Raw genomic sequence first — 72089 nt, 5'->3', positions numbered from 1 at the left:
TGATTTTATGTCTTCTTTGAATCTATTTCAATTTTTAGATGCATGTTTATGTGTGGCTATCCCTAGTAAATGTGTGTTGCCCTTGCTAATTGATTTGTAGCTTCGTCATGTTTGCCCTCGAATGTCTAGCTCAATCATTTAAGTAGCAATTAGTTAATCATGTATTTTATGGCTAACCTGGAGTTCATGTTTTAAGTAGGTTCAAAGAAAAAATTGGTTAATTGGTTAGGCTACTCAATTGGTTAATCACACAATGGAATCCTAAAACTTAATGCACATGTTCTTAATTCTATATGACCATATCGAAAGGACTTAAGACATGTAGTTTAATTAAGTCTTTGCTTAAGACTTTAATTGATATTTAGGATGCTTGCTTAGTTTAATCGAGCGATTCAACTGCCTGTAGCAACGTTGAGTTAGGTTAGACTAAATAGGTCATTGTGCACACATAAATCAAATGCATGTTCAATTAATGGGAGTCAATGATGGAAATTACATAGATTCTCTCTTGCTCTCGAAACTAGATAAATTCAATCTTTGGTTACATACACTCATTGCCTTTTATTTTCTTGCACACTTATCACACTATCCAACCAAATCCTCCTTCTCATTTACCGCTCTAATTAGTCAATTAGCTTAACAAAAAAACTCATGCTAGCACTTCCTTACGAATCGACCTAGACTTACCATTGTTGCTATGCCATCATAGTTAGGAGAAGGATTTGGTAGTTTATAAATTTATTTAATTTTTAGTCTTTGGCAGGCGACCGTAAACGGTTAGATCATACGCGTAAAAAATTGTTCAGAAAATACAACAATGAAACCTACTATTGTGTAAGAGAATATTTCCAAGTCCACTACTACCACATTTATCTCTTGCCCTAAACTCTCAAACTCTCAAATATTAGGAAGCTTTGAGGTTCTATTTATAGACGTGGGAGTCTTCAATCAACCTTCAATGCCTTGAGATCGTCTTCTAATGATTTCAACAGTAATTGGGTAATCAAATCATAATTTGCCACATCCGGTGTTTCAGCAATTTGTCGACAATATCCAGTTACGGGTGCAATTTGGCTTCAGTCTTCTGACAACCTTCAATACATTTCTGGGCCAAATGGTGATGTTGGCATAATTTTATCGCATTTGGTCTGTTTACCAACCGTCTTGTTTTGCTCTTGTTTTAGTAGGTTACGTTGTGTCCGCATCCTAAACACAAGCCACAGTTGAGTCTTAAGTATGAGCTTCTACAAAATAACACCAAAACTACACAAAATGACTCAATTATCAACAAATCATTTACATTTCACAACATACTTCAAACTTGTTTTTACCTAAATTGTTCTTTTTGGTATGACTTTCATCACAAAACACTTGCTTTTTTACAATAAACTTCAATGAAGAACCTAAATAACCCTTATAAATGAGCATTGTCAAACTCCATGATAAGGAATATGGGTTTCATTCGTTATTTTCTCAAATTTGAAGTTAACTAAGAAGATGGAGATTGTCATCTCAAAAATTTTAAAAATAAATAAATAAAGTATGCTGGTGATTTGTTGAAAACATTTAGATGGAAAAAATTTTCCTTGTAACATGGCCATGAATGCAAATTTAAAATTGAGGAAGGATGATATTGGAGAAGAAGTTGATCCTGGTTTGTATCAAAGTTTAATTGAAAACTTGATGTACTCAACTGCAACGAATCCTAATATTTTATTTGTTGTATGTTATGTAGATTCATGACAACCCAAAATGAAGTCATTGAGAAATAGGTAATAGAGTTCTTCGTCATATTCTTGGCACCATTAGTTTGGAATTTATTACAAAAAAGTTTTAGAATCAATATTGACTGGTTTTTTTATGTAGTAACTGGGGAGGTAATTGTTGATTATCATTAAAGTGCATCTGTTTCTATTCTTACTATTGTTTCTGAGTGTTTTTTCATGGACTTCAAATAAACATCATGTTGTTGCTCAAAGATGTGAGACCATTTTATTTAGTGATTATGGTTCACAATATCAAATAATCAAGTTTTTCATAGAATAAAGAAGCATATTAGAATTAAGTATCATTTATGACTTCGTTAAAGATGGAGAAGTGATAGTTAACTATTGCAAAACTCAAGATCAAGTGACAAATATTTTTACAAAAGCATTGAAGTTGACTTATTTATTAAGTTTAGTGAAAAGTTCGGGATTGCTTAAGTCTTGATTAAGGGAGGATGTTAAAATTAATCTATACATTTACATACATGAACTACATTTAATTGCATGCACATGAATAGTTAGATACATGGAATCACTAAATACATTGATCAATGTTCTTGTATTGATGAAGAGTCACATGTATTAATATTTAATGACGTCTTTTTATATATTTTCCTTCTAGTATAAATATGTGTTTGATTTTTCATTTTTAAGTAAGTCAAGGTAAGTGAAATTGTTTATTAGATATTCCAATTATTGTTTCTCCTAAATTGTGTGCGTAAGAAAACAAATTTTCTTCTCTTTCTCTTGAGTTGTACTGTCACAATTTACTATGTTTCCTATAGTTTAAAATCTTTGTAGGTAACAAAAATAGAATTAAGAACTAAGAAAAGTATATTAAGTTTAGTTTTAAGCTCCTTAATTAGTTGCAAGGTTCATTTACCTTAGGTATGCCTAAAAATGTAAAGCCTCTAAACAGTAAACATAATTTTCATTTCATAAAGAAAATATGTAATGGCAATAATGCTGAGAACAAAAGTAAACAAACACAAAATGAAATTAACTGATAATAACAAAATGTGATGGCAATGTCATCAGAGGTTGAATAATTTGCATTGCAAACATGAGAAATTATAATTAAGAGCACCATTGAAAAACTCCATCTTGTTTTTGTGGTTTTCATAGAAAATTTCACAAATATGAATGTTACTAGAGCTCTCAAATATGAATGTTAGACACATACATACAATGGGTGAGAATTGCAAATATTATTAAGGTTAGAAGAAGAGGAGAAAAAAAACACTTTTTGGGATTGACCAACATTATATATCTATCTCTTAAGTGGTTTAAGTATATATTATCCACTTTGGATAAACTTCCATGACTTTACTTTCAAAACTACTAAAAAAATCTCATACTAATGAAGATAAATTGTTCTCGTTTATGTACACATGATCACTTCCCCCCTAACCAACTTGAAACTTTGTTTACATTCTAACATACGATTGATCATATTCTAAGTGTAAACCGAAACTCTAAAAGTCACTGGTCAATTTAAGGGTTGTTACCTTCTATATATAAATGAAGCTTCACCTGAAGTTCTTTGAAATTATAGACAGTTTCATTAATCGATGCTTAACTTGTAATAAATGATACGTTGGATGCACTCAATTAAATTCTATCTTGATTTAGACTTAATAATATTTGACTTCATTTAATCATCATAAATGGAACTTACATTTGAATCTAACCCTACAATTTGATGCTCGTAATCAAACAAGTGAAACAAAGTTCTTCAAACTCTTTGCAATACCTTCTTGCTTTAGTCCTTGAATAGCCTTGGAATTGATATCAAATATATGCACAAAATAGAGCAAAGATTAAGTTATTAAGGAAGAGAAAATTTGTAGGTGATGAGACAGTCCAAAAGCCACCCTCTACCTTATGTTCAAACCCAAACTCCCCTTACTCTTCTTTTAATCATACCAAGTAAATATGTAAAGACCACTTCAACTATCCATTTATTTAAACATTCCTGTGTCAATAATTTCAAATAAGTTGGACGTTAGGTGTCACAATCGCATCCTCATAAGGGTTTCGAGACGATTGTGCGGCACTTATTCTCACCCTTAAACAAGTCAACCAATCCAAATCTGAATAGTCGACGGCACAATGGGTGTAAAACCTGAACCCTACTCCTCTTATTTGAGTATGTGTGTGTGGGCTGTTAGCGTGCAGCTGGGTAGCAAGTGCGAGGCTAGACGTGCCGCGGCAATGGGCATTTTGAGTAGATGTCGTGCATGATGCTAAATGACCACGCGACAAGGAGCTGCAGCGCGATGGAATGGCTAAGGCATGCTAAGCCAACCATGCGATAAGATGATGCCTAAGGCTGGACTAACACCCTAAGTGGAGTTAGGAAAGATAGTTGACCTAATCTTGACCCTTAAATCTTCATTAGTGGGCGATGTGGCTTAAGAGATTTCATGCAAAAGATTGGGCAGTGGTATAAAAAGAAAAGGGAACTTCTGAGGCTCATTTTGGACAATTCCCTCGTGCAAACTGAGAGATTTTGGTGTCATTAGAAAGCTGAAGGAGTCTATTTTCGTGGTGGGACTGCCAGAGAAAAACCCCTGAGGAAGAAGGTTGGAGAATGAAGGTCAGGTTCTCGGGTTAATTGGGGCCAGGGGTGAACATCTAAAGCTCCTAATCAAACAACGAGAAATTTTGAGCAGCAATTTTGAGGTAAGATTGTTAACTCAATTCTAAACAACTTTGTAGAAGAAAATTTATTAAGATGAGGTCTGAAATTCGAGTTATATATTTTTTAAGTTTAAACTGGAAATTATTGAACAAGCAGGCAGTTGCTTGAATTGGGGCCAACGATGAAGGTTTGAAGCTCCAAATAACACCACAAAGAATTTCAAGCTGAAATTTTAAGGTAATGTTGTTAACACAATTATAAACGACTTTGTAGAAGGAAGTTTCGTGAGATGAGTTCTGAAAATTTAGTTATGAATTTTTGAAGTCGAATCTGAAATTTGATGAACAAGCAAGCAGCTGCTTGGCATGAATAAGCAAGTAGCTCGATAGGAAGAAGCTTGCAGACGAAGTTGCACGGGAATTCGTGTGAGGGTGTGCGAGCAAGAAAAAGGAGGCGATAAGCCAGGCTAGACATAAGCCTGATCGCACGAAAGGACACCCAAGTGCGAAGTAACCGCGCGATAGACGGTGTGTGTGCTTTGCCGCACGATAGGGTGGTGTCGCGGGCAAGAGCTTGGACACTCCGAAATTGGCTAAGTGTTGAAGTGTGGGCGATAGTAATGAAGCGATCAATTAGAGCTTAAGGCCTCTAAAATTTGGCTAAGTATCCGATGCCCAAGGTAAGCTAGGAATGGCATGACGTGATATGATTAATGTGAGCTTGGTTTATAGAGTTAGTCTCAAAAGGGGGACCAATGTGGTAGTTAAAGTAGTATGTTATATGTGTAAGTGTAACGAAAATTGGTGAAGCCTGCCAAGCTTTAAGGGAGCAAGTCTAAGACCTGTGAGTGACTAAGTGTTTTCAATGTTTTATACTTAAAGACCATGCATTCCAAATGTTTCTCATGCTAAGATTTTATATGTATTTCAAGCGACTAATGTTTATGAGAATGACTTGTAAAGATGCATAGCATTCCTAAAGCATAATTTACCTAAATGTGTTATCTAAAGTAAACACATGCCAAGGTGTATAAGTTAGTTCATTTTAGTAAAGCTAAGTATTTTCTTAAATGTTTGAAGCATGCATACAAAGATTTTCCATGTAATATGTTATGCTTTAAGTTATGCTTATTCATGCTTTCTAGGAACTGTTTAGCCCTTGTGGGCCAGATACTGAAGGTAGGGAAAGTATCCGAGAAATGTACCTAAGATGTTGACGGTACTTAGTAAACTCCACATGCATGTAGGAAGTTCTAAATGAGAGGCCAAAGTATGGGTCTCCTGGCCATAGTTCAGTGTAAAGAGGCCGAAGTGTGGGTCTCTCTTGGCCATAGATTGACGTTGGGAGCCGGGGCGATAAATGCTCGTTCTCAACTAAGGTGTGACGGTACTTTAGGGCATGATGTTATGTTTATAGTTTATGATTTTATGAAAGTTGCTTGGAAATGATTTCAGTATATGTCTACATGTTTTATATGATTTTTAAGCATGAGATTTTCTGTTTCTATAAGTCACTCACTGGGCAACTAGCTCACGGTTTTTAAATGTTTTCCCTCCCCAAGTAGTGGTCAATTTCCCCGAGGCTGATTTTACTGCTACTTTGCCACTCAAAGACTCGGCTGAAGAAGGAACTTAGGTTAATGTTTATAAATAGTGTACACATGTTATGAGGGATGTCAGGGACTAGTTAGGTTATTTTAGAACCAGTTGAATCTAGTTGTCCATTAATATTATAACTATTGTATGTTAAGCTTGTTGATATGTTAATAATGAAGTTATGTACTCCTTGTGCATGAGTCGGTGCTAGACTTTATAAATGTTTATCAGGTTTCTGCTATTGGAGATGGTTTAGAGTAGGTAGTAAATGTTGGTTAAGGGTTAGTAACTGTTGTCGTATCTAGGAGGGAGTGAGACAATAGGCATTTCTTACAATCTACACCCCCATTCTTGAGAAAAGGTTTTAGAAAACAGGTTTAGAGAAAAAGGTTTTCGAAAACGTTTGAAAGCATGATTAAGTAATGCAGATTAATCGTATAACTCGAAAGCAATAAACAACAATACGACTTTATAGCATACAACTCACGAGTATAAGGATATGATGATTTGTCTTACCCCCATAGTGCATTCTGAACAAAAACACATCCGCCAACCCTTGCATATGGAAATGGACGAGTAGTCACACACTAAGAAAAGTACATAGAAAGTAAACTACCTAACAAAAGGAAATACATAGGTTAAAAGCATGGTAAAAAAGAGTGGAGGCAGACATGTGGTCATGAGTAACATGCCCTAGACAAGCATGATCGTGACACTAGGGCCTATGAAAATACCGTGACACTGGACGGACTATGAAAATATATTTTTTTTTTTCAAACTTCAAGAATAAAATTGTTGCCTTTCAGTACTCAAATGATCAAAATTGTAGATTTTCTTCTTTTTAGATATGTTCATCAAATCTTGCAATCACCCGTAAGGAGGGCCTTTTCAAGTCGGTCATGATCAGATTTAGTCTATGTACTTTACCTATCTTGAAATTAGTCTTATAAAAGATTAACATATTTTCAAATTTAAAAGAAATATATATATTATTAAAAAATAAAAAAATAAAAAAATAAACCTACTGTTAAAACAACATTTCGCAAATTTGAGGAACCACTTAGATAACTAAACTTATAACATAAACTATGTAATATTAATATATGTATATGTATATATATATATATGTATGTGTGTGTATATCGGGATGTTTTACACGTGTAAAGAATTCCTATGAGGAATGATGTAACACAAAATTTGTAATAAGCTTTGAAACAGAAGCAGGACTGTCGACATGGGGAAGATGACCACTATCTGTTATTATTCGCATTATAGCATTTGGTAGTTCACACTGCAGTCTCTGCAATATCAATGAAAACAATATCACTCTCAAATTTTCGATCTAGAAACAGTCTGGACAATGGAAAGCCGAACAAACTCTCGTGGCAGAAACGAAAAATCACATCAAATAAACCAAGACCACAAAAGAAAACTTGCTGAAAGAAACAAGTTCCAATCAAGTAGAATAAGACCTAACGAATAATTGCATAAAGCCTTTACCGGAGCCTAAAGAGACAACATAACAAACGACCAAATATTGCTAAGATTCTCTTCCATCTATCTCAAGGCCCTATTGTTTTCTCACTCTACAACCACCACGACACAACACAAACCTCCGCTTGCCATAAAAACTTTTCTTTCTCCCAGAAAGGTTGATGGAGAAGGCACTCCACTATCATCTGTATCGATTGAATTTTAGTCCCTAAACTTTCACACTTCATTTTGATGTGTTCATCTTGTTTATTTTATTTTACCTGTTCGATCTTTAGATATTGTGTATCTCTAGATTCCCTAATTAGTCATTGTCGTTATTTTTTGGTAATCATTTTGAAAAAGAATATAAAGCTGTGTAAAAGTTTGAGTTCCAATCAACTACGTGGCTTCAAATACTCATTTACGTAGCCATCTATTCATTAGGTAATTAGAAAGTCATCCCTATATCAAGTTTAATCACAACAGTGATTAAACTGAATTTTCATGCAAAATTTTGGACTAAAAGTGTAAAATAATAATGTTTGAATGTTAAAGAACCATGAAATAAGAATGGAAGTTAAGTGCAGAACAAGATTTACACCAAATATTGATTAAACTAATAAATAAATAATTCTCATGAATGCTAAAGAACACTGTTTGAATCAACTTATATGCATCTCAACAATTACAACTAATCACCTAAATGTATTAACATTTGAGATTTGACATAGAAAAACTTGGGATATTTAACAATTAACACATTATAGGTCAATATAGTTTGAAGGGTGATCTTAAAGAGGGTTTATGTCCTATCCCTTTAACCATTTCTATTTCTAACCCATGATATCTGCACAATATCCTTCTTATATAAAATTTTAGAAAACCAAGCGCAATCCAATCAAAAGCGTGGACGACAGATACATCATCACAAATGGAAGAACTAAGCAATTTAACAGAGTAGATAGATTCTTTCAAAGGAACTTTGTTTCCTATCTTATTTATATATCTTAAGTTGAGTAAAAATGAAAACTCACCACGGCATCTTTATAGGGGATAATTTTGTCATCTTCGCCTGCAATGATAAGTGCTCTGTGCTTGACCTATTGATTCAAGTACAGATAACAACGTAGGTGGTTAACATACTGCAAGGACAGGAACTATCATCTGAACCTACAACGATATATATTATTTGAAAAATTCTTTAGCTTGTAAACATGCCTTTTCATTTCAACCTAAGAATCCCAGACCACTATGATCGGGATAAACATATTTAGATTGTGCTTGAAAGTAGTTTTGAAACTAGTGTCACTTTACACTTTTTTTACAATAATTTTGGAAGGAAAAAGGAAAATACTTGCGAGTACTTGAAATTACAGCTAAACACCATGGAAAAAGGTTGAATTTACTTTCCCCGAATATTTTAGCAAAAGAAACTCAAATTTAATGACAGATCCAAAAATGAGTTAAAAACTGCAGCATCATAATGGCTATTTATGGACATACCTGTTTGATCTGGGAAATGACATTATAGCCTCCACTGTTCATAAAATTAACAGTTGTATCATCCCACCAAGGCAATAGACAGTGCAAACGGCCAACCTAGTCCGTATAATAGCATTATAAGATTGTCATGTCATCACGCACCAACTAAACAAGATATGAAATCTACACAACTAAGAAGAAATATCTCACTTTCATATTTATGACAAATAGATTTCATTACAGTCAAAAGTATTTGATGGATCATATTTCAAACACTCGTCTAAGGGTAACACAAAGTCAAGATTACAAGAAAGATCTTTACCTTTTTTTCAATGAAAAATAAACTACAAAAGTCCAATGGAATTTAAGATGTTTACGTTGTAAACAAAAATATTTAAGAAATCAAAGGCAGGGAAAAGAAAGAGACTATCCATCAGCATTAAAGTGTCTGAGATGAGATTTGTAGGTTATATGACATATTCAAAGCAACCTTTCACAGAGAGAACACAAGAGAAACAAACTTACATTAGTCCATTCTAGATTTCGAGAAAGTGAAAGTTCATTGAAAGCCAACTTGTTTGCAATAAGGCGCAAAGGGATGCTTTTCAACAAAGAAACCTGGCAATTCGTTAACAAATAACTGTCAGTGCTTATACGGCTTCAGGCTCTGTCATCATGACAAACCATTTCCCAAAATCAAGCATTTAGATGTTATTTGAAGATTAAGGATATTCAAATCTGCAGATGTATTGTTCTATTTTACATAAATTCTGACAATATTCCTTGCTGAGAAAATTATACAGTTAGAAAACTTTACGTACTTGAAAATTAAATCAAGTGTTAGGTGAAAATTTAAATCTAGTCTTTTAGAGAAATTTAGGGATACTTTGACCACCGAGCTATGCGAAAGAATATGTCATGGCATTTCTTTTTTTCTCATATCGAAGAACATTCACAGACTTCAAAGTATTATTGCAAATGATAAGTGTTTGGTAAAACAAAATTTTAACAAGAACAGATGCTCAGTGAACAATTTTATTGAGAAGAGTAAAAAGCTAAAAGGTTGTTGACTCCGTCAAATCAATCTTCCAAAATTAGTTTAAAATTGTTAAATTGTAATTGTAATTTACAAGAAAAGAAATGGTATGTTAATTATGGGCAGCACTAAGTTGTGTGCCATGGAGACGTACCCCAGCATATGCTACCACATTCGGCAGTTTTGTAGGGTGCCCGGTGCATTTAACATACACACAAGCATTTATCAAGACCAGCTTTTCCACCTGTGAAACAGGATCGTTAAAAAAAATTAATTTAAAAAAATAATAGTAACTAAAAGCTCAAAAAGAAATCGTTAAGAAGCGTAAAGAACATTATTTATCAACAATATATAGAGGATAAGCGAAATTAGGAGCCTGGAAGATGATTTAAGATTCAGAGTTTCAAGGCTCCAAGGAACTCCATTTCTGTAAGTTTGATGTCTATGTTTCACATAAACTATTAACAGTGATTTGGCAAGTATAATTATCAGGATGAACTCAGCACCATGATGGATGGTGTTAGTAAATCAATTTCCAATTATGAATCACCATCTGGTATAAATATAAATAAAATAGGTATGAAATTGCTGGAACAACCCACAAGCATTTGATTAGGAATAAATATTATGTGAGAAGGCCCTAAATCTGATTGTAGGCCTCGTTTGGTTAGATGTGAGGTAGTTTTTGCCTCCCAAGGAGCTCGATTGCTTTGGAGTTGAAAGCAGAAGGAAAAAGTGTAAGGCCACTACTGTTAAATGGCTGCGGAGATTTTCTCTAGAAACAAATTTCGTATGGCACAAAACCTTTGTTAGAACAAATAAACTCAGGGGAAGCTTTGGCTGGAGGAGATCTTTTCTGTTGGGTAACGGCGCTCACTTGTGCTTTTCGGAAGCATCCTTGGGATGACTCTAAACCTCCTTCCTCAGATTTCACGTCTTCTCGGGAGCCTTTTTTTTTTTTTCTGGTACATATACTCGTAAAGAGAGGTTTCAATGGTAGCTTAAATTGTAACCTTTTTTTTTTTTGTAATTATACACCATTTCAACGAAAAAAATGGGAAAAAAGAAAATAAAAGACAATGAAATAAGAAAATCCATCCCTAGACATTTAACTCAAGAGGAGACTTAAATACGGCCTTATCTTCAACATTAACTTCACGGCCTTACAGGCTTCCAATCGTACCAACTGATCTGATACATGATGTATGCACTTCCTTTTTGTTACTGCCAGACAAACTTATGATTCACATGCAAAACCTCCACGCAAGAGTTTTTCACCTCTAGGCATGCCTGTGGGGCTCACATGTCCAACCTCCACGCATGGGTGTTTCACTTTTAGACATTCCAGATCCATTTCTACAATGTTTTATCTGATTTTCACCTTAATTTCCTACAATTTATCTCCTCCATTGGATCTGTTAACCTAGATCCAATGGTCAGAGTCAACCCAACCTTACCAGCCAACCTTCTCCCAATCAATTCTTGCTTGCTCTCTTCTCTTAAAGAAAATGCCCATGGCCTATTCCTCAACTTACTACAATTGCCGCATTATTTTTGTGAGATTGTCGCATAGTGAGTGATTTGATGTTAATTTTTGTGAAGGACTCGTGGATCTGTGTCTGAAGGTTTGTGAAATTCCTTTCTTTTTACCTGCTCCCTTGAATTTGTAATGAGGTGCGGGCACACCAGCACAAAAAAATGCTACTTTTTACCTGAAAGGAAAGAAAAGAAAGGTTTTGTACGTTTTGATTCTCACTTCTAAGAGGAATGGTATGGTGAACTTCTCAAGAAAGAGCCTAGTGGTGGTGGACATAGGTTTGATTAATCACTCTATGTTAGCTTTTTTATGGTATCAAGTTCTAAGGAAAGACATATCTCAATCTTAAAGCACATATGGATCCTAAACAAAGGATCTACAAGACTACAATATAGAGCCATGAAAAATAAGGTTTTCTAACAATTCCTTTACAGTACAACACAGTTTTATTTCATTTGTCAGTTAATCGTCAAGCTCGAACAACATTATTCACATACTTCATTAAAGTACTCTAAGCTAGATAGAAAGTTTACACTTACAGCTTCCGGATGATTAACTGCAAAATCAAGTGCAACCGCTGCACCAAGGCTTGGTCCAACTAACACCATTGGTCTCTTGATGTAGGTCTTCCAAAACTAAAAACCAATTTAAAATTCAATTATAGCCCAAAATAACTGTTGCAAAATCCAAACCGTTACAACATATAAAACTTCACAAACAATTCTAATTTTCCAAATTATAAGCACTTTCATGATGTAAGAACACGTGGATTTATGGAGACCTTGAAAAACCAAAATTCTTTCTAAAACAAAACCTTCATAAAGGTAAAGTGATTTACCTGGTATAGATGAGAACGCTTTGTTTCGACATTACATGGTGGAAGGCTATCTATTATGTATAAACATAATCAGGAAACATACAAGTGTGAGAAACGTTTTCAGCGTTTATAAAATACAAGTAGCCAAAAGAAAATATAACCAAATGTAACTTTTAAATGAACCCACCCAAGTCAGAAAACCCCCATCCAAGAACATCAACAGCCCATGTTTCTAGACCAGCCTCTTCAAGCAGAGGAAATGCATAACTCCATTCTAAACAAGAACTTTGCATGGACAAAAACAAACAGCACAAATCATGTCAAATGGAAATAGTACATAGTAAAAAATGATAATAACAATGTTACTTCCATAACAGACCTGTCGAAGCAATGGAGTAGAACCACTGGATTCTTCTCACTTCTTATTACTGGTTTAACACAGCTGCTCATAATGCAAGTATCAAATAATGTCATCTGCAAAAAAGGACTAGTATAAAGGATCATTTTGCAGGCTTGGGGTTGGTACTAGAATGTTGAAGACAGAAGGTGCAAGAATTGAAGTGCAAGGAGAAATTGGGGAAAACCAATCGTATAAGAACCATCGTGATTCAGTACTCCATGAGAGAATCAGATGAATGAATTCTAAATATACAGCACTTCTTCTTTCACATCATTCATTTTTTCCTTCCATCAAGAAAACAATTGCACATGAAGTGCTCAGCTCCAACGAGTTGAAATCCTTAACAATTTGACGATTTCAAAACATAAATTTGCAGTTGCTCATTATATTGCTTATGGAAGTTTGCAATCAGAGATTCAAAGTTGCACTCAAGAACAATATATTCAATCAATGCAAAGAATCTTCAATAAACAAGAGAAACGACACAGAGTATTGGGAAAGAAGTCCACCCACAAGCAAGAGAAAACCCATCTCCAAAATCTCAGTAATGAAATCCCAACAGTACAACCGCAAAGTATCTTAGAGTCCAGTTTGTAGGCAGTAAGAATTCCATTGCAAACGAATCTTATAACTCGACTTCCTTGTCAAAAGCCGACCGGAAAATTAAACGCGCAGTTTATAGCAGAAATTCCTTTCGGAAACTGTGTTTGTTCTTTTGTTGAAAATACTAGGAAACAGACTTTTGTAAATCGGATAGTAGAGTGAACTCCTAGCGCATTACTACACTACGATTTCATGGTCAAACCACTCGATAAAAAGGCATACAAAAACAAACAAAGAAGAAACAGAAGCATAAACCAGCGAAGAAGTGATGGAAGCGAGATGAATGCAGCATTGATTTGGTGAAATAAAACACGAGAAAAAAGCATTTTACCGGTAGCCTCTCGATTTTACGAGCCATAGTTCTGGCGAATGGATCATTTATTTTAGCGACCTCTTTAGGAAGAAATGAGGGGAAGGCTCCGGAATTTGCATCCGAGAAGAGACCTCCAAGGCCAAGGCCTTCACATTTGGCCGCCATTGGCGCTCTCGTAAGGTGGAGAGGCGTCAGTGAGGGAAAGCCCCACTTGAGAGTCATGGTTTGAGGAGAAAAGGGGGAAGAGTAAAAAGGAAAAGGAGAGAATGCAGCGAAGTGTTTTTGAAAAAGGGAAGATGGAAGAGAAGGAAGAAGAAAAGGAGGTTGTGTAGAAGTTGTTCTTCTGCTTCTGTAATGGCTATTTGGAAGTGAAGGTGTAAAGAAAAATGGCAATTGAAAGCAATTGTGGAATGCTTCCACTGGAGCATTTACCAGAAAACGCCATGGTTGCAGTTGGAGCTTTGATTAAGGAGACGGAAATGGCAAATGGCAGTGAAGAAGAACACCATCAGTCTGTTTGCTTCCCACTGCACGAAGATTTGTTTTCAGTGAAAAAGATGAACTTAGATTAATGGAGCCCATGGAACCCTACCAAATATACCAATCAAGTTTAAAATATTAATAAATACAATACAATATTAAAAATAAAAAAATTATATGGTAAAATTTAGAATCAATGATAGTATAAGTCTGTCGGTAATAGTCCGTAGGAGGGTTCATAGGTTGGATTGAATTGAAAGACTTTTTACACTTAATCCAATTATTCGAGTAATAATTTTTTTCAACCCAAATAACTCTTATTAAAAAATGAACTCAACCCAACCATGAAATATTTGGGTTGGGTTGGTTCGGATTAATCGAGTCATTTATTTAAAATTTTGTTCTAAAAATAAAACGTAAATATGTAAAAATCTAACTTAGTTATTTTCGTACTATTGAATTAAGATTAACAACTCAATTTCAATTTATACAGCGAAAATTTTCTTTCTAAAGTGCAAATAAACTACTTTTAAGAATTGTTGAAAAATAAATTATTCAAAAAATATTAGAATTAAATAAAATTGGAATCGATATATGTATAAATAATTGTGTTATAAGTAATAAAAAATATATTTTAAAGTTATAATAAACTCGGGTTGGTTTGGGTTATATTAGGTGAACCCATGGACCAACCCAACCCATAAAATTTTCATTTATTTGAACCCAACTCAACTCAAATGAGTTGATAACCCAACCCAAACCGCATGGGTTGTGTTGGGTTAATCGGTTTTTTCGGGTCATCAGATTTTTTTAATATTCCTCATAGACCGTACTGGCAATAGCTCTATTGCTTATAGACTTTTCTATATTTGCATTTTTTTTTCTTAAATGTTGTTATATGCTTAGTTATTATTCTTAAATATGTTACCCATTATAATTACCATCGATTGAAATAATTTAATCTACAATAAAACATTTTAAATTGCATGAATGTTTTGTTTTAGGCATGGTTCGAATATCGAAAAATGAGCTAACTTATTTATAAATATAGTAAAATATCACTGATATTGATAGATGTCTATCACAAATAAATAGTGACATTTTATATATTTGAAAATGTTTCTAGTAATTTTGTCATTTAAAATAATTACTTTTTTTTTACAATATAAATTTTTAATTAAATTTAAATAGTAAATATTTCGTATTAATGAAAATGAATTTAGCTTAAATATAATTTTACATCAAATTTAAATGTAATAAAAAAGATATTGGTTGTCGAAAAGAAAAATAAATAAGACATTGATTAGAGCTATATATACAGAAATATAAAGGGTTGAACAAATATCTTATATTTTTAATATTGAACATGGAGTTTAGAGTTAATTAAAAAGATAAAATGAAAAAAAAAAAAAAAAAAACATATTTTCATTTAACATTTTAAATGATATTGAGTAAAAATAGATTGTGAACAAGTTAACAGCGAAGGCTTCTAATTTTTATTCATTTTGGAACATTTGAACATTCTAATAAAATGAATTTTGAGAGAAGGAAAAATATGAAGATTTGTAGTCATTGTGGGAAAAGATTTGTCTTTATTAGATGATGTGTATATATGATTTTAAATTTTAATTTATTAATCCTTTATTAATATAAAATAGAAGTTAAAATTTATCCCATAAACCTTCTTAATATAGCATATAGATTTATTTACTCACAGATATCTAGGATTGAGGCTAGGAATGTCTCAGTCCCCATTTCATTTTACATATAATAATGACAATAACATAATAATAATTATTAAAAAAGACAAATAAGTCGGACATTTAACTTATAGAAAATTCTTTTTCCACACTCCCTCTCTCATTACCACCAAAATGTGTAATCTTCGTCTCTTTAGGGATGGGTCTCTGTTAGCACATGTAAAATGAACATCTCTACTCATAGATCAATAGTTGGTAGGTATCTTTTCAATGACAGTCATAAAATTTGGATAACTATTCAATTTTAAAAAAAAATTATTTTTCTTTTCTATTTTTTTTTTTTTTTATTCTCATACTACAAGAGTATGGATACAACTTTGATTAGTTACTAATCATGTTATTATCGTTTAAAATTTTGATGAGTTCTACCTATATTATAGAATTATTTATAAAAGAAAATTTTAATTAGAATGTGAATCTCATAATATTAAGAAATTTTCTATCTCTCTCCCTTTTGCATTTCAGTAAGGATATAAGTATTTTTTTAGTTTATTTTATCTTGAGTCTTAGTAATCCATGATATGAGTATGTTTATACAAGCACTAACGCATCAGATTACTCATTTAGCTTGACTTATATGAAATAAAATTTAAATTGATAAGTAACTACTTGAGATGATATATATATGTCATTAATGTGATTTGATATGATATGATACTTGGGCCACTAAATAATGCAATGGGCCATTAGATGGAATTGAAAATGTAATATTCGAATTTTTCGAAGTCTTGAAGTAGCATGTTTACATTATCGTCCCACATCAACAATAAATGAGTGTACCAATGTCGATAACAAATCATATTCAAGTAAATCAATATGTCACAATTAATTTTGTATAAAGTCAACATCACGCAACAATTTTAAGATGCACGTTTTTTAATATTCAAAAAGATGTAATTCAAAAAGAGTATACGTCTTCGTCGTCCTAGGGAATCTTAGGCTGGTATTTTGTGGGTGGGGTGGTATTCCACGTCACTCCTTCTATGCGTGGTTAGCAGTGAGGGACAGGTTGGATATGCGTGATTGGTTGAGGAGTTGAGGTGTGTTGTCGGGGGAAGAGGGGGCCGAGCGAGGGGTGTCTTCTGTGTGGAGGAGGGGTGGGAGAGAGGTGTGGTCTAGTGTGTTGCGTCAGTTGGGTTCGACGCATCGGGTGGCTGGTTGGGATGTAGAGTTGAGTTGGTTGTGCCAAGTGAGGTCGTGTAAGGGGGTGCGTAGTAAGTTATTCCGTATTTTCTAGTGTGGTCCATATAGTAGATCTGGTAGGAGCGTAATCGGCGGCTGCATGGAGGTCAACCGAGGTCAGTGTCTACTCTAGTTCGCATTATGGTCTCTACGATTTGTGCTCGTGCTACTTCCTAGCGGGTTGACCTTCTTGGTCTTATCTAGTGTGTGTATGGATGTTTTTTACTTTGGAACTTCATGTTGTTCTCTGTTTTGCTGTAGCCTCTAGTTTGTGGGGTTTTGGGTTCTTTTCTCTGCCTTTTTTCTTGGTAGTTTGCGAGTTTGTATCTATGTGTTGGTTTTGTTCTAGTCTTATCCCGTTGGCTTTGTTTTAGTTTTGTTGTCCTATATTTGCTTGTGCTTTGTTGCCTTGATGCCTTGATCCCGGACTGTGGGATCCTCCTTGTTGTTGTATAATAATATCACTTATTCAAAAAAAAAAAAGATGTAATTATTAAAATATTTTTAAGTTCGTATATTGAATCGATACACAGCCTCGAAATTCAACCACCATATACTTTGACCATTTATGGTGGTTGAGAGCTAATGTTGGTCTCATCATTCTTTTTTAGCTACACACATTAATTCTACATATAATATGGTACTTTATTTTGTTGAGCTTAATAAGCACATATAAGTGAGTTTTTCCAAGAACAAGAACTTTCCCTTAAATTTTTTTTTGTAAACTGATTATAAAAGTAAAGCTTTGTCTCCTTTTGTGAATAGGGCTCTCCATACTTGAAGATTGGTAACTTGGTACACAAGAAGGTAATTCGTAAATATTTTTTTCCAAGCTGATTTTGTGTTATTATTTTGTAAAGTGTTAAGTTCTTATGTAGTGCATACATTTTATTACTAAATTTCAATAATGAAAGGAAGTCATTATATTTAATGCATACATTATGAAGTATTTCATGTGTCTATTTAACTAAACACAAGTGTTTGTAATGTAAATGGGCATAAGTTCGATGTTGTTTGTTATAGCATAAGATTAAGCTATATATATGATATAATACCTTCCTTTGCAAAAAAAAATATATGATATAATAACCTTAAAAAAAGGTTATCATATGTCAAAGAAAGCATTAAGAAAAAACTATTATATATTAAAGATAGTATTGAGAGCAAGCTACTATATATTAAAGATAGCTTTAATGACTAATACTATCGAATGTTTTCGTAACCATGTATACATGTTATATCTTCATCCTCTACTATAGCATCCAATATGTTGGGTATAATGTCCAAAAACTCGTGGTTTATATTATTAAACATATTCTATATACGATAAAGATGTTATTGAGATTTTTTCAATAAAATTGTTATTGATATTGTAAATTGCATTGATAGTTTCTTAAATCTAATAAACTAATGAACTCATGGCTATAGAATGAATAATTAAGTTTTATGTAGAGACATAAAAGAGGATCAAGTTTGAGTATATATCCAAAATAGTATATAAGTATATGTATGGGGTTGGGTACCTTATTCTGGGGATACTATTAAATGCGGTCCACTTTGTATATTGATAAAAACGATATGATCCTGAAATCGTTCATGTGGAGACATGAGAGTGGGTGTGTCCTATGCAAAAGACATTTGCATTGAAGGAAATCGGACATGAGGATTTCCATGAGCAGTGAAATGATTGTTCTAAATTTCATTCGTATATGAACATTAACAATTACAATCATAAATAGAAACATACAGTTATGCATAAACGAAATTATAGCATGTTCTACTACACGATCAAGGGAAGAATTAACAATACCTTTGAAGACTCATCTTCAAGATCCCTTGATCAAGAACACTCGATCATAGCAACACGCAACGCACGAACGCTCGTACACTACGACCACTACACAGCACGATCACAGCAAACTCAAATGCCACGATCTCCAAGTCACAAACACCCCGAACACCACGAACGGCCTCCATAGAACCTCGACTAGTGTCAAGTTAAGTATGACATCACCAAAAAGGTTACCTTGGTATTCTCGGTGTGAGAATTCAGAGTGTGGGCTTTGTGTGGACTTAGTAGAGGATGAGATAAGAGGAGAACAATTATGTAAACGATTGAGCAAGTGGGAGATGTCAAAGTCTATCGTATAGACGATGCCCAGTCGTTTAACAAATGTTATGCGATCGCCTAGCTAAAGTTATGTGGTCGTTTAGCTAATCGTTCAGCTGAGTGTCTATCGTATAGGAACACTCCACAATTGTCTAGTCTCTCCAAGCTGTTGTTTAATAAATCTAATTTACTTGACAACCTTTCCATGAGTAATCTTCCAAAAGTGGAAATCTCAATTCAACATACTTCCTAAAATTAGGAAAATATTTTTCCTTTCATCTTACGGTTACCATGAAACCTGAAGGATCTTATATCGAGAGTTCCATGAGCATGTTCAAATCGCTCCGATTTCACAGTGACCGAAATACAAAAGATATACATTCAACATATACAGTTATGCACATAAACCTAATTATCGGCATGCTTAGAACAAAATAAATAATAAGGAAAGGGTTTCATACCAGTTGAAGACCGTCTTCGAACTTTAGAACCTCAAGCAGTGGATCCCTCCAACAGATTTATCAACACCGACGGGAACGTCGACTGCAACAGTACGATCAACACGAATACGAATGCTACAGCGGGGGCGACACCACTACTAATGAACCCCGGGTATTCTCGGAGTGAAAACCCAAAGAGTGGGCTTTGGTGAGTTTGGTAGATGACGGAGGACAACGATTCGTGTAAACGCTAAGCAAGTGGGAGATATAACAGTGCAATCGTATAGTGGAAATGCTTATCGTATAGAAAAGTTACACGATCGTGTATGAAAGGCTGAACGATCGTTTAGTAAAAACGTATATGATCGTTTAGAGAAATCGTGAGGTAGACGATCGTTTAGACGAAAGAGCTACTATCGTATAGTCTCTCGGGCGATCGTTTTCACAAATTTTTCGGAGGCGGGACGAAATTAATGAATGCACATACAAAAAATGAAAACTCTTTTCATTTTTTAACCCGCCGGTTACATAATCAACGCTACCCACTACCCACGTCCGATGATTTGATTAATCGGTTAATTATCAAAATAATTAAAAATTAATTTAATTAAATTATATATCATATTATATTTATATCCTATAGTTTGATATCATATATCTACATATAGTTTTCTCCTCTACTTGATATAAATCATATTTATATCTAATTTCCTCCAAAATAATGTATCTCATACATTTAGCCAAATAACATATATTAAAGTTACCTCCATATTATATCATATATAATCGAACTTCCTCTTGTCAATTTGAACATTTCAAATTAACCCAACATTGGTTCTCGACTTTATCCAAGCTACCCAGGTGACCTAATGGACCTGTGGCTCGAAGCTCCAACAGTACATTGAATAGCTGACTAAACTCTTTAGCCCGAGATTCACCATCCGTTAACTGTCAGTGATTCCACTAAAGACCAACAACTGAACTCTTCTTACCACAGATATATTTCTGTGTCCATCGAATATAACCAATCATGAGTACGATGACCCTTCACAGATGCTCGTAAGTATAGCTGAGTCAATTTACCGTTTTGCACCTGTAGTTATATCTCACTCCTTAAGTACCACTGATTCCTCTAATGAACAATACAACATAGTCCAACTATATGTGAACACCTCTCGGGCCAAGAGAAGGTGTGTAGAGACCCGACATCATTCAAGCCCCGGAATCAGCCCTTAAGGGAGCTACTCTCTACTTACCCCTGCCTTAGGGAAGGAGTGAATTTCATCTTGTGCAGTTGAATTCTCAGCTCCCAAATCAGACGAATCCCCAAAATGGGGTTTGAATCGGTGACCTGGCCACTCGCACCCATACAAATGAAAGGACTGCCCTCAATGGCAGGAGTTCCCAACTCATCAGGATTGAGGTCATGTTACCTATGGTCATTCTAGTGAAGTGAAGTCTCTGTCATGAACGGTGTTCTATAACGAGATGTTAACACTTTATGATCAGGTCTTATACAAACTCTTTGTATAGGACGCTCTCGCTCGTATGTCCCCAACACGAATGATTAGGATCAGACCATCTGTGACAAGTCACAACACTTATGACCATGCCTCAAAGCGGGTCGCATCCGTAGCATTACCAGGATAAGGTTTCCCTCCTATATCCATATACTACAGACCATTTTGGTTATCACTCAATATATGATCCACTTGTATGTCACCACATACATGCTTGAGTCACGTACAGATAACCAAGGATTTTATGTTTATTGGTTTGTGGTCAAGCAAATTAAAACAATTAAATGGGCAAAATATAAGATGTGAATTAAATATCATATATTAAAAATACAGGCGTTCGTACATACTGTTTACAAACTACAGGACACGAGACTTTAGGGCATCAACCCCAACAAAACCACCAATAACCACCCACTCAATTGGTTATTAGAGAAAAAGAGATAATTATCCAATAACTAATATTATTATAAATATAAATGATAACCAACTTGCCATACTATATTTATAACCTATAGTTTTAATATCTCATCTCATGAAACATACAAACTATAGCTCTTTTTCTATTTCATGGTTCTTAATGTAAATCTCATTTACATTAATCCTCCACTAGATGTATCTCATACATCATACCGATTATATCATATATAATCAAATTACATCTTGTCAATTTGAACATTTCAATCAACACTAAGAACTGATTCTCAACTTGAATCTATTGAACTATCAAGGGGACCTTATGAACCTGTAGCTCGAAGCTCCAACAGTATGTTAATAACTACCTAAACTTTTTAGTCACGAGAACCACCATCCGTTAACTGTTAGGCATTCCACTAAAGACCGACAACTAAACTCTCCTTATTACAGATATATTATGTGCCCATCTTAACCAATCAACAGTGCGACAACTCTTACCAAATCGCTCATAAGTACAGTTGAGCCAATAACCATTATGCCCCTATAGTTACATCTAACTCCTTAAGTACCACTGATCCCTTTAATGAATATAAGCCATAGTCCTACTATGACTGAGTCCTCTCTTCCAAAGAGAAGTTGAGGCCATTATGTTCAAGCCCTGGAATCAGCCCTTAAGGGAGCAATCTATCTACTTACCCCTACTTCGGGGAAGGAGTGAATTCCATCTTGTGTAACTGAGTTCCTAGCTCCCAAATCAGACAAGTCCCCAAAAAGGTAGGCATGTTGAGTTGGTAATCTAGTCACTCTCACCCATACTAATCAAAGGACCGCACTCAACGGCAGGAGTTCCCAAAACACTCAGGATTGAGGTCATGTCACCTATGGTCGTTTAGGTGAGATGTAAGTCTCCAGTATCAATGACGTTATATACAGAGACGAAATTGTTGGGGTTGATGCCCTAAAGTCTCGTGTCTTGTAGTTTGTAAACAATTTGTATGAACGCTTGTGATGTATAATATATGATATTTTACTTTACTTCTTGATTTTGGTCAGTTGAATATTTTATTTGCTTTACCATAAACCAATAAACCTAAAATCCCTGGTTATCTTTATGTGACTTAAGCATATATGTGGTGACATACATGTGGATCATGTCTTAAGAGATAACCAAAATGGTCTGAGTATATGGATATAGGAGGAAAACCTTATCCTAGTAACGCTACGGATGCGGCCCACTTTGTGGAATGGTCACAAGTGTTATGACTTGTCATAGATAGTCTGATCTTGATCATTCGTGTAGGGGACATGCGAACGAGGCGTCCTATATAAAGAGTTTATATAAGACCTGACCGTGAAATGTTAACGTCTCGTTATATAACATCGTTCATGACAGAGACTTCACTTCACTAGGATGACCATAAGGTAACATGACCTTAATCCTGAGTGAGTTGGGAACTCATGCCATTGAGGGCGGTTCTTTGATTTGCATGGGTGCAAGTGGCCAGGTCGCCAACTCAAACCTACCACTTTGGGGATTCGTCTGATTTAGGAGATGGAAACTCAGCTATACAAGATGGAATTCACTTCTTCCCCGAAGTAAGGGCAAGTAGATAGATAGCTCCCTCAAGGGCTAATTCCAAGACTTGAACGATGTGGCGCTACACATCTTCTCTTGGCCCGAGAGATGTTCACACATAGTTAGACTATGTTGTATTGTTCATTAGAGGAATCAGTGGTACTTATGGAGTGAGATATAATTATAGGGGCAAAACGGTAAATTAACCCAACTGTACTTACGAGCATCTTTGAAGGGCCATCGTACTCATGATTGGTTATATTCGATGGACACAAAAATATATCTGTGGTAAGAAGAGTTCAGCTGTTGGTCTTTAGTGGAATGTTTCGCAGTTAACAGATGGTGGATCTCATGGCTAAAGAGTTTAGTCAACTATTCATGTACCGTTGAAGCTTCGAGCCATAGGTCCATAAGGTCCCCTTGGTAGCTTGGGTAAAGTTGAGAATTAGTTTTTGGGTCAGTTTGAAATGTTCAAATTGACAAGAGGGAGTTCGATTATATATGATATAATTGACTAAATACATGAGATACATTATTTTGGAGGAAATTAGATATAAATATGATTTATATCAAGTAGAGGAGAAAACACTATAGTAGATATATGATATCAAACTATAGGTTATGAATATAATATAATTATATTCATTATTTAATTAATTAGGCAGTTGTGAGATAATTGATCGAGTAATTCTCCGGAATCGTGCGAAAGTGGAAAGTTCGGATTCAGTTCTTGTAACTGCAAAATAAAAATAAAAATTGTTTTTATTTTGTAAGAGATTTGAAAAATCGCTCACGATGTGAATCCATACGATTGTTTAGCGTTGAGAACGTATACAATAGCGCCCATCGTCCTAAACGATCGCACACCCACGCAGTAAACGATCGCCCGTGATATCTAAATGATCGCTTACGTTTACTAAATGATCAAACCTAAACGATTGCTTACCATTTGCTAGACAATCGCTTAGCTAAATCTACACGATCATATACCTTTTTTTCTAAACGACAAGCACCCGACTATACGATAATCTTTTACTATCTCCCACTTGCTTGTTCATACTACACGATCGTCTTTTCCTTCTCCCTCTACCAGTTCCATCAAAGTCCACACTGGATTTTCACTCCGAGAATACCGAGGGCTTCAAGTGGTGGTGTCACCCTCAGATGTTGTTAGTTCTACCGATCGTGTAGACGACCGTGGTGCTGTTAGGCGACTGTTTGCTGGATGATAAGGAGCGTAAAAGAGTTCGCTTCTGCTGGACTGAGTTTAATTGAATAAAGTCTTCAACTGGTACGTTTACTCAGTCTTTTGTATTTCATTTATTAAAGCATGCCTGTAATTAGTGTTACAATGCATATCTATTTGTTAGAATGTATATTTGGTAATTCTGTCACAATGAAATTGGAAAGATCCGCTTCTGCTCATGGATACTCTTGTTTAAGAGTTCCTTCAGAATCATCTCGTGGTCCGATCTATACAAACTCTTTGTATAGAACACCCTCGCTCGCATGTCTCCACATGAATGATCAGGATCTACCATCTGTAGTAGTTTACAACACTTGCAAACCTCTATAAAGCGGGTCGTATCCATAGTGTCACCAGGATCAGGTATCCCACCTTAATTCTTATACTATAGACCTATTTAGGTTATCACTTAAGGCATGATCCACTTGTATATCTCATATACATGCTTAATATTACATAAGATAACTATGGAGCTTTGTTTATTAGATATGAGTAAATGCCAGAATGAAATACACTTATTTTATTAATAAACAATGTGTATATTACAAACAACGAGACTTTGGGAGAATTAAGACACCAATCACAACATGCATAAGATAGGACCATGAAATAATCACTTTTTCTTTATAACACCATTTACTGTTAAAAATTGATTATTTCAAACTAAATGACCTAAGGTAACTCGATCTCAATCCTGAGCTAACATGAACTCTTGTTTATTCGAGATTATCCTTAAATTTGCATGGGTAAGAGTTGGCTTAACAACGCCGGTTCAATAAGCCCCCCTCCCCATTTTAAGGATAATACCAGGTAGATAGCTAGGGACATAGTTCTGCAAGATGGAATTTAAACCTACTCGCTTTAAAGATAGTAGATAGGTTGTTCCCTTAAGTACTGACTTCTAATCTTGAACAAAGGGGTCCCACTCTTTCCATGGCTGAGAGGGACTTGGTTTATTGGTAGGACCATAAACCAATTGTTCATTAGTAGATCAGTGGAGACTTAAGGAGCAACATGTATTATAGAGGTAAAATGGTAACTTTAACCTAGCTGTAAATATGAACGACATGTGAAAAGTTGACTTACTGATTATGGTTAAATCAAGTGGACATAAATATATCTACAGTGAGGAGAGTGCAACTATTGAGCTATAGTGGAGTGTCTCGGTAGTTAATGAATATCGATTAATTCGATTAAAGGAGTTTTACCAATTAATCTTAAATCGTTGGAGCTCATGATTTGTAGGTCCATTAGGTCCCTCTTTTTGCTCATAAAAGGATTAAACCTTAGATTAGAACATTGAGTGAATTTGAAATGTTCAAATTTAAATTAGGGTTTGGATAATTATTTTCGATACAATTAACATTTAAATTGTGATTTAGTCACTAAAACAGATCCCTCTCAGCCCAGTGAGAGGGTGGGGCCCCTTGTTCAACACCTGGATTCAGTACTTAAAAGAACAACTTTTCTCCTATCCCTAAATCGAGTAGGCATTAATTTCGTCTTGCACCCTATGTCCTCAACTATCTATCGGTCTTACCCCTGAAATGGGAGGCTTATTGAGCCGGCGTTGTTGAGCAGACCCTCAATTATGCAAATATAAGGATAATCTCAAATAAACAGAAGTTCATAGTTAGCTCAGGATTAAGATCAAGTTACCTAGGTCATCTAAGTAAAATAGTCAGTCTTATACAGTAAACAACATTATAAAGTAAGAGTGACTTATTTCGTGGTCTAATCTTATGCAACTCATTGCATAGGACGTCCCCACTCCTCATGTCAATACATGAACAAATCTAGATCACTTTGTTTATAGTATCTTTACAACAACTTATAACAGCTATAGAGTAGGCCACATCCAATAGTGTTACCAGAATAAGGTACCCAAACTTAATCATGTACTATAAATCATTTTGGCTATCTACTCGAACTTGATCCATCTCCATGTCTCTACATAAAGTTCAAGTATTCATATAATAGCCATGGATCTTAGTTTATTGGATTTAGACTTTATGAATGCAATTAATAGAATCCATATATTTATTGAAGAAATGTTAAATAACATCTATATTGATGATAGAATATGTTTAATTTTACAAACTTCGAGTTAGGACATAAAACCCAACAATACTCCCACTTTGACTAAAACTCTAGTGGATCAATATATACAAATATATACAATGTTGAGTTACACCGAGAGAACAAAAACTATAAATATAATAAACTAGGTCATTGGATACCCATATCTATTCTCACTTGCCCTAGTGAATAATATCTCGTAGATCTAATCCTACTAGGTGACCCTTGAACACTTTAGCCAAAAGGGCCTTTGTAAATGGATCAGTTAAGTTGTCTTGTGAGGCTATCTGCGTGACAATCACCTCTCCTCTGTGTACAATCTCCCTGATGAGATGGTACTTTCTCTCGATGTTCTTTCCTTGTTTATGGCTTCGAGGTTCTTTTGAATTTGCAATTGCTCCACTGTTGTCACAATAGAAGGTGACAGACAGGTGCATATTAGGAACTACTTCCAGATCAGTCAGGAACTTTCTGAGCCATACTACTTCTTTTGTTGCTTCACTTGCAGCTACATACTCAGCTTCCATTGTGGAGTAAGCAATATAACTCTGCTTGATGCTTCTTCATATAACTGCTCCTCCATTTAGAGTGAAAACTGACCTCAAAGTTGATTTCCTAGAATCAATATCAATTTGGAAGTCAGAATCTGTGTATCCAGTAAGGATTAGAACCTCAGGACTATACACGAGCATATAATCTCTCGTTCTCCAAAGATACTTGAGAATGTTCTTAACGACAGTCCAACGATCATATCCAGGATTGGACTGAAAACTGCTGACCATTCCAACGGCATAACATATATGGGGACGAGTGCATAACATTGCATACATTAAATTCCCTACTGCTGATGCATATGGAATTCATTTCATATCCTCAACCTCTTGAGGTGTCTTAGGACTTTGTTCCTTAGATTGATGAATTCCATGTCAAAAAGATAATGTTCCTTTCTTGGAATTTTGCATCTTATATCTAGACAACATATTGTCTATATAAGATGCTCTAGACAATGCTAATATTCTGTTCTTGTGATTCTGAACTATTTGGATCCCAATAACATATTGTGTTTCTTACAAATCTTTTTTTTGGAATTTTATAGCCAACCATCTCTTAACGTCAATTAGAAGTTCTACTTCATTTCCTATGAGTAGAATATCATCAACATACAACACCAGAAAGGCGACAGCTTTGTTAACGATTTTCTTGTAAACACAAGGTTCGTCAAAATTTTGTTCAAAGCCATAAGATTGATCACAGTGTCAAATCTCATATTCTAGGATCTAGATGCTTGTTTCAACCCATAAATGAATCGATTAAGTTTGCAAACCTTTTGCTCTTGACTCTGTTCAATAAACCCTTCTAGTTGTGACATATAGATACATTCTTCAAGATAGCTATTCAGAAAGGTTGTCTTGACATCCATTTGCTATATTTTATAATCATAAAATGTAACTATGGACAAGAGTATTCTAATTGACTTTATTATGGCAACCGGAAAGAAAGTTTATGTTGGGGATGGTGCCCTAAACTCTCGTGTCTTGTAGTTTGTAAATACAATTTTGTACAAACGCTTGTGATGTATATATGATATTTTTTTTTCACTTTTGTCTTTGAATATTGGATGTTTTATTTGCTTTACCACAAACCAATAAACTAAAATCCTTGGTTGTCATTATGTAATTGATAACGGGCAGAAATGCACGTTATTACAGTGTTAAGTTACAAAACAATACAGGATTGCGATGATAAAAATATACATTATTGCGTCCAAAAACATTAAGTTCACAATATTGAAATTGCATGCATCCATCGCGTGAAAATAGTTAACTTATGTATTTTTGTGCAGAATGCGTTGACGCAAGGTGGAAAATGCGATCCAAAGAAATCAACGGCCGAGCGCATCAAGAGATTTTGTTAATGCAAAGCTATGTGATCATTTGCGCTCACAAATATCTACTCAAGAAGGTTACTGCATAGAGCCGGCACATCATGGTGGGCGCATCTGGGTGAAAAGTGTAATAAATCACGATGGGACAGAAAGCTGATGAATGTTAAGTCCGAATTAAGTTGACAAGTCGTTAACGACCTATTGTAGCAAGTACACTCAACTTTTCGGTGAAAAATATTCGGCACATCAGACAGAGAATTAATTCCATCCCATTAGTGCAATCATAAGAGAGAAGAAGCCTTTCACCCTGAAGCTCTATAAATACCAGAGGCCACCTTCAGTGAAGGAGTTCGCTCAGTTAGAGAATTTTTCCCTTAGATAGAAGTAGTCTTGTTCATAGTTTTCTTTACTTAGAAGGCGAAAGCGAGGGAAGTGAGATTGTACCGAGAGATCGTTCCAGTGAACTTGGAAGAGTGCTGGAAGTGTTGAGATCAGAGAGAGGGCCAACTCCTGTGGAAGTAGGAACATCTTTTGAGCAGAATACAGTTAATAGTGTAAAAGCCTCGGGAAGCAAGGAATTACTACCAGGTTCTCTACCATTATCTTCCATTGTCATTTTGTACTCTGAACTTATTTATAGAAATGGAATTTATATCTTTATATCTGTTTACTCTCTGTACATTACGCATGAGTAGCTAAATCTGTCGAATGGGTTGAGAAGCACTTAGCTAACATAACTGGGATCTTAACTCTATACAATTATCTTGTATTATGTATGCGTCATTCGTTCATTAGAGATACTCGGGAGGGTACTTTAAGGATAGAATCTAGGTTTGGAAAAGTCAGATTAGAATCTAGGCTCGGGAGAGTCGGATTAGAAACGCATAATCAAGAGATAGGAGCTTAGGAATAAGCGCTGTTTGCTATTAACGCATCGCATGCATCCTAGAGATAGGTTATGATTGTATGCGGTCACCTTGTCTTTGTGTGCATCATGCATCATCGCATAGGCAAGATGCAGAGACTTAGGAATAAGCTCTATAGACATTATCGCATTCATCGTATGCGTCCTAGAATTAGGTGCTACCGCATTTGCATTGGAAAATGATTTGTTGTCGCATGAGTGTAGCATGATCGCATAGTTTGAACGCATTATCGGGAAATGCTAGCTAAAGACCTTCTCAACCCATTCCTCCGTATACTAAGTGTATCTGTCGCATAATCAATCTTTTCTCAAATCCTCCACATACTTTTTATACTTCAAACAACAAACGAACCAACCATTAATTTATTTGTTACCGCAAAGTGATCTTAAGAATTACCACCACATATTGTTTTCCTTAGTCCCTTAGTTCGACCCTGGACTTACCAGGAAACTTAGTAGGATTTATACTTGGATTCTGCTGAGAAAACTTGTTGCACAACGCATTTTCCATCACCGCAATTCCTTTCATTATTTCATCACATAAAATAATGCATCAAGTTTTTTGGTGCCATTGCCAGGGACTTGGTAGCTAATTGTTTGTTAAGTTTTGTATTTTTGCAGGTAACCTTTTTATCTTGGAAGTATTGCAGCTTGTGTGACCAAGCTGCAACCAATATTTAAGTGTAGGCGATGCGTCGAAAGCCAGTATTGACCCCAATATAGAAGGGCAATCAGTCGCATGAGCTGAAGGTAATTCTAAGCACATGGTGGCCAACGTGTGCCCAACAATTTTCGGAAGTTCCAATGGTCAGGGCAAGTCTCTTGACCTAAGTAGTTGAGAGCAATCTCCTGCATGGGAGACTCCTTGCGGTGACAACACTCCAATTTCCAGGGACGTCTTCTACTCTATCTTTACCTTGCTTTCTTAGTTTAGTTTATTTTTATAGTTATTTTGGATATGCAGCTGCTTCCTTAGTTGTGGTGCATTTGCTTCTTGTAGGTGTGGAATAACTCTCCTTGGTGCGCAGTTACAATGGAAGAATTCCCTCCATCTTTCAACGCATGGCTTCGATTGCATGAATTCCAAAGCATGATCGCATGCGTTATTCCACCTAAGGTTCTTTACTTGTTATCTTTTATGCATTATCCTTTTGAAATTCTCTTTTCTCGATTGTGTTCCTTTGCGATGCATCTATGATGGTACATATAATTCACTGCATCCACTAATTAAGCATCGCAAGGCTTCCCTTACTTTTAATAGCTTCTTCAAAATTTGAAAGGCTTAAGTTTTATTTTGTGCAAACCTTCACTCAAACGTTTGTTACCGCATTCCTATTGATTTTGTTTTTAGCTTTGCGGTGGGAACGCTGCCGACCTCTAAGTTTGAGGGTGGCAGTGATCCCAGAGAATTGCATTCATTACATTGCGATAATATATCAATGCAAAAAAAAAAAAAAAAAAGAGAATTTTGAGAATAACAATTCCACTGTCAACGCAATGGGGAAAACCATGTTGATAAGAGTTTAGTTGTGAAAAGCACTTACCCGTAGGTTGATGTCCGCATGACACACATGGAGGCAAGCCAAAACGAAGTTAAGTTGTCAGGATCAACGCATAAGTGCAACTCCTCTGACGGGCGCAAGCCAAATTAAGCAAGACAAGAGTTGAGTTGAATATGGGATGCAACCGAGGTTGGATGCTCGTATGACACACATGGGGGTAAACCAAAACGAAAAGTGTAACCAAGTTCAACGCTGCATTCGAATAAGAAATCAAAAAGTTTTAAATTATTTTGAACGAACACATTCTCAAAGCTAAAAGCAAAGTTGTGGAGAATGAGTAAAAAGTTTTTTAGCAAAGGCTTGCCGGATTTAAACATAGAAAACATCTTTTTGAAGAAGCAGTCGAAGTGGAGGAGAGTGTTGCGGCCATGGTCAGAGGTATGTGTAAATTATATCCTGAGAGGCTAGTCATCGCAAAGGAAAGCAAGAAGATGAGTTAAGAATTTCTTGAGTATAATGTATGCTTGAGGACAAACATGATTCTAAGTTTGAGGGTGTGATGACATGCAGAAATGCACGTCATCTTAGGCTTTTTATTTAGAATTATGAGGGTTGTTAAGCAGAATATGCGGAAATTATGTTAGGAATTCATGAGAAAATGAGTGTGCGTCGTTCAGCATCAAGAATCTCGGCTAACCCACTATTATGTGTTATTATCCCACTATTATGTGTTATTATGCTTTCAATTGTATATCTTTGTAGCTAACGCAGGAATCGGATGCAGACGTGGAAGCCGGGCTATCGCATAGACGACCGCATGTGAAGAAATTATCCATCGTAAAGGCGAATGTATATGTCCAACGCATGGGTGTGGCGGTAATCAATCACATGCATCCATCGCATAGGGGTTGCGATCGTCAAGCGATTGCAGTCATCGTGTAGAAGTTTTAGTAATCAAGTGATGTAGACATTGCAAGATTGTGGCTACATGATGATAACCATAATAGAGGGATGAACGCAAGGTTGGTGGAATAGAAGCATCAACGCATATCTCGGGAAAATCAAAAGATGATGCTAACATTTCATCTACCACGCCGTTAGCAGCAGAGATTCAGAAAAGAACCAACGTGCCACGAATGTCAAAATTAGAGCAGGTCCATTAATGCTATCGGTGATCAAGCTCTATAAATAGAAGCCGATGAGCAAAATTTCAGATCATCCAGGGTTTTCATCCAAGGTTTCCTACCTTCGGGTGGATCCTTGTGATCCAGACAAACGCGTTAGAAGAAAGCTTGAGAGTTCTTCATCTCTTCATCCATTCCGAGTGATGACCGAAGCCTTCGCTGGAGTTAGATCTCAAGAAAGTCAACTCCATCACCCATCCATGGCACCATGGACAACCTTGACACACATCTGCTGGAAGCAAGACATTGCTTCCAGTTGGTCCTTTCATTTTCTCTTCTTTTCTTATATTGTATTGTATTACATTTTGGATTAAGAAATTAATACATTGTATGTTCAATGCATTTCTATATTTCCTTTGATTCCATCTCCACCTTCATGTACTTAATATCCTTAATCTTTATTGCATCACTTAGTGAGACTGTTAAAGTATCGCATACTTAATCATGCGGATTAGAGATATGAAGCATGTAGCAAACCACCGGGAGGTGTGCATTGCGTGATTGGTGTGAGAAAACCTTATTTGCTTAATGTGAAGCTGTAGAAATGCCTGTTTATAGGCGGACGCAATGCTTGTCTATGAGTAAAGTCAACAATAACTAACTACCTGGGAGGGTAAGTGGTTGGTCGCATTAAGCAATGTAAGCCAGTGTTCACTAGAGATAGGAATAATCTTGCGTTAGCCAGGCTTATGCAACTACCTTGTCTTATGAGCGCATCATTCATCATTTAGGCATACTTGAGAGAGTAGTCTAAAATCCAAATCTAAGACTCGAGAGAGCGGATTGGATCATATAAGCAAGAATGGGGAACTTAGGAATAAGCCCGTTTGCTATTACACAACATATGCACCCTATGGAGAGGATATTGAATGCATCCAAGAAGTAGGATACGGTGGCGGTATGCGGTCATCTTGTTTTTGTGTGAGAGCACACGAGCAGGAATAGAGACTTAGGAATAAGGTCTCTCGACATTTCACATATACATCGCATACGTCCTAGAATTAGGCACAAGTGTGTGTAGCATGATCGCATAGCTTGCATTGGTTGAGGTTACCCTTGTGGTCAATCTTAAAGGTTGCGATGAAGACATCCTCACATTTTATCTATTTTCCATCCATTTACTACGCATCAACAGTTGCCGTGTCTCTACCTCTCATTCATACCTCTCATTGCTTTGTCTGTTAGATAGAAGTAGGAGTAGTTATTAGTTTATACCCTCCATCATTCTTTTATTCAACTGCCGTAAACACATTACTGCATAGCATTTAGCTACAAGTCCCTGAGTTCAACCTCGGATCACCTGAGAAACTTGTGTTCGCGTTATACTTGGCGTGAGCGTAAGAAAACTTGTGACGGGAACACGTGGTCATCGCATATATTCATTAACACATAGTTTCATTCCAATGCATGACCACCGATGCATGAGTATAAACGCATACCTTAAGACATGCATCACATATTGTGTTCACCTAATTTTAGTCATCAAGTTTTTGTTCATTTAGTTAGTCACCGCATGATTTCTCTTTGCCAATTATGATTTCAATGATGAAACACATGCATCTATTTTTTCGTATACACTAAAGTCAACTTAATTTTAGGACAGTCACTTCATGAAACATTTCTAGAAGTTAGTGGTCTGCCAGCTTTCCTTCAAACTGATCCTTTACGAGACTTCCTAAGAGCATTGCATGACTTCTTTCAATCTTTAGGAAATGAGGACATTGCCGCATTTTAAATTTGAGAGTGCGGTATTCATTTTTCGACCTTGCTATTTTTAATCTTACAAAAACATATATATATATATATATTAACATTGCGATCAGATCCTACTCGTAGTTGGATGTCTGCATGACACACGTAGGGATAAGCAAAACGAAGGTGAGGCACTTGGATTAGCGCAAGGTCAGAGAAAAAATAATGTTTAAAATACGTAAGGATAAAGAGAATATCATTTAACACCACAGTGAAAAAGTTTTTTTTTTTTTTTTGAAATAAATCATGCGATGTCCTGAAATCTAGTAAAGTCTTTTTGAATGTTAAACTTGCGGTCTCCAAATTTTAGAAATATTTTAAGAAGAGACCTGGATGAGAATTAAGAAAATTTTCGTGTATAGGATTTGAATAAGGCATCCTTGAGAAATCTAGGAAAGAGAAGGCGGTTGACTTTCTAAAGGAAATCCTTAGCTTATGCTTGAGGACAAGCATTGTTTAAATTTAGGGGTGTGATAACGGGCAGAAATGCATGTTATTACACTGCTAAGTTACAAAACAATGCAGGATTGCGATGATAAAAATATATATTATTGCGTCCAAAAACATTAACTTCACAATATTGCGGTCGTATGCGTCCATCGCATGAAAATAGTTAACTTATGTATTTTTATGCAGAGATGCGTTGACGCAAGGCGGAATATACGATCTAAAGAAATCAACGGCCGAGCGCATCAAGAGATTGCGTTAACGCAAGGCTATGCAATCATTTACGCTCGCGAATATCTACTCAAGAAGGTTGCCACATAGAGCCGACACATCATGGTGGGCGCATCTGGGTGAAAAGCATAATAAATCACAATGGGACAAAAAGCTGATGACTGTTGAGTCCGAATTAAGTTGACAAGCCGTTAACGACCTACTGTAGTAAATACACTCAACTTTTCGGTGACAAATATTTGGTGCATCAGACAGAGAATTAATGTTATCCCATTAGTGAAATCATAAGAGAGAAGAAGCCTTTCACCCCAAAGCTCTATAAATACCAGAGGCCACCTTCAGTGAAGGAGTTTGCTCAGTTAGAGAATTTTCCCTTAAGATAGAAGTAGCCTTGTTTATAGTTTTTTTTACTTAAAAGGCGGAAGCGAGGGAAGTGAGATTGTACCGAGAGATCATTCCGGTAAACTTGGAAGAGTGTCGAAAGTGTCAAGATTAGAGAGAGGGACAACTCCTGTAGAAGCAGGAACATATTTTGAGCAGAACATAGTTAACAGTGTAAAAGGCTCGGGAAGGAAGGAATTGCTACCAGGCTCTTTACCCTTATCTTCCATTGTCATTTTGTACTCTGAACTTATCTATAGAAATGGAATTCACGTCTTTATATATGTTCACTCTCTGTACATTACGCATGAGTAGCTAAATCTGTCAAATGGGTTGAGAAGCACTTAGCTAGCATAACTAGGGATCTTCACTCTATGCGATTATCTTGTATTATGTATGCGTCATTCGTTCATTAGAGATACTCAGGAGGGTAGTCTAAGGATAGAATCTAGGCTTGAAAATGTCAGGTTAGAATCTAGGCTCGGGAGAGTCAGATTAGAAACGCATAATCAAGAGATAGGAGCTTAGCTATAAGCGTTTTTTGCTATTAACGCATCGCATGCATCCTAGAGATAGGTTATGATTGTATGCGGTCACCTTATCTTTGTGTGTATCTTGAATCATTGCATAGGCAAGAAGTAGAGACTTAGGAAGAAGCTCTATAGACATTATCACATTCATCGCATGCGTCCTAGAATTAGGTGCTACTGCATTTGCATTGGGAAATGATTTACTATCGCATGAGTGTAGCATGATCGCATAGTTTGAACAAATTCTTGGGAAACACTAGCTAAAGACCTTCTCAACCCGTTCCTTTGCATACTCAGTGTATCTGTCACATAATCAATCTTTTCTCAAATCCGTCACATATTTTTTATACTTCAAACAACAAACAAACCAACCATTAATTTATTTGTTACCGCAAAGTGTTCTTAAGAATTACCACCACATATCGTTTTCCTTAGTCCCTCAGTTCGACCCTGGACTTACCAGGAAACTTAGTAGGATTTATACTTGGATTCTGCCGAGAAAACTTGTTGCACAACGCATTTTCCATCACCGCAATTCCTTTCATTATTTCATCACGTAAAATAATGCATCAGTAACTTAAGCATGTATGTGGTGACATAGAAGTAGATCATCTCTTAAGTGATAACCAAAATGGTCTGTTATATATGGATATAGGAGGGAAACCTTATTCTAGTAACGTTACGGATGCGATCCACTTTGTAGAATAGTTACAAGTGTTGTGACTTGCTATAGATGGTTTGATCCGGATCATTCACGTGGGGACATACGAGCGAAGGCATCCTATACAAAGAGTTTGTATAAGACCTGACCATAAAGTGTCAATGTCTCGTTTTATAATGTCGTTCATGACAGAGACTTCACTTCACTAGGTTGACCATAGGTAACATGACCTCAATCCTAACTGAATCGAAAACTCCTGCCTTTGAAGGCGGTCCTTTGATTTGCATGGGTGCGAGTGGTCTAATCGTCAACTCAAACCTACCACTTTGGGGATTCTTCTGATTTGGGAGTTGAGAACTCAGCTACACAAGATGGAATTCACTTCTTCCCCAAAGCAGGGGTAAGTAGATAGATTTCTCCCTTAAGGGTTGATCCTGAGGCTTGAACGATGTGGCGCCACACACCTTCTCATGGCTCGAGAGATTTCCACACATAGTAGGACTATGTTCATTAGAGGGATCAGTGTTACTTAAGAAGTTAGATGTAACTACAGGGGCAAAACGGTAAATTAGCCTAGCTGTACTTACGATCATCTGTTAAGGGTTATCGTACTGTTGATTGTTTATATTCGATGGACAAAGAAATATATCTGTGGTAAGGAGAGTTCAGTTGTCTATCTTTAGTAGAATGCCTGGCAGTTAACGGATGGTGGATCTCGTGACTAAAGAGTTTAGTCAGCTATTCATGTACCGTTGGAGCTTCGAGCTATAGGTCCATAAGATCCCCTTGGTAGCTCAATGGATTCAAGTTAAGAATAAGTTTTTGGGTAAGTTTGAAATGTTCAAAGTGACAAGAGGGAGTTCGATTATATTTGATATGATTGACTTTATATATGAGATGCATTAATTTGAGGAAAATGGATATAAATATGATTTATATCTAATAGAGAAGAAAACACTATGGTTTATATGTGATATTAAACTATAGGTTAATGAATATGATATGATTATATTTATTTTTTAATTTGACAATTATAGAATAATTGTGCACGTTGTTTTCTCCGTAACCGTGTGTTAGTGGGATGTTTCAATTAGTTATTGTAACTGAAGAATAAAATGAAGTCGTTTTCATTTTGCAATGAATAATGGAATTTGCTCATGCATAATGTATAGTGCCCATCACTTAGCTAACCGAGAAACTATACGATAGCTTTAAGTTGTTACACGATAGTATACAAGCGCGCATCTTTCTAAACGATCGCCTACGTTTTACTAAATGATCATCTAACACTAAGAATATCTGTATTTGGAGTCGTCTCTTGGAGGGAGCGAGATTTCGGTGAAGAAAAGTTTTTCAATTGGTACGTATATTTGGTCTCTTGTTATTTATTGCTCAAAGCATGCCTGATGCATATATGTTCTGTGAGAATGTAAATGTGTTAATTATGTCACAATATATTTGGAACGATCCGCTTCCACTCAGAGGTACTCTTGTACAAGAGTTCCTTCAGTTTTTTCATAGTCTACCCTTTCTAGTTTCTTCATAGTCTACCCCCTCTCTTTGGGTAAACCCTTTTGCCACAAGTCTTGCTTTGTAGGTCTGTACCTTACCAGCTTGGTCTCGTTTTCTCTTGTAGATCCATTTACAGTCGATAGGTTTTTCCCCTTTAGGTTGATCTACAAGATCCCAGATAAAATTAAAATACATAGATTCCATTTCGAGGTCCATGACTTTAATCCATTGTTCTTTATCCACGTCATTCATTACTTGTTTAAAAGTCAATGGATCCTCTAAGCCATCATCAAGTATAATGACTTGAGTTTCAGTTAAACTCATGTACCGGTCAGGCTATTGCATAACGCTCCCATTATGACGAGGCATTCTCAACTCTTGAGAAGAATATGAAGTACCAGTTTCATCAACAACTCTTGTTGATGGACCTGCTATGTGAACAACTCTTGTTGATGTGTTTGTTGTTTCTCTGGAAATTTCATCTATTACTAGCTTACTGCGAGGTTGATGATTCTTTATGTGGTCTTCCTCTAGGAAAGTTGCATTTATCGATACAAATACCTTGTCTTCCTGAGGATCATAAAAGAAACCTCCTTTCATTTATTATTGGTAGCCTACAAATAGGAATACTTTTGAATGGCGTTCCAACTTTTTAAGATTTTGCACCACCACATGTGCTGGGCAACCCCAAATTCTGAAGTGACGTAAATTTCCTTTACATCCTCTCCAGAGCTCATAAGGTGTTTTAGAAATACTTTTCGAGGGAAGCATGCTCAAAATATATACTGCAGTCTGAACTGCATAACCCCAAAAAGAACTTGGTAACTGAGCATAACTTATCATGGAACGAACTATGTCCAACAAGGTTCTATTTCTCCTTTCTATCACACCATTTTGCCAAGGTGTGCCAAGGGCTGTGAGTTGAGACTGGATTTCATGTTCTATCAAATAGTTTTGGAATTTTAAATCCATATACTCACCATCTTGATCCGATCAAAGTGCTTTAATCTTTTTACCTAATTGGTTTTCAACCTCAGCCTTATATTTTTTAAACTTTTCAAATGTTTTAGAATTTCGGTGCATCAGGTAAATATGCCCATACCTAGAATAGTCATCAACGAAGCTGATGAAATATTCATACCCTCCTCTGGCTCTAACATTCATAGGACCAGAAAGGTCTGAATGTACCAGTTCCAATGGTTCTTCGGCTCTAAGACATTTTCTAGAAAAAGATGTTTTAGTCATTTTACCCTTAAGACAAGATTCACAAGGTGGTAATGAACTGTCATCTAACTTATTTAGATGACCGTTCTTAACCAGTTTCTCAATCCTGTTAAGGTTTATGTGACCCAGTCTCAAGTGCCAAAGATAGGCATTTGGATAAACTTTCCTTTTCTTATGAGTCTTAGCAGTTTTAAACATCTCTATGTTCAAAATGGCTCTAACCTCAGTCGGTTTTAACAAATACAAGTTATTTTCTAATTTTGCAGAACAAATTCAGTTATTTTTGTATTGATGAACACTTCATCGTTTTCGAAAGAAACTTTATAAGTTTTTTCTTGCAAACAAGAGATAGATATTAGATTCCTTTTCATAGAAGGATTGTAATAAGCATTTTTCAGATAAATGTACTTTTCTCCTATAAATAACTTCATATCTCCCACTGCTTTAGGTGAAACAACCTCCCCGGTCCCTACCTTAAAAATTGTCTCGCCTTCTGTTAACTTTCTCCAGGAACTTGTTTCTTGTGAGAAAGTACAAACATGATTAGCCGCACCTGAATCTTATCCAGGTTTTATCGTTTTCCACTAATCATGCTTCGATAACAAGTAAATCATATTTATCTTATTGTTCGAACTTTGAATTCTCATCTATATTATTCAAAATTTTAGATGAGTTGGGAGATAAAGGACAATTCTCTGTTAAAACTCTTTTGGTGTTATTAACTGCTAGTAATTTGTTTGTTGATTCGGTTTTACTGTTATCTAATTCGAAAGTGAGTATTCTAGAAGAATTCAACATGCTAAAAAATTTAAACAAATTCTAATTAGCAAATTGCAAGTAAATCCAAAATCAAGTTTTAGCAAAATAAGTAATAATGTACTCATAACCATTATTTATTTGCAACGATACTATAGTAATTCAGAATACGTGCTACCGAGGGGCAGTCAGATACTCCTTCACTAAAGCAAACAATTTTGACCAACACTATCTCCAGAATAACTCTTTCCTATAGTCGTTTAGCTACCGTTTTTGGTTAGAAATTACTAACACTTTAGTAATTCTGTAAGTGTAACCCTCTATTTTTCAGACGTTAAATATCGGCCCCAACTATGCTACCGAAATGGAGAGTCAAGGTTAGGAATGGACCTAAGAAATCCTATCCATTTCTGGAGTTTGAGTTGTTTCGATATATGTTACAACCCTCCGTGGGGATAGCCATCGTTAAATGACTAGCAAGGGCCGCCTAAAGCAAACCAGCAGGCGCAACACAGGAATCTCACGGGCCAAACTAATGAAAGAGACCACAAGGTATGTTGAACATATCCTTCACCCACTACCATGAACTACTTTCCCTGTTCACCTTGTTATTGATTCATACAAATACTTTTCGAATGGAGCAGTCAAGGTACAATTGACACGAAGTACCGCTTAAATCTCGATTATGAACTCTTAAGGACGCGAGAGCTAAAAAATAATGTATCGTATATGTTATTAATCTCCCACTAAAGTGTTCTCGTAATTTCATCATATAAGTTATTAAACTCCCACTGAAGTGTTCTACTATTTGGGTAAATTTATACTTAGGTTCATTTTGGCTAAATAAACTACCCTATGTCTATGTGGTTTATCCAAGTATAACGTTTATAAATGGATTTTAAACCTATGATATCTGGGTGATAAACATTTTATTACCTCACTCCGCTCACGTATGCTTATAAAACCGGTTAACAACACTCAATTATTCAGCCATAATCCCCCAGGTAGCAGGTGTTCTGTAGACCGTCAACTTAAGTACACCCAGCCTTAGACAGAGTTATCTACCGGTTGAGTTTGTAACCAGGTTTTACAAGATGTCGACCTATTTTAACTTATTAAAACGGGTGATTAACTTATGTGAGTATGCACCTTATCTTCATTATAGATTTTAATGTCTAACTCAATTTTATAACAACTTATAAAAATTAGACATGCTCTTACATCCACAACATGCATCAAAGACATTCAAATGTAAGATAACAACTATTTTAAATAACAGAAACCCTAAACATACATTCTATACATTATAACAGATTATAACATATATATAATGCATGTAACATGCTTCCTACGGTGGGTTTTTAAATCTAAATGGCATACAATATGTGTAGACATGTTTAAAGTTAAATACAATATACATCATATGCATAATTATTTTAAAAAAATACTGGTATGGTTCAACTTTGGCATCAAAGGCAAGCATAATAAATAAATTATTACAAAATCGGTCCAGAACCAGCTTAAAAAAAGTGTAGAATATCTCGAACCGACCCAAACAACTTAAATCGAATGTGAACCACCTGAACCAGACCAATTAAAACACTTTTGAAAGTGAACCGGGTCAAGTTTGAAGAAAACCGGTCAAATTGGTAATTCTTCGATGGTCCTCGCTCAGTCAATAGGTCAAACTTGTCAAATCGGTTCAAGATCTCGCTGCTGGACCAAAATCACGCTGGGTTGAACAGGATCTCACTTGAAAGCTTGAAATCTTACTGGAACTCGATATCTTGCTCAACACTCGATCAGAATCTCACTCATAAGGGAAACCTCGCTCGAAGCTTGAACAAAATCTTGCTTGAAGCTTGAACAAAATCTTGCTCATGGTGAAATCTCACTCGAAAATTCCATCAAAATCTCACTTGAAACTTGATCAAATCTCGCTGGAAATATGAGCAGCATTGCAAAGCTCAAGGGCAGTGTTGCAATGCTACCTAGGAAGAAGCTTACGATCTGGAAACTATAGCTCGACCTTCTTCACTTCTTTCTTCAATTATAACTTAATTTCAACTTAGACTCCAAATAAATTGACTCTTGTGCACACAAACAAGCTCATCAAATAAGAGCCAATAACAAATTTAACTTGAAAATCAAAGAGAAATCTAATGCCAAAGCTGAAAAACATCCATATCAATCCATGAACATGCAATATCATAAATTCACCCACCAAAACTAAAATTAACATTAATTGAGTGTTTAAATCACGCTCCGATACCAATTGATGGAATGCACAAGCATGCAATGAAAGCAAACAAAATCAATAAGCACTCAATTACATTTAATTTGAGTTCTAAAGTATGTTATCTCATAAATTCAAAAGAGGGTTTCAAGAAGAAAATACCTTTGACAATTTCTCCCAAATCCAAGCTGCTCATAACTCCAAATCAGCTCCAAGTAGACAGTGAACCACCAAGAGATCTTCTCTACTATTCTTAGCCTTGAATTTGAGTGGTGGAATTCGAATTTTAGTAAATTTGGTGAAGGATAATAAGGGTTCTTATGAGGAAGAAGATGAAGTAGCAGAAACTCTTTTCAGCTTAAGAACCACACACTTTCTTCTTCATTAAAACTGAGAGTTTTATATTTCTTCAGCATGCAAGTATTCCTCAACCATCAAATGGCTAGAACCTACTTCTTAATTCAAGTGGGATTTGTGTATGCTTATAGGAAGAATACCTCCTAGTCAAGGTGTTTTGGGGGAAAAACCCATATAATCTAGTTTCTCCAATTTTTCATTTCAATAATCCATTAATTCAAAAATTAATCAAAAATTGATTTAATCAATTCATAATTAATCAAATATCAAAATTCAATTTCTTAAATTGAATTTAAAATTGGAAATTAACTTGAATTTTAATTAATTAAACATAATTAATTAATTAATTAATTTAATATGAAATATTAAATTAATCACACATTAAATTTAAACATGAATCTAATTCATGTAATTGATATTTAAATCAATATTTAAATATAATAAACTCTCCAATTTCGTTTAATTTCAATAAATTAAATGTTAAATAATTATATTAAATATAATTTATACAAATCCTAATTTGAATTGAACTTATCCAAATTCAAACCCTAATTTCAATTTGATCATTTCAAATTGATATCATTCCAAATTCACTCAATTTAATAATTCAAGATGTTCATGTTTTACGAGCTAGTAGAAGGACCTTATGAATCTACAGATAATGAGCTCCAACGATTAAGATTAATTGGCTAAAACTCTTTAGACCAAATTAATCAGTATTCGTTAACTATCAAGTCACACCACTATAGCTCGATAGTTGTACTCTCCTCACTGTAGATATATTTGTGTCTATGTGATTTAACCATAACTAGTAAGTTGACCCTTCACAGGTTGTTTGTAATAATGGTTCGGTCAATATGTTGTTTTACCCCCGATATTACGTCTTGTTCCTTAAGTTCCTACTGATTCTCTAATGAACAATTGATTTATGATCCAATCACTAAAATAGATCCCTTTTAGCCCATTAAAAGGGTGGGGTCCCTTGTTCAAGACCTGAATTTAGTACTTAAGAGAACAACCTTTCCCCTATCTCTAAATCGGGTAGGCGTGAATTCCATCTTGCACCCTATGTCCCCAACTAACTACCTGGTCTTACCCATGAAATGGGAGGCTTATTAAGTCGGTGCTGTTGAGCCAACACTCACCTATGCGAATCTAAAGATAATCTCGAATAAACAATAGTTCATAGTTAGCTTAGGATTAAGATCGAGTTACCTAGGTCATCTAAGTGAAATAGTCAGTCGTATACAGTAAACAACATTATAAAGTAAGAGTGACTTATTTCTTTGTCCGATCTTATGCAAACTCATTGCATAGGATGCCACCACTCCTCATATCAATACATGAACGAATCTGGATCACTTCGTTTGTAGTATTTTTACAACAACTTGTAACAGCTACAGAGTAGGTTGCTTCCAATAGTGTTACAAGAATAAGGTACCCAACCTTAATCATGTACTATAAACCGTTTTGGCTATTTACTCGAACTTGATTCATGTCTATGTCTCTACATAAAGTTCAAGTATTTATTGTTGGGGTTGATGCCCTTAAGTCTCGTGTCCTATAGTTTGTAAATAGTTTGTTCGAATGCTTGTGATGTATAATATATGATATTTTACTTCACATCTTGATTTTTCTCAGTTGATTGATTTATTATCTTTGGTTATCTAGATGTAAATTAAGTATGTATCTGGTGACATACAAGTGGATCATGTCTTAAGTGATAACCAAAATGGTTTGTAGTATATGGATATAAAAGGGAAACCTTATCCTGGTAACGCTACGAATGCGGCCCGCTTTGTTGAATGGTCACAAGTGTTGTGACTTGTCATAGATGGTCTGATCCTGATCATTCGTCTAGAGGACATGCGAGCGGGGGCGTCCTATACAAAGAGTTTGTATAAGACCTGACCACGAAGTGTTAACTTCTCGTTATATAACACCGTTCAGGATAGAGACTTCACTTCACTAGGATAACCATAGGTAACATGACCTCAATCTTGAGTGAGTTGGGAACTCCTGCCATTGAGGGCGGTCCTTTGATTTGCATGGGTGCGAGTGGCCAGGTCACCGACTTAAACCTACCACTTTGGGGATTCGTCTAATTTGGGAGCTGAGAACCCAACTACACAAGATGGAATTCACTCCTTCCCCGAAGTAGGAGCAATAGATAGATAGCTTCCTTAAGGACTGATTCTAGGGCTTGAACGATGTGGCCCACACACCTTCTCTTGACCTGAGAAGTGTTCACACATAGTTAGACTATGTGGTATTATTCATTAAAGGGATCAGTGGCACTGAGATGTAACTATAGGGGCAAAATGGTAAATTGGTCTAGCTGTACATACGAGCATCTGTGAAGGGTTATCGTACTCATGATTGGTTATATCCGATGGACACAGAAATATATCTGGTAAGAAGAGTTAGCTATTGGTCTCTAGTGGAATACTTGGCAGTTAACGGATGGTGGATCTCGTGGCTAAAGAGTTTACTCAGTTATTCACGTACCGTTGGAGCTTTAAGCCATAGGTCCATAAGGTCCCTTTGGTAGCTTGGATAAAGTTGAGAATAAGTTTTTGGGTCAGTTTGAAATATTCAAATTGACAAGAGGGAGTTCAATTATATATGATATAATTGAACTCGTTAATTATATATTATATGATTGAACTCGTTAATTATATATTATATGATTGATTAAATGTATGAGATACATTATTTTGGAGGAAATTGGATATAAAGATGATTTATATCAAGTAGAGTAGAAATTACTATAGTAGATATATGATATCAAACTATAGGTTAAGAATATAATATGATTATATTCATTATTTAATTAAATAGGTGGTTATGAGATAATTGGCCGAGAATTTCTCCGGAATCGTTTGAAAGTGGGAAGATCGAATTCGATTCTTGTAACTGAAGAATAAAATGATTTTTTTTTTTCATTTTGTAAAAGATGCAAGAAAATTTGCTCACGGTGTGAAAACTTTACAATCGCTTTGTGTCGAGTGCCTATACGATAGTGCCCATCGTCATAAACAATCGCACACTTGCGCACTAAACTATCGCTCGCGATTTCTAAACGATTGCTTACCTTTTCTAAAAGATCGCTTAGTGCGCCGAGCAGACCTAAGCAATTGTTTACTATTGGCTAGACGATCGCTTAGCAAAAGCTACACGAACGTGTACCTTTTCCTAAATGACAAGCACCCGACTATATGATAGTCATCTACTATCTCCCACTTACTTGTTCGTACTACAAGATCGTTTCTTCCTCCTCCCTCTACCAATTCCATCAAAGTTCATCCTTTGGATTCTCACTCCAAGAATACCGAGGGCTTCGAGTGGTGGTATCGTCCCCGGTTGCTGTTGGTTCATGCGCTGCCGATCGTGTAGGCAACTGTTTGCTGGGTGATAAGAAGCATAGAGGAGTTCGCTTCCACTGGACTGAGTTCGAGTGAAGATTGTCTTGAACTGGTACATTACTCAGTCTTTTGTATTTTAATTGTTCAAGCATGCCTATTATTAGTGTTACAATGCATATCTGTTTGTTAGAATGTATGTGCGGTAATTCTGTCACAATGAAATTGGAAAGATCCGCATCCGCTCATGAATACTCTTGATTAAGAGTTCCTTCAATTGGTATCAGAGCCAGGTTGTTGATATTCCAATTTCATTGATGCAAAGAATTGCATATGCATTCACGGTGGGTGCAACATATCTACTCTCTGTTTAATTCCTAAATTGTTTGTGGATGTTCGTATTAATGGAGTTTTATAGGATGAAACCTCGGTTTGATTAATTCTTTTGCATTTTCGGTTAATTGTAAAGGCCCCTACATTTTTGGGCATAATTAATTGTTATCGAGTCTGTAATTCAAAGTTAGTTTGAGTCTTGACTCATTCGTGAAGAAGTTCAAAGCAAGAGTTTCTGTTCTTCAAGGAAGAAGATGATCAAGGGTTGATCAGGTCATGTAGATGATGGGGTAAGCGATCGTTGAGTATCAGATGCTCGGGTATCAATTAACGTGCGCGTGCACTAGATGATCGTTTAGCTTAGCAAGTTTCATTGCTTAGTAACTGACTAAATGATCGGGGAGTATCGCATGGTAAATCGTTTACCTTTTGCCGCGATTGCCTCGACGATCAGGCTTCGTAGCCTCGTTGTCGTCTAATCGATCGTTTAGCTTTTTCGTGCTATCGTCTAGTGTGCGCTAAGCGATCGTTTACCTGCGGCGTTTACTAAACAATATAGCTTTTCCTCGCAGTTCAAGACCCGGTTCACATTTGAACCGATTTTCTCGATGAAAAATGTAATAGATAGAATTATTTCATTCCGGTTTTGTAAAGGTTCATCCCGGTCCATTAATCTTTGGTTTATTACATGAGATGTATGGTTATTTATATGTCATATGGTATACACATATAGTAAATCCCACCTTTGGTTATGCATTGGTCATGTATCATCTCTTTATTGTAAATGTTATAATTTAGAGAAGTGTGATTTAATTATGTAAGCGCATGCTCATGCATCATATAATATAAGAGTTATATTTATGCATGCATAAAAAGCATTGACTTGCATCATCTTTATATTATAATTGTTATAGTACAAGGGTGTATGAAAAGCATGTTTGCTTGGTTATTACGTGTATATAAAAGTTATGTATAGTAATGACCGGTCATTGCATGAAGCATGACACATAGGTTTCTTCATAAGCGTTATAAACACCTAGTTAAGTGCAATGTGTTTTAGTTGTTTCTTTTTAAAGGCTAAAGAGAAATTAGAACTAAAAGCAATAAGAAAGACATGCATGCTCACTTAGGTTTAATTCATGGTTTTAAAATGTTTAAAACTTGGATGACATAGACCTAAGATCACGGTTTCTAATATGATTAGTAACCGCTTAGGCTTTAATCTTTTAATCAGTTTAATAGGATTAAATTGACTAATAAAAGATTAAAAGTGTAGCAAATCTATCTATAAGGGACCTTTTTGTCTAAGGTGGGTTCTGCTAGGCTGGGGTATTTAAGTTGACAGAAACTAACACCCCTACCTGGGAACCTACCTGGAAAGATGAATTAGATAGATTTGATGCATGCATACAAGTTAAGAACAATCCATTAAAGTGTTTAAATGTGACTACTTGAACTTGTTCATATTTCATAGACAAAAGTTGTTTATGAGCGGACTTAAAAAGATGACTTAGACTAAAATCAGTAGCCGAATTGTCTAGGTCAATGAACCCCTAGGTAGAACATTCAGTAGGACGTACTTGAGGCATATGATGCTTCATTAAAATCTTTCACGTATGTCCTATATAGTCCACACCGTGAGTTCTACCCTCGGCCTCGTGGCACCCTGGGAATGTCCCTCTAAAAGATGGTGTTTAGGTAGGTCATTATCAAGGTGGATGGAGGGAGTGTTCGTAGTAAGTGGGAGTGGAAAGTGCGACAGCATATCCCACAGTCTCCCTCGTTGGATTGAATAAAGTTACTGCGCATCGCCTCGAGGCACCCTAGGAGTGTCCCCCTATAGGATGGAGGTTTTGCGCATTTCTTTATTTGATCTCTTGTAAGAGAATAAAGTTACTTAGTCTCTTGTCCTAATCTGCTTCTTCCCTAAGGTAGGTTCATTAGGGTGAGACTCTGGCACCGAAAGCAAGGGGTCACACTTATGCGGAATTGTTAAAGGTTAACAGTTCTTGACCAAATAAATGGTGGTTGTTAGGATCAATTCCAAGAGTTGGTTTTGCCTAGTGGTTGAGAAGGTCTCATCCCAATGAAGGGGCATCTGATCACCCCACGGGTGACGTTTGTCCTGCCTCGCTGGGGCATCATTGCGAAATAGAAGTCTAACACTTAGGGTACTTGAAACTATTTTGCAAAATTAATTGGTTAAAATGTGGTTTAGCAAAATTTAATAAAAGTTTTGTTCGTTTTTCAGCAACAAGTTTTAAAAATGGCCACATCCACTTTAGCTTTGCTTAGTGTCGAGAAATTAACTGGTGATAATTTTTCGACATAGAAACACATAATCACGACGATACTAATCATCGAGAATCACATGTTTGCTCTTACGAAGGCCTGTCCTCCTATTCCAGCTTCAAATGCCGCTCGAAATGTTTGGGAGGCATACGAGCGATGGACACGGGCAAATGAGAAGGCCCGAGCCTATATCTTGGCAAGTCTTAATGACGTCTTAGCCAAGAAGCATGAGCCCATAGTCTCAGCGCGTGAGATCATGGAGTCCCTGTGGGGGATGTTTGTATCCTGTCTCTTATACACATCTAGATGTGTATAAGAGACAGGGACAAGGGTGAATGAGAAGGCCCGAGCCTATATCTTGGCAAGTCTTAATGACGTCTTAGCCAAGAAGCATGAGCCCATAGTCTCAGCGTGTGAGATCATGGAGTCCCTGTGGGGGATGTTTGAACAACCATCTGAACAGCTCAAGCACGAGGCCCTAAAGTATATATTCAACTCCAAAATGGAAGAAAACACCTCTGTTCGTGAACATGTGCTTAACATGATGGTCCACTTCAATGTGGCGGAGTTGAATGGGTCTACTATCGATGAGGGTAGCCAGGTTAGCATAATCCTGCATTCTTTATCAGAGAGCTTCCTGCACTTTGTTAGTAATGTGATTCTTAACAAAGTGAAATACACCCTTACGACTCTCCTCAACGAGTTGCAGACCTACCAATCTTTACTGAAAAGTAAGGAAGGAAGAAGGTTGAGGAAAATATTGCTTCATTTTCCAGGACATTCCATAGAGGTTCGACCTCAAGAACGAAGTCTACACTTTCTATTTCTAACTCTGCAAAGGGGAAGAAAAAGAAAGGTGGTAAGGGAAAAGAGAAGGCGCCTGCTAATCTGCCACCTGTCGCCCCAAGAAGGCGTCCGCCGCCAGTTGAAAAGGGAAAATGTTTCCACTACAACCAGGATGGACACTAGAAAAGGAACTGTCCTCGCTGGCTGAAGGAAAGGAAGGCCGCCAAGGCAGATAAAGGTAAATATGATTTACTTGTACTTGAAACTTGTTTAGTAGATAATGATGATTCTGCTTAGATAATAGATTCGGGCGCCACTAATCACGTTTGTTCTTCTTTTTAGGGGATTAGATCCTGGCGACAACTGAAGGTTGGTGAGATGACGATGGGAGTAGGCAGCGGGCACGTGTCTCAGCTGTGGCAGTGGGAGGGATCTAGTTATCTTTACATAATAGGTTTCTTGTTTTAAATGATGTATATATTTTTCCTGAACTTAAGAGGAACCTTATTTCTGTAAAGTGCTTGTTGCAATGTAAATACACTATTTCATTTAATGTGGATAAAACATTTATTCATAAAGATGTTGTTAATATTTGTACAGCGTATCTGGAAAGTAACTGATATGTGTTAAGACTGTTAGCCATAAATTCCCTCCATAACAAAGAGTTGTTTAAAACAGTCGTAACTCAATCTAAACGTCAACAAATTTTTGCAAAAGAAAATGCCCAACTTTGGCACATTCGATTAGGGCACATGAATCTCAATAGGATTGAGAGATTGGTGAAGAATGGACTTCTAAGTGAGTTAGAAGAAATTATTTACCGGCATGCGAATCTTGCCTTAAGGGTAAGATGACTAAAAGACCTTTTACTGGAAAAGGTTATCAAGCCAAAGAGCCTCTTAAGTTAGTACATTTTGACCTTTGTGGTCCTATGAATGTGCGAGATTGAGGTGGCTATGAGTATTTTATCAGTTTTACTGATGATTACTCTAGGTATTGGTATGTTTATCTTATGCAATGGAAGTCTGAATCCTTTGAAAAGTTCAAAGAGTTCAAGGCTGAAGTTGAAAACGCTTTGGATAGACGGATAAAACACTTCGATCGGATCGATGTGGAGAGTTTTTGGACTCGGCATTCCAGGACTATTTGATAGAACATGGAATCATTTTCCAACTCTCAATGCCGGATACACCTCCGTAGAATGGTGTAGAGGAGTGGAAAAATAGAACCTTGTTGCATATGTTTCATTCGATGATAAGTGCTTCCTTACTGGACTTATTTTGGGGTTTCACAATGGAGACTGCGGTATACATACTCAACTGTGTTCCTTCCAAGAGTATTGTGAAAACACTTCTAGAGTTGTGGAACGGGCGTAAAGCTAGTATACGTCACTTCTGCATTTGGGGTTGCCCTACACATGTGTTTGAGGAAAATCCCAAGTGGAACCACGGTTGAGATTATGCCTCTTTATAGGCTACCCCAAAGGTACACGAGGGGGTTATTTTTATGATCCGTCAGAAAATAGGGTGTTTGTTTCCACGAATGCTACTTTCCTGGAGGAGGATCATATTAGGGAGCACAGTTCACGAAGTTAAGTCGTGTTGTGTGAGCTTTTCAATGAAACTACTGAAACTTCAACAAGAGTTGTTGAAGAGCCTCCTTCATCAGCAAGAGTTGTTGAACGTAGTTCATCTAGTAGGTTGGTTCCACTTCAAGAGTTGAGGGAACCTCGACGCAGTGGGATGGTTGCGAACCCACCCGTTCGTTATCTGGGTTTCATGGAAATCCTTACTATGGTAGCAGATGGGGACGTTGAGGATCCGTTGTCTTATCAGAAGGCAATGAAGGATGTAGACTGGGATGAATGGGTCAAGGCCATAGATCTCGAGATGGAGTTGATGTACTTCAACTCAGTATGGGATCTTGTAGATCAGCTTGATGGGGTAAGACCTATAGGTTGTAAATGGATCTACAAGCACAAATGGGGTGCTAATGGGAAGGTGCAGACCTTCAAGGCTCGACTTATGGAAAAGGGTTATACCCAGGTAGAGGGAGTCGACTATGAGGAGACTTTCTCGCCAGTTGCCATGTTAAAGTCGATCTGCATCCTCCTGTCCATTGCAATTTATTATAATTATGAGATCTGGAAAATGGACGTCAAGACGACCTTTCTGAATGGAAATCTGAGGAGATCATTTACATGGTGCAACCCGAGGGATTCATAGCCAAAGGTCAAGAGTAAAAGGTTTTCAAGCTGAATCGGTCCATTTATGGGCTGAAACAAGCGTCTAGATATTGGAACATACGATTTGATACTGCATTCAAGTCGTATGGCTTTGACCAAAACATTGATGAACCTTGTGTCTACAAGAAGATCATCAACGCTTCAGTAGTATTCTTAGTGTTGTATGTAGACGATACATTACTCATTGGGAATGATGTATGTCTACTGACTGCAGTTAAGAACTGGCTAGCGACCCAATTCTAAATGAAAGATTTGGGAGAGGCTCAGTTTGTTCTGGGTATACAAATCTTTCGGGATCATAAGAATAAAGTCCTAGCACTGTCTCAGTCATCGTACATTGACAAAATGTTGCTCAAGTACTCGATGCAGAACTCCAAGAGGGGCCTACTGCCATTCAGGCATGGAGTCACTTTGTCTAAGGACATGTATCCTAAGTGTTGGGACTGGTATCCTAATTCTCCCGGAGTCTCCTTGTTTTGTAAAGATACACATTGTTTGATGAATAAAATAATTGTTATTTAATTATGGCATTTACTCATATCCAATAAACAAAGCTCATTGGTTATCTTATGTGAACTAAAGCATGTATATGTGATATACAAGTGGATCATGCCTTAAGTGATAACTGATAACTTAAATAGGTCTGTAGTATAAGGATTAAGGTGAGGATACCTGATCCTGGTGACACTACGGATACGACCCACTCTGTAAAGGTTTGTAAGTATTATAAACTACTATAGATGGTAGATCCTAACCATTCATATGGAGACGTGCGAGCAGGGGTGTCCTATTACAAAGAGTTTGTATAATACCTGGACCACGAGATGATAGACTCTATATATAACACCGTTGATACTAAACACTTACATCTCACTTAAACGACCATAGGTGACACGACCTCAATCCTTAGTGTTTTGGGAACTCCTGCCTTTGAGTGCGCTTCTTTGATTAGTATGGGTGAGAGTGGCCAGATTGCCAACTCAACATGCTTACCTTTTTAGGGGCTTGTCTGATCTGGGAGCTGGGAACTCAATCCACAAGATGGAATTCACTTCTTTTCCAAAGCAGGGATAAGTAGAGAGATTACTCCCTTAAGGGCTGATTCTGGGGCTTGAACATAGTGCCCACAACTTCTCTTTGGAAGAGAGGACTCAGTCATAGTAGGACTATGACTTATGTTCATTAGAGGGATCAGTGGTACTTAAGAAGTTAGATGTAACTACAGGGGCATAACGGTTATTGACCCAGCTGTACTTACAAGCAATCTAAGAAGGGTTGTCACACTGCTGATTGGTTAAGATGGACATATAATATATCTGTGGTAAGGAGAGTTCAACTGTCGGTCTTTAGTGGAGTGCCTAGCAGTTAACAGATGGTGGATTCCATGACTAAAGAGTTTAGTCAGTTATTCACGTACCGTTGGAGCTTCGAGTTACAAGTCCATAAGGTCCCCTTGGTAGCTCAATGGATTCAGTTGAAGGATCAGTTTCTTGTGTTGATTTCAAATGTTCAAATGACAAGAGGTATTTTTGATTATATATGATATAATCAGTATGATGTATGAGATGAAGAAACTCTTAACGAAGAGTATCTATGAGCGCGTTCGGATCTTTTCGATTACATGTGACCAAAATACAACAAATACATTCCAACAGATAGTTATGCAAATAACAATAATTGACGGCATGCCTCGATAAATAAAATACAAGGGAAAAAGTTCTCATACCAGTTGAAGACTTCTCTCAAAACGCCGAACTCAAAAGTACGAGAGAAACCTCTACGCGAACTCTATCGCCCAGCAAATCAGTCAGTTACGACAGCACGATCATCTACACGAACGACAACAACTCGAACAAGCATGAACAAGTAAACAGCGGGGACGACAACCACTAGTTGGAGCCCTTGGTATTCTTGGAGTGAGAATCCAAAGTGTAGTCTTAGGTGAATTTGGTAAAGGTAGGAGAAAAGACAGATCGTGTAGACGATAAGCAAGTGGAAGAGAAAGAGCTATCGTATAGCAGGGATGCTTATCGTTTAGATGAAGCTACACGATCGTCTAGGTTTTACTAAACAATTGTTTTAATAGAAGGTAGACAATCATTTAGAAAACATGGCATGCTATGCGATCATTTAGAAAAGCTAAGCGATCGTTTAGGAAAGACGTGCGATCGTTTAGACGGTAGTGTGCGATTGTTTAGACGATGAGATACTATCGTATAAACTCTCAAGCTAGGCGATCATTTACGTTTCGACACAGATTGTGAATTTTCAACCTTTTGCCAAATGAAAATATTTTTTCATTTTATTCATCGATTACCATTACTGAATGCGGCTGCTCCCACTAACGCACGATCGAGGAGAATAATACGGCCAATTATCTCATAAGTTAACCAATTTAACAATTAATGAATATAATCATATTCTATTTTTACCCTATAGTTTGATATCACATATCTACTATAGTAATTTCTCATCCACTTGATATAAATCATATTTATGTTTAATTTCCTTAAAATAATGTATCTTATACATTTAGCCAATTATATCATATATAATTAACCAGTTCAATTATATCAATATACCGAATGTCCTCTTGTCAATTGAACATTTCAAACTGACCCAATAACTGGTTCTCGACATTTATCCAAGCTACCCAGGGGATCTAATGGACCTGTGGCTCGAAGCTCCAACGGTACGTGAATAGCTGACTAAACTCTCTAGCCACGAAATCCACCATCCGTTAACTACCAGACAATCCACTAAAGACCAACAGTTGAACTCTTCTTACCACAGATATATTTCTGTGTCCATCGTAACCAATCATGAGTACAATGACCCTTCACAGATGCTCATAAGTACAGTTGGGCCAATTTACTGTTTTGCCCTTGTAGTTACATCTCACTCCTTAAGTGCCACTGATTCCTCTAATGAATAATACAACATACTCCAACTATGTGTGAACACCTCCAGGCCAAGAGAAGTTGTGTGGAGCCAGAATCAACCCTTAAGAGAGCTATCTATCTACTTGCCCCTGCTTTGGGGAAGGAATGACCATTCCACAAAGCAGGCCGCATCCATAGCGTTACCAGGATAAGGTTTTCCTCCTATATCCATATACTACAAACCATTTTGGTTATCACTTAAGGCATGATCCACTTGTATGTCACCACATACATGCTTGAGTTACATATAGATAACCAGTGATTTTATGTTTATTGGTTTGTGGTAAAGCAAATAAAACACACAATTGAGCAAAATCAAAATGTGAAGTAAATATTATATATTATACAACACAAGCGTTTGTACAAACTATTTACAAATTACAGGACACAAGACTTTAGGGCATCAACCCCAATAATGATACATCTAGTGGAGGATTAATGTAAATGAGATTTACATTAAGTACCATGGAATAGAAAAAGAACTATGGTTTATGTTTCATGAGATGAAATATTAAAACTCTAGTTTATAAATATAGTATGATAAGTTGGTTATCATTTATATTTATAATAATATTAATTACTAGATAATTAAATCTTTTTCTCTAATAACCAATTGAGTGTGAGGTTATTGGTGGTTCATGGTAACTGTGAGATAACAGGAAAATTGTTTTCCTAATTTTAGTAAGTTTTGTAATAAGTTTTGGAAAAGTGTTTTTGACATTTCTCTCTCAGAAAAAGAATCTCACCGAGCTTGTCAAGTAAATACGGATTTACTAAATGATAGCTTAACAAAAGGTAGACGATCGTGTAGTTTTTGTAGGCGACAAATATTATGCTAAATGATCGCTTAGCTTTTGCTAAACGATTGGGCATCGACCTATATGATAGGTTTCAACCATCTCCCACTTGCCCAATCGTGTACACGGTTGTTGTTTTCTCCATCTTCTACCTTAATCCAAGTCCACACAGAGCCCACCTTCTAGATTCTCACACCAAGAATACCAAGGTAACCTTTTTGGTGGTGTCATACTCAACTCGACGCCGTCGAGGTTCTGTGGAGCTTGTTCATGTTGTTGAGATGTTCGTGACCGAGGTGATCGCTGAGATCGGGTGCATGGTGTTCGTGCTGCAGAGCGATCGTGTTGTTTGAGCATTCGAGGTTACTGCATTCGAGCGTTCATGAGCAAGAAGCATGGAGACGAGTCTACAAATATTCATAGCATTTTCCTTGTTCATTTGTAGTTATCATGTTGTAATTTCTGTAATGAATGCATAACCATTTTGTTTCTGTGTACGATTGTAATTTGTAATATTCATACATGACTATAATTTGGAATGATCTATTCCGTTGCTCATGGAAATCCTCAGTTAAATTACTATAGTAGATATATGATATCAAACTATAGGTTAAGAATATAATATTATTATATTCATTATTTAATTAATTAGGCGGTTATGAGATAATTGGCTGAAAATTTCTCCGAAATTGTGCGAAAGTAGGAAGATCTAATTTGATTAGTGTAACTGAAGAATAAAATGAAAATTGTTTTCATTTTGTAAAAGACGCAAGAAAATTCGCTCACCATGTGAAAACGTTATGATCGCTTAGTGTTGAGAGCCTATACGATAGCGCTCATCGTCCTAAATGATCGCACACCCGCGCACTAAACGATCGCCCGCGATTTCTAAACGATCGCTTAGCGCGTCGTGCAGACCTAAACGATCGCTTACTATTTTTTAAACGATCGCTTAGCAAAACCTACACGACCGTGTACCTTTTCCTAAATGACAAGCACCCTACTATATGATAGTCATCTACTATCTCCCACTTGGTTGTTTGTACTACACAATCGTTTCTTTCTCCTCCCTCTACCAATTCCATCAAAGTCCACCCTTTGGATTCTCACTCCGAGAATACCGAGGGCTTTGAGTGGTGGTGTTGTCCTCGGTTGTTGTTGGTTCGTGCGCTGCCATTCGTGTAGGCGACTGTTTGTTGGGCAATAAGGAGCGTAGAGGAGTTTGCTTCTGCTGGACTGAGTTCGAGTGAAGATTGTCCTTCAACTGGTACGTTTACTCAGTCTTTTGTATTTTAATTGTTCAAGCATGTCAATAATTAGTGTTACAATGATATCTGTTTGTTAGAATGTATGTGTGGTAATTCTGCCACAATGAAATCGAAAAGATCCACATTCGCTCATGGATACTCTTGATTAAAAGTTCCTTCATTTATATAATAGCCATGGATCTTAGTTTATTGGATTTAGACTTTATGAATGCAATTAATAGATTCAATATCTTTATTGAACAAATGTTAAATAACATCTATATTGATAATAGAATATGTTTATTTTTACAAAATGCGAGTTTTAGAACATAAAACCCAACAATTAATTATAGATGCTATCAGTAGTACCAGTTGATAACCCTAACTAAACTATCAACGAATGAATATCAAAATCTTTACAATAAATGAATTGCTATTGATATCCATCTAACAATATCAAGTTGTAGTATAGAAGGCATACTTATTACCTTGATACTATAGGAAAGAGAGATAAATCCATAAACAAACTTTAGGTAGGAAATAGAGATAGTAGACTTCAGTGATAAATCTATTAGTGATATCCTTCAACATTGTTATCAATGTATAAGACTATCACTTATGTTGCTATCATGTTTTTCCAGTTTGCATGCAATATACTAAATACCAGAAAGCCTAGAATGGCATACTGTCAACAATTGGCAAGAACAACATACATAAAAAAACATAGTTATGATTAATTGCAAACTAAATTAGCATCAAAATGGTACAAAGAACATCCCATAATCAACTTTTGCCCAGAAAGAAAAGCCATCACAAGGATCAAAATGTGGAATAAAATTTGTGAAACACTCAATATATGAAAATAATCACCTAATATTAACCAAATAAAACAAAGCGAGAGGATGTATTTGTTGGGTGTTATGTCCTAAAACTTGTGGTTTGTAAACAATAAAACTTATTCTGAAAATTCAATAAGTTGTTATTGAATATATGAATTGCTTATTTCGTTTTAGAAATAAATCCAATAAACTAAAAGATCCATGACTATTACATGAGTACTTGAACTTTATGTGGAGACATAAACGTGGATCAGGTTCAAGTAAATAGTCAAAATGATCTATAGTATATGAATGAGGTTGGGTGCCTTATTCTGGTAACACTATTGGATGTGACCCACTCTGTAGTTGTTACAAGGAGTTGTAAAGTGCTACAGACGATGTGATCCTAATTCGTACATGTTATGACATGAGGAGTGGGGGCATCCTATGCAATGAGTTTGTACACGATCGGACCATGAAATCAATCACTCTTACTTTATAACGTTATTTACTGTTTAAGACTAACTATTTCAAAGCGATGACCTAGGTAACTTAACCATAATCCTAAGCTAACTATGAACTCCTTTTTATTCAGGATTATTCTTGGATTTGCATAGGTGAGAGTTGGCTCAACAACGTCGGCTCAATAAACCTCTATTTCAAGGGTAAGACTGGGTAGATAGCTGGGGACATAGGGTGCAAGATGAAATTCACTCCTACCCGCTTTCAGTGATAGTAGAGAGATTGTTCCATTAAGTGCTGACTTCGGGTCTTGAGCAAGGGGCCTCACCCTCTTATTGGCCCGAGAGGGACTCAGTTTGTTGATTGGATCACAAACCAATTGTTTATTAGAGAACAAACATTTGACCCAACTGTTATTATGAACAACATGTGAAGGATTAACTTACTAATCATGATTATATCGAGTGGACATAATATATCTACAGTGAAGGGAGTGCAACTATGGACTTTAGTGGAATGGCCCATTAGTTAATGAATGGGGGTTAATTCGGTATAAGGAGTTTAACCAATTAATCTCAGATCGTTGGATCTCATGATCTGCAGGTCCACGAGGTCCCCTACTAGCTCGTAAATGGATTAGCCTTAGAGTAGCGTGATAAGTTAATTTGAAATGTTTAAATTAGAATTAAGGGAATTAGTAATTATATGAGTTATAATTACATGTTTAATTTTGAAATTAAACGGTATTGGAGAATTATTAATATTTAAATATGATTTAAATTTTGAATTCATGAATAAAGATTCATGACGGTGGAATTTGTGTAAAATTAATATAATATTTGATATTAAATTAATTAGAATTAATTAAAATTTTTAATTAATTAATTTTATTAGAAAATTAATTTGTAAAATTAATAAAATTTTTAATTTTGAAACTAAATTTATTTTAGAAATCAATTGATAAAACACAAATTGAAAAAGATTGGAAAATGAAAAGTGGGAGACTTCCTCTTTCGTCAACAAGGGGCTCACTCAAAATCCACCTTATTCTTGCTTCAATCTTCCAAGCATTATGTGTTCTTCATGCAACCTTCTTCTTTCCATGAATGTCTTGCAATAAATAGAGAATATTGAAGTGGAATTCGATGATCATGCAAATTGTTTGTACTTGTTGAAGTTTTATTGAGAAACTCAAGAAGTTGAAGAAGGTGTTCTTCAAGTATCTACAGTGAGCTTCTTCTCCAAATTCCTTCTATTCAAGCTTATTTTGAATTCCATAACTCAATCTAAGGCTCCAAGAGAATAGTAAGGACGACCTTAAGGTGGTTCACAAGAAGATTTGTAACTAAATTCGTGATTCATTAGGTTCTACAAAGGTATAACTTGAAACCCTTTTATTATTATATGAGCATACTTTATCTACCGCCAAAATTAATGAATTAGAATGCTTATTGATCTTTGTTACTTCCGCTGCATGCTAATATACTCCTACAATTGGTATCAGAGCATCACTTAAGCATTCAATTTGGTTTAATTTTGGTGTGGTAGGTATTTTTTCATGAGATATATGAAAATGGTGCACTTATATGGTTTTCTGAGTTTTGGCATTTAATTTCTCTTTGATCTCTTGATTAAATTTGTAATTGGCTCTTGTTTGATGAGCTTATATGTGTGCTCAAGAGTCTGTAATTTATTTGGAGTCATTAGTGTTAAAATTAAGTTATAATTGAAGAAAGAAGTGAAGAAGGTCGAGCAGTAGGAACCGGTTTTTCAGCATTTGCTCAAAACTCAAAAGGTACACTACTCACGCTGATTTTAGGATTTTGAAGAGAAATCGACAATAATCGATGATGGCCAAAGAATCGAAATCACTAGTACCAAAACTGATTTTGCCCTAAATCAGTGAGACAGATGATTTTGGAAGAAGAATCGAAGAAGAAGAGCCAAAGAAGAGGAGACGTACATTTTGAAATTTGGAGTGAAATCGAAAGGAAGAAGAACAGTCACATGGCTCCAAAGGACGACTATCAGTGATTGCATGGTTAGTCTTTGAAATAGTCGAACGGTTTCAAAGCAAGAAATAGGCTTCTCTTGAAAATGGGCCAAACGTGGATGTCCTTTTTAGTTTTTTTAGACATTTGGGCCTAAATTTGTAAATACCTTTTCCTTGTTCTATAAATTTTAATATTTATGGCTTGATGGCTACCTACGTAAACAATCCTTATTTTTAAATGTGCGTGACTTCTTCCAAAGTAAATTTTACAAAATAGATTGTTAGAATAAATGCATGGACAATTAAGGTTTGATTAATACGATTATGAAATGGGGAGAGTAAATTGTTCATCCAAATGACTATTTTTGAGGACGACAAAAAGTATGTTTTAATAGAAGATTGTCAAACTCCAACATAGCAAAGACAAAGCACGGCTCCAAAATCCACAGCGATCAACAGAAAATTTTCCAACAAGAGCGTGGTTGTTGCCTACGCATTTCCTCCATTAACGTTGTTCTTCAAATTGATGAATGAATGGACCATCGCAGGCACTGTCCAAATCAAAGTCCCTAATCGCCATTGTCCACCGCTTCGACTCACTGCTCCGCCACTATGCCGTCACTCGCTCTCTCAACAAAACCAAAATTCTTCATGCCCACACAATCACTTCTGGCATTCTCCACTCACCCAACTTCATCCATCTTCTATCAAACCTCGCTGTGTCTTATGCGTTTTGCGGGTGCGTCCCACTTGCACGCAAGCTGTTCGACGATTTGTCTGACCCAAGTTTGTTTTTAAGGAATGCTATAATTAAGATGTATGTGGATAAGGGCTTGCATTTTGATGCACTTATCGTGTTCCATTCAATGATTTGTTCGGGGAAGTGCTGGCCGGATAAGTATACGTTCCCATTGGTTATCAAAGCTTGTAGCGAGATGTCAATGCTTAAGGTTGGAGTTTTGATTCAAGGACGTGCTTTAGTATCTGGGTTTTCTTCAAACATGTTTGTGCAGAATTCCTTGCTAGCGATGTACATGAACTGCGGGAAAATGGAGCTAGCGAGACGGGTTTTCGATGTAATGCCAGAGCGGAGTGTGGTTTCTTGGAACACGATGATCAGTGGGTGGTTTCAAAATGGGCGGCCAGAGGAAGCTCTTGTGGTTTTTAACCGCATGGTGGATGCAAGAGTTGAACCTGATTCTGCCACAATGGTGTCTGTATTGCCATCTTGTGGTTACTTGAAGGATTTGGAGTTGGGAAGTAAGGTTCATAAACTAGTGGAAAAGAACCATTTACAAGAGAAGATTGAAGTAAGGAATGCACTTGTGGATATGTATTCGAGATGTGGTTGTATGGATGAGGCATCACAAGTTTTCGCAGAGACAAATGAGAAGGATGTTATTACTTGGACTTCTATGATTAATGGCTATATCATCAATGGCAATGCCAGGAGTGCATTGGCTCTTTGCCCGGCAATGCAGCTGGATGGAGTAGTGCCAAACTCAGTGACTTTAGCTTCTCTTCTCTCTGCCTGCTCGAGCTTGTGTTGTTTGAAGCAAGGAAAGAGCTTACATGCTTGGGTAATGAGGAAAAAACTCGACTCTGATGTACTTGTGGTTACTGCTCTGATAGACATGTACGCAAAATGTAATGCTGTGAGCTATAGCTTTCAAGTGTTTGCAAAGACATCTAAGAAGAGAACTGTCCCTTGGAATGCACTTCTCTCAGGGCTCATTCATAATGGACGTGCAAGAGAAGCAGTGGGACTCTTTAAAACTATGCTCATGGAAGAAGTGGAAGCAAACCAGGCTACTTTCAATAGTGTCATCCCAGCTTATGCCATTCTAGCAGATTTGAAGCAAGTGCTGAATTTACATTCTTACTTGGTGAGATCTGGCTTTATATCAAGAATTGAAGTTATCACTGGTTTGATAGATATATACTCAAAATGTGGAAGTTTAGACTATGCTCATAAGATTTTCGACGAAATTCCGAACAAAGATAAGGACATTATTGTGTGGAGTGTTGTGATAGCTGGCTATGGAATGCATGGGCATGGTGAGACTGCAGTATCACTTTTCAACCAGATGGTTCAATCCGGAGTGAAACCAAATGAGATCACTTTCACTTCTGTTTTACATGCTTGCAGCCACAGAGGCTTGGTAGATGATGGTTTGGCATTGTTCAAGTATATGATTGAAAACCATCCTTCGAGTCCTCGCCCCAATCACTACACTTGTGTTGTCGATCTTCTTGGCCGTGCAGGTCGATTGGATGAAGCATATGATTTGATCAAATCAATGCCATTCCAGCATAACCATTCTATTTGGGGGGCTCTGCTTGGTGCGTGCTCGATACACCAGAATGTCGAACTAGGAGAGGCGGCAGCAGAGCGACTTTTTGAGCTTGAACCAGAAAATACAGGAAACTATATATTACTTGCAAATATTTATGCTACGGTTGGAAGATGGAAAGATGCAGAGAAAGTGAGGCATACAATGAGTAAAATAGGCCTAAGAAAGATGCCTGCACAAAGTTCTGTTGGTGTAGCTGTGTAGGCAAATTTGACATTTGGATTTTTTTTCTCAACTTGTTGATAAAAAGTGTATGCATTCACAAGCAGCGGAGGCTCCAATAGGGAAATTTTTGAAAAGTTAAACGAAAGTTAATGACAACTTTTTGTTTTAGTATTCTGTTTTTAAAATTTATGTTTGTTTTCTTCTTAAATCAATAAATTTCATATTTGGTTTTCACATTTAAGAATGAAATTGTATCCTTAGTAAAATTTTAAAAACAAAAAACTAACCTTTTGAACTATTTTTTTTTTTTTTTAGTTTCAAAATTTTTTACTTGATTTTTTGAAAATATTGGTGGATAACAATATAAAGAAATCTATAGGTGAAAGTAGAATTTATGAGTTTAATTTTAAAAAATTTAAAACAAAAAGCTAAATAGGTATCAAATAGAACTTAAATGAGATACAAGCATGACTTAATTAGACTATAATATATTTTAGGTCAATTATTTTAAATTACAAAACAATTGAAAGTATTATTAAATATAGCAAAATGTTACTATCTATCAATGATAGACAATGATAGACATTTATCGGTGTCTTATTACTATATTTGAAAACATCCTTATTTTAGGATACTACAATATATTTTTTGTTTTTAAAATTTACGTTTGTTTTTTTTACTTAAATTAATAAATTTCATACTTTGAATTTCACATTTATGGAAGAAAGTGTATACTTGGTAAAAAAATTTAAAAAGAAAACAAGTTTTTGAAAACTTACCTTTTTTTTAGTTTTCAAAACTTTTGACTTGATTTTTTGAAAATATTGATGGAAAGTAGATAACAACGTAAAGAAATTTTGTAGGTGGAAATAGAGTTTATAAACTTAATTTTAAAAAATTTAAAACAAAAAACCAAATAGATACCAATTAGAACTTAAATGAGATACAAGTATGACTTAATTAGACTATAATATCTTCTAGAGTAATTGTTTTAGATGCCCTAGTTTATTGTTTTTTACTTTGTACTTGTAACATCCTCATTGTTCCATGTAATGTACATCTCACTAACTAAAGTTTTAGTTCAAGTGGGAGTTTGTTGAGTTTTATGTTCTAAAACTCGTAGATAGTGAATGTAATTAAATGTTCGTCATTAATAAATAGTTATTAATATTTTTCTCAATAAGTGTTATTGATATTTTATTTAATTTTGTCTTATTAACCCTAAGATACAGCCTAAAGGGTAAGGTTAGGTACCTTAACCTTACCCTGGCAACACTATAGATACAACCTACTTTGTATTTGATACAAACGAAGTTATCCAATGCGTTCGTGTAGGAGACACGTGAGTGGGGTATCCTGGACAATGAGTTTGCACAAGACCGGAACATGAAATAGTTAGGTTGACTAGTTAGGTTTCTATTTCAATAGGATGACCTAGGCAACTTAATCTTCCTCCTGATTATATTATGAACTTCTGTTCATGAAGGATTTTCCTTTGATTTGTATGGGTGAGAGTAGTCAATTCACTGACTCAATATGCCTACCATTTTGGGGATAAGATCGAGTGGGTACCTGGAAACATAATCATACAAGATGGATTTCACTTCTTCCTGACTTTAGGGTAAGTAGACAAGTGTTCCCTTAAAGTGGTGTCTCCGGGACTTGAACAAAGGGATCTATCCTCTCACTAGCCCGAGAGGGATTTCTGTTTAATGGTTGGACCATAAACAGGTTGTTCATTAGAGGAGCACTGGTACTTAAGGATGTAGAGATAACCCAAGGGTAAAACAATAATTTTACCCAACTAGTGTTACGAACACTCGTGAAAGACTAACTTCTTGTTATTGATCTATATCCATAGACACAGAAACATATCTATAGTGAGAAGAGTGCAGCTGTGGGTCTTTAGTAGAGTGTATCTACAATTAACGAATATTGTTTAATTTAGTTAATGAGTTTAGCCAATTAATTTCACATCATTGGAGCTTCTGATCTGCAGGTCTATTAGGTCCCCTTCCTAGCTTGTAAAGGATATTGAGGTAATTTGTCATTAAATTGAATTTGAAATGTTCAAATTCATAATTGGGAATTTTTTAATGTATGTTGATATATTTTAATATAAATTAGACTTTATTATTAATTTTGGATATGATTCAAAATTAATAAATGAGAGAACAAAATATTTGAAAAAAGTTCAAATATTAATTTAATATGAATAAGATTCATATTGAAAACTATAGGTTAAAAATAATGTGCATTGGATGCACATTAAAACTATAGATTAAATGAGAGAAATATATTTGAAAATGATTCAAATAAGAAATTTAAATTAAATATGTGATATTTAATTGGATGATTAATTAATTGGAGAATTAATTAATTATTTAGTTTAGTTTAATTTTGAATTTAATTAAATTGATTAAATCAAAACTATAGGTTAAAATTAATACATATTAGATGCGCGTTAAAACTATAGGTTATGTGAGAGGGAACCATTTAAATATGATTTAAATTGTTATTATTTTTATTTATTTAATTAAATTAAATAAAAAAATTTATTTAATCTTAATTAAATAATATAACTCCCCACGTAGGAGAGTTACTAGAGACGTGGGATCTTCACTTTCACTCTTTCTCTCCCATTCTCTCTGTATCAAAACAAAAGAAATAAAGAAAAAAAGCAGAGAAGATCAATTGATCGATAATCAAAATTCTTTGCGTTTTTTATCTTCCCTCTTCCTCCCATTTTCAAAAGGAAAAAAAAAAAAAAAAAAGAATCCCACATTTCTCATTTCCTAAATTTTCCTGCAAGGATAGGGAGGACTCCAAGTTGTGGTGCCAATCCCAATTCCCAATAGAGAAATTCTACTGTCAAAAGGTTTTCAAAAGGTTTGTATGGTAAGGTTTATTCCCCGATATAATTATGCTTTTTAATTGCATACTTAATCTATTTTTCTATTTTATTCCAATGGAAAATTGTTCTGTTTTAAATGCCAATTTTAAATACATTTGAGTTCTGTGTTTTGGCTTCCGTTGTGCCTTAGGGTTTTCATCCCTTCACTATAGATATAACCATTACCAGGAAGTCAACCTTTCACAAATTGCTCGTAATTACAGCTGGATTAAATGACTATTTTACCCCTATAACTACCTCTTACTCTTTAAGTCCCACCGATCCTCTAATGAACAACCTATTTATGGTCTTACCATTAATAAATCCCACTCAAGTTAATGAGAGGGAGGGACCCCATTATTCAAGTCTCGAAATTAGCACTTGAAGGAACAATTCATCTACTTATCCTAAAAACGGGAAGGAGCAAATTCCATCTTGTATAATTATGTTCCCAACTCTCTATTGAGACAAATTCCCAAAAGGTTAGGTTTATTGAGTTGATGACACGGGCCAATTTCGCCCATACAAGTCAAATGATTGCTCTTATAGACAAGAATTCATAACTCACTCAGGATTGTTAAATCTTTCTAGTCAATGGTGTTATAAAGAGAAATTAATCATTTCACAGTTCGATCTTATACAAACTCTTTGTATAGGATACCTTTAATCGCATGTCTCCACATGAGCAATTTGGATCACATTGTTTGCAATACTTATAACTCTTGTAACATTTACAAAGTGAATCGTATCAGTAGTGTCACAAGGATAAGGCACCCAACCTTATCCATATATTATAGACCATTTAGGTTATTATTTGAACATGATCCACTTATATATCTATCACATACTGTTCAAGCTACATAAAATAACCCTGTATCCTATTTTATTGGATTGAGTTAATGCAATCTAAATGTCAAATAAAATAACTTCTTACTTTATTAAATAATTAATTTGTCTATATAATTTACAGACTAGGAAAACTACGAGATTTAGGGCACTAATCCCAATAATGTCCCCTTAACCTAAAACTAGTGGGGTGTACAATACAAAGTAAAGTACACAATACAATAAACCAGGGCATACACTATACTCAGTAATATCTCCCACTTGCCCTAGACAAGGATGATGCATATCCCACAGACCCAGATCTCCAAGTAAACTTCAAATACCTTAGTTGTAAGAGCCTTTATAAATGAATTAGCAATATTGTACTCCAAAGAAATCTTCGTGATGATCATATCTCCTCGTTGCACAACCTTTCTTATTAAATGATACTTGCACTTGATATCTCTCTTATGGCTTCGAGGCTTCTTGGAATTCGCCATAGCACCACTATTATCACAATAAAAATGATGAGCATTGACATGTTTGGAACTACTTCTAAATCTGTCAAAAACTTCCTGAACCAGATAGTTTCTTTCGCAACTTCACAAGCAGCAATATACTTAATCTCCATGGTAGAGTCAGCAATGCAATCTTGCTTGATGCTACACCATATTATAGCTCCTCTATTAAAAGAGAACACCGATCCTGATGTAGCTTTCCTTGAATTTTTATTAGTCTAAAAATCAGAGTTAATGTATCCTGTAAGGATTGAATCCTTAGCACCATATACATGCATGTCCTTTGTTCTTAAAAAATACTTGAGGATGGTTTTAACGACAATCCAATTATCATATCCAAGATTAGATTGATATCTACTGACTATCCATATTGCATAACAAATGTCTGACCTAGTACACAACATGTCATACATAAGACTACCCACAACTGTTGCATAGGAAATCCTTCTCATTTTCTAAACCTCTTGTGGTGTCTTAGGACACTGTTCCTTAGACAATATAATTTCACGCCCAAAAGGTAATAAACCCTTCTTGAAATTCGACATCGAATACCTTACAAGTATTTTATCGATATACGATGCCTAAGACAAGGGCAACATTTTGTCCTTGTGATCTCTGATAATTTGAATCTCAAGAACAAACTGTGCTTCACCCAAATATTTCATTTGAAATTGAGCAGCCAACCAGTTCTTTACCTTAGTCAGTAAGCCTACATCATTTCCAATGAGTAGGATATCATTCACATACAACACTAGAAAAGCTACTAAACTATTGATGATCTTCTTGTAGACACAAGGTTCATCAATATTCTGGTCAAAGCCATAAGACTTGATTGTAGTATCAAATCTTGTAATTCAAGATCGAGATACGTATTTCAATTCATAGATATACTAATTAAGCTTGCAAACCTTTTGATCTTGACCTTGTTCAAATGAATCCTTCTGGTTGCTTTATGTAGATATTCTCATCAAGATTACCATTCAAAAAGGAAATCTTGACTCCATTTCCATATCTCATGGTCATAATATATGGAAATGGACAAGAGAATATAGATAGACTTCAACATGGCAACAGATGAGAAAGTTTCTTCATAGTCCACTTCCTCAACCTGAGTATAACCCTTTGCCACCAATCTAATCTTAAAGGTTTGCACCTTTCCATCTACACCATTTTTTCTCTTGTAGATCCATTTGCAACCTATATCAAGTTGATTTACAAGATCCCAGACTGATTTGAAGTACATAGAGTTCGTCTCTAGATTCATAGTCTTAATCCATTCATCTTTGTTTGCATCACTCATTGCCTAGTTATTGGTCAATTGTTCCACAATGTTATCATTTGGTATGACGGCTTGGGCTTTTGTTGAACCCATATAGCGAGTAGGTTGAGCTATAACCCTCTTACTAGGTAAAGGTACTCTCAACTCTTGAGAAGGATGTGCTTGACTAGATGTGCCAACATCAACAACTCTTGTTAATGTATTAGCATCTTCAACAACTCTTGTTGAAGTTTAAATACATTGGAAAGCTCATTTAACATGATTTTACTGCGTGGTTTATACTCCCTAATGTGGTCCTCTTCTAAGAAAGTAACATTGGTCGATACAAACACTTTATTATGTTTTGGGTCATAGAAGTGACCATATCTTGTTTCTCTGGAATAGCCTATAAATAGGCAGAACTTTGAACATGGTTCTAGTTTTTTTTTGGTTAGTCACTAGTATATGTGTTAGATGCCCCAAAACCTTGAGGTGCCATAAATTTCTTTTACAACCTCTCCATAACTCAAAATGTGTTTCAAAAACACCTTTTAACGGAACTTGGTTCAAAAGATAAGCTGCAATCTCCACTGCACATCCTAGGACGAGTTAGGTAATGAATCATAACTCATCATCGACTAGATCATGTCTAAAGAATTTGTTTCTCCTTTCTGATACACCATTTTGTTGAGGTGTATCATATGTTGAAAGTAGGGATGTGATTCAATGTTCTATCAAATAGTCCTATAATTTCAAATCCATATACTTTTCACCTTAATTTGATCGAAGTGTTTTAATAGTTTTACTTAACAAATTCTCAACTTAAACCTTGTACTTCTTGAACTTTTTAAGTGTTTTAGACTTCAACCATATCTCGTTTCTCTGGAATAGCCTATAAATAGGCAGAACTTTGAACATGGTTCCAATTTTTTTGGGGTTAGTCACTAGTATATGTGTTAGATGCCCCAAAACCTTGAGGTTCCATAAATTAATTTTACAACCTCTCCATAACTCAAAATGTGTTTGAAAAACACCTTTTAACGGAACTTGGTTCAAAAGATAAGCTACAATCTCCACTGAACATCCCTAGGACGAGTTAGGTAATGAATCATAACTCATCATCGACTAGATCATGTCTAAAGAATTTGTTTCTCCTTTATGATACACCATTTTGTTGATGTGTATCATATGCTGAAAGTAGGGATGTGATTCAATGTTCTATCAAATAGTCCTATAATCTTAAATCCATATACTTTTCACCTTAATTTGATCGAAGTGTTTTAATAGTTTTACTTCAAATTCTCAACTTCAACCTTGTATTCCTTGAACTTTTTAAGTGTTTCAGAATTTTATTCTATTAGGTAAACATACCATAAAAGTGATGAAATATTCATACCCCCATTTTGCCTTAACATCCATCCGACCACAAAGGTATAGATGTACAAGTTCTAAAGGTTCTTTGGCTCTCTAACCTTTTGCAGTAAAAGGTCTTTTAGTCATTTTGCCTTTAAGACATGACTCATATACAAGTAAAGAATTTTCTTTTAACTCACTTAGAAGTTAATTCTTGACCAACCTCTCAATCCTATTGAAATTTATGCGATCTAATCTTAGATGCCAAATATGCGCATTTTCTTTAGGAGAAACCTTTTGTCTTTTATTTTGTGTTGTTGTAGTTTTGACCTAAGCATGTATAAATTACTTTCTAATGTCGCAGAACATATCTCAATCCAATCTTTGAAAATAAACGCTTTATTTACATTAAACGAGATTGAATATAATAGTTCTATCGGACGTGAAACATAAATTAAGTTCCTCTTAATGGTAGAAAAATATATACATTGTCTAACAATAAGCATGATTTCTGAAACGGTAATTTTAAGCTCCCCACTACAACAGAAGAGACGACCTGCCTTGTCCCGACTCGCATGGTCATCTCTCTAGCCTCAATCTACCTTAAGGAACTAATTCCTTGTAATGAAGAAGAGATGTAATTAATGGCCCCTGAATCAACTATCCAAGCTGCATCTAAAGGCTTTTGAATACCCATAATGGAAGCACGTGAATGAAATTAAGTCCCAATTTACATTTTGCAGAACAATACACAATAGAGGACAGAAACATGGATTAACCAAATTTAATTAGGCATGTTATTCTCTGTGAAAACTAGAGGAAATATAGGACATTGGTGAATTTACCCTTGAAAAACGAAGTCTACAGTAAGATCATGAATCCTTCTCATTGTCATGACAATTTGACCATAACGAAATAAGATCTTCTTTGGGCACAACCATGAGGGTTTCCTCTGTTGGAACATAAAGAATGCATGCACAACGGAAGTAAGGATCGATAACATTCTAATTATATAAAAAACAAGAATAAGCATGCATAAAGGGTTAGAAATTACAACCTTTGTAGAATCCACCACAATCTTCCTCTCCCGAGCTCGATCAACACCACCAGTGGTAAATCCTCGCTTTCATATCCAAGATAGATGAATTGTTTGTTCCAAATAACATGAGGCTTTAGATGATCCAAATAGAAAATTAGCAATTACGGGGGAGATGAATGCTCTAAAAAAATGGAACTTGGGAAATAGTAGAATTTCCTAAAAATGAGAAATCAATGGGTTGTAAATGTTCACCATAAAATTTAATGTTGATGGTAGTATTGAGAGATATAAGACCAGATTAATAGCTAAAGGATTCAATCAGACATACGGAATTGATGATCAGGAAACATTGACTCTTATTGCTATTAACTCTATTGGAGTTTTTTTCTATCTCTTGCAGTTAATTTAGATTGGTCACTTTACCAACTTGACATGAAAAATGCCCTTCTAAATGGCGATCTTGAGGAAAAGGTGTTTATAAGTTTATCACCAGGTTTTGAAAAGGACCTTGGCTATAAAAAAATCTCAAATTAATGAAATCTCTTTATGGCCTTAATCAGTCCACAAGAGCTTAGTTTGAATGTCTTGGAAAAGTTGTGTCCAGTTATCGATTTCTTCAAAGTTAAGCAGATCATATGTTATTTTATAAATAATTGAAGAATAATAAATTCTCAATTTTGATTGTTTATTTAGATAATATTATTCTCAGGTGATGATGCAGCAAGTTTAATTGATCTCAAGAAAAAATTGGCATGCGAGTCTCAAATTAAGGACCTGGAAATGTTGAAATATTTCCTAGAAATGGAGTTTGCAAGATTTAAAAAAAGAGATCTTTGTTAAACAGAGAAAGTATGTTCTTGACTTACTTGAAGAAACATGATTACTTGGTAGCAAGATTGCAGAAATTCCTATTGAATCTAATATAAAGCTTCTATTAGCAAAAACAGAAGAAATAAAAGATAAAGAATGATATCAGAGACTTGTTGGTAGATTAATTTATCTGTCTCATATACAACTTGATATTGCATATGTTGTGAGCATGGTTAGTCAATTTATGCATACTTTTGGACTGAATCATTTTGAAGAGGTTTTTGAAACGGTCTCCTGAAAAAGGTATTATATTTAAAAGGAATAATCACTTCCAAATAGAAGTCTACACTGATGCATTAGGTTGAAAGTGCTACAGATAGAAGATCTACATCTAATTATAGTTCCTTTGTTGGAGAAAATTTGGTTACTTGGAGAAGTAAAAAAACAAAATGTGGTGGCTAATATTGGACTTAGGAAATATGCAACAGAAGAAGACAAGATCATTAAGCATTCTAATTCATTAATTTTAGCTTTAAATTCAGTATGCTCATAAACTAAAAAAAGGTTTCAACACTAACCTTTGAAGTACCTCTTGAATCACAAATTCCAACTGCAATCCTCCATTCCTTTGGATGTGAACCACCATAAGGTCTTCCCTACTATCTCTTGGTGCCTTATATTGAGTTGTGGGACTCAAAATAACTTTGAATTAGGAAAATGGACGAGAAAGGTTTTCTGGTTTTCAATAGATGAAGACCACTTCTTCAAACAGATTTTTTTAACAAAAATCTTTTCAATGCAGGTTCGATTTCCACTCCAATTTGTTTTATTTATTACATGACTTTCATGAAAATGGATTTCTTACATGAATTACACCTCTTACTTGGTGGAACTAGGTGGATTTTAATGACTAAGATGGTTAGGAACTCTTAGTGGAAATATCCCAGTGAGTTTTCCAAATTCCAATGTTCTTTATTTTTTAAAGTTGGAAACAAATTTCAAAATTATAATTCAATTTCAGTTTTTATTTTAACAATTAAAACTGAAATTATATTAATTTTACAAAAATTAATTCAAAATTAACTTTTCTAATAATATTAATAATTAATAATTAATTAAACAATTTAATTAATTCAATTAATTTAATATCAAATATTAAATTAATTTAACACCAATTCCACCTCATTCATGTTTTTAATATTTAAATCATATTTAAATATTATTCGATTCTCCAATTCCGTTTAATCCTAAAATTAAACGTGTAATCATATCACATATAATTACTAATTTCCTTAATTCTAATTTGAACGATTCAAATCAACTTATCATGCTACTCTAAGGCTAATCCGTTTGTGAGCTAGTAAGGGGCTAGTGGATCTATAGATCATGGGCTCCAACGATCCGAGATTAATTGACTAAACTCTTTACATCAAATTAATCCTCATTCGTTAACTATTGGGTCACTCCACTGAAGCCCAAAGTTGCACTTCTCTCACTATAAATATATTGTGTCCACTTGATTTAACTATGATTAGTAAGTT

The 72089-nt window shown here is 35.6% G+C and overlaps 2 protein-coding genes and 1 long non-coding RNA gene across 5 annotated transcripts; 1 reads left to right on the top strand and 2 right to left on the bottom strand.

Moving 5' to 3' along the window:
• Window positions 1-7070: 7070 nt before the first annotated feature.
• Window positions 7071-14231, bottom strand: LOC120090885 (uncharacterized hydrolase YugF-like). Its single transcript, XM_039048583.1, has 10 exons — window positions 13685-14231; window positions 12730-12824; window positions 12538-12635; window positions 12372-12421; window positions 12073-12168; window positions 10151-10240; window positions 9486-9578; window positions 8982-9077; window positions 8513-8578; window positions 7071-7305 (listed from the first exon to the last, which is right to left on the bottom strand). Exons 1-10 carry the CDS (start codon window positions 13886-13888, stop codon window positions 7177-7179), a joined length of 1017 nt encoding a protein of 338 aa, XP_038904511.1. The 5' UTR covers window positions 13889-14231; the 3' UTR covers window positions 7071-7176.
• A 45339-nt stretch (window positions 14232-59570) lies between these two features.
• LOC120091843 (pentatricopeptide repeat-containing protein At5g39350) lies at window positions 59571-62022 on the top strand. Its single transcript, XM_039049991.1, has one exon. It carries the CDS (start codon window positions 59864-59866, stop codon window positions 61889-61891), a length of 2028 nt encoding a protein of 675 aa, XP_038905919.1. The 5' UTR covers window positions 59571-59863; the 3' UTR covers window positions 61892-62022.
• A 7436-nt stretch (window positions 62023-69458) lies between these two features.
• On the bottom strand, window positions 69459-71640 carry LOC120091850. Of its 3 annotated transcripts, none has more exons than XR_005485852.1 (3): window positions 71127-71640; window positions 69757-70655; window positions 69459-69651 (listed from the first exon to the last, which is right to left on the bottom strand). It is a non-coding gene; the product is annotated as an uncharacterized LOC120091850 (long non-coding RNA). The 3 variants fall into 3 exon arrangements; XR_005485851.1 differs by having other exon boundaries at window positions 69757-69869; XR_005485850.1 differs by lacking the exon at window positions 71127-71640 and having other exon boundaries at window positions 69757-71120.
• Between the last annotated feature and the right edge of the window lie 449 nt (window positions 71641-72089).

This window comes from Benincasa hispida, chromosome 1, assembly GCF_009727055.1.
Source record: "Benincasa hispida cultivar B227 chromosome 1, ASM972705v1, whole genome shotgun sequence".
NCBI lineage: Eukaryota > Viridiplantae > Streptophyta > Magnoliopsida > Cucurbitales > Cucurbitaceae > Benincasa > Benincasa hispida.
This window is presented reverse-complemented; position numbering and strand designations above follow the sequence as displayed.

What these genes read in the sequence shown, in the direction of transcription:
- LOC120090885 (XM_039048583.1), bottom strand. Translation starts at nt 13,888, where the DNA reads ATGACTCTCAAGTGGGGCTTTCCCTCACTGACGCCTCTCCACCTTACG. An exon ending in AGCGTTCTCATCTATACCAG is followed by an intron (nt 12,169 to 12,371) that starts GTAAATCACTTT and finishes ATTGGTTTTTAG; the next exon opens with TTTTGGAAGACCTACATCAA. An exon ending in TCATTTCCCAGATCAAACAG is followed by an intron (nt 8,579 to 8,981) that starts GTATGTCCATAA and finishes TTGAATCAATAG; the next exon opens with GTCAAGCACAGAGCACTTAT.
- LOC120091843 (XM_039049991.1), top strand. Translation starts at nt 59,864, where the DNA reads ATGAATGGACCATCGCAGGCACTGTCCAAATCAAAGTCCCTAATCGCC.